Source organism: Dasypus novemcinctus, chromosome 4 (genome assembly GCF_030445035.2).
Source record: "Dasypus novemcinctus isolate mDasNov1 chromosome 4, mDasNov1.1.hap2, whole genome shotgun sequence".
Taxonomy (NCBI): domain Eukaryota; kingdom Metazoa; phylum Chordata; class Mammalia; order Cingulata; family Dasypodidae; genus Dasypus; species Dasypus novemcinctus.
The window spans coordinates 38,247,381-38,319,469 of NC_080676.1; the positions used below are offsets into that span (position 1 = coordinate 38,247,381).

Sequence of the window (72,089 nt, forward strand, 5' to 3'; positions counted from 1 at the left end):
AAGTGGCAAAGAAGAGCCTTAAACCAAAGCCAACCAACAATAAAACTCTAGACATTTAGAGGTTTTTTTCCCCCCAAGGTAATCAGATGCCCAGACATCAGGGAAAATATAAGCCATCCTAAAAAATAGGAAGGTATAGCTCAGTCAAGGAAACAAACCTTCAGAGGAGACCTAGATTTTGAAACAACTAATCAAAGAAGTTAAAATACGTCTCCTAAATCAAATCAAAGAGATGAAGGAAAATATGGATATAGAGTTAAAAGATATTAAGAAGATAATGTATGAGCATAAATAGAATTTGGAATTATGAAAGGTAAGAGGAACTATCTGAATGAAATGCAAAATGTAAATTAAAAATACATTAGAGTCTGAAGATTTGAACAGGCAGAAGAAAGAATCCACAAACAAGAAGATGGAACAATAGAAATCATATAGTCAGAAGAACAGAGGGAGAAATTAATAGAAAAAAGTGAGCATGTATCAGGAATTTGAGTGAGCACATGCAGCACACAAACATACATATCATGGGTGTCCCAGAAGGAAAAGAGAAGGGGAAAAGGGCAGAAAGCATATTTGAAGAAATAGTGGATGAAAATTTCCCAACTCTTATGAAAAATATAAATATACAGGTCCAGGAAGCTCAACATACTCCAAAAAGAATAAATCCCAATAGACCTATTCCAAGACACCTACTAATCAGAATGCAAATGGCAATGATAGAGAATTCTGAAGTAGCTAGAAAAACAGAGTCATAATATTCAAGAAATCTTCATTAAGACATACTGTTGATGTCTTATCAGAAATCATATAGGTGAGAAGTCAGTGGTATGTTATATTTAAGATATTGAAAGAGAAAATTTCCAGTCATGAATTCTCTATCTAGCAAAACTGCTTTTAAAAAACATAGGAGAATTTAAAATAATCAAAGATAAAGAGAAACTGAGAGGATCTGTCAGCAAAAGATACGACCTACAGAATTACTAAAGGGAGTTCCATTAGTTAAAAGGAAAAGACAGGGAAGAGTGGTTTAGAGTAGTATGAAGAAAAGATCTTCAGTATGGGTAACTAAAATGGTAAATGCAAAGTCCAATATACTGTATTTTCAATATACAAATATGCTCTTTAATTCCTATAAAAGTCAGCATAAAACTGAAAAAGAAACAGACATATTTCTTGTTAATGGACATACAAAACATAAAGATGTAAAATGGGAAAAATACACATTAAGAGGGAAAACGAAGGGCTAAGAGAGCAGAGAATCTGTATGCTATTGAAACTTAGTTGGCATTTTTTTCAAATTAGTAGATTATAGATGTAAGATGTTATATGACTCAATGTTCTTTAGGAAAACAGAATTGACAGGAGATATCTATAAATAGGATGAGATTTTATAAAACTTCTCATGTGACTGTGCAGATGCATAAGTCTAAATTCTGCAGCCAGGTTGCAAACTAGGGATGCAATGAAAGTTCTTGATGAGTTCCCAGGAGACAAAGTCAAGCTAGAAATTCTCTCTTAATGCTGAAATCCTTTTAAGGTATTCAGCAAATTGGATAAAACATCACTCATTGCTGATGGCATTCTCCTTGATTGATCATGGATATCTATGCAATCAACTCACTTATGATTAGCATCCATAAATACCCTTGTACTACAATTAGCCCAGTGCTTTCTTGACCAAACAACTGGGCATAATTACCAGGCTGAGATAGCTCATTAGCATATCACATTTCACCCCTTGTAAATTTGGCAGCCATACACATCATCTTAAAACCACACTTAGTCTCTAAATAGAAAGAGAAACATACATAAACACACATTTTTATTTCTGCCTAACAATATTCAACTGTCCTGCGCAAAACCAGAAACACATTAATTTCCTACAGAATAGGGTGCAAGACTTTGGAAATATTCACTCTTAAACTTGAGACCCTTAAATATTATGACACAAAATTAACACAACTTATGTCATATTTTAAGGGAAAAATTAGGAAAGAAAACAAAGATATTCATTTTACATCCATATACAACCATATTCATAGCAAAAGAAAGGAAGACATATTATGATCTTTATGGTCCTCATTTCTGCAACTGGTCACATGATCAACGCTCATATTCATCACTACCCATTCCATGTTCCCATTACCCTCAGCAAGCACCTCAGCTGGCCATGGTTATTTGCCTGGTGGGGTGACCCAAACTCATATTCCTGAAGATTCTGGGCCACTGCTAATCCTGCTTGGATTGGGTTGTTGCAATTTTCCATTGACTTTAATTACAGGGTAAGGCAGTACTAAGAGACACCCTAGGGAATTTCCTGTATTCTGTGCAAGCTCTTCTTTGTCTCCATTATGTAGGAGCAATTCTATTTCCCCTTAATGGAATCAATCACTCCAGTCAGTATAGTAATTCCCTTCTTTGCCTGTTGATTCAGAGACATGAAAAGCCCAAAGTGGCCAGGCGGCAGTCTTAAATTCCAGTTCAATGGCACCATTGTTGTGTTCCCTGGAACTAAGTCCTATAGACCAGCAGGGCTTAAGTTTGCAGTGACAGGAAGCAAAAATTTTCCTAGAGGTCACTATGGGTAATGGAAGTGCCACTCCTATTTCCATTTCTTGATTCCTGAACCATGAATCCTGGCTATGAGAGAAACAGAACCATAGAGTAGGCACTGATTTAGAGCATACACAGCCTCCTGGAGAACATTGCCTTAGCCCTGCAAGATATTTTCATCTGGTTGGTGCCATAATTTAGTCTTCAAAACATGATTCTGCCATTCTATCAATCCAGTTGCTTCAGGATGATAGGAAACTTGATGAAACCAGTAAATTCCATGGGCATGTGCCCATTCTGACATTTTCTGTGAAATAGGTTCCTTGATCAAAAGGAATGCTGTGTGGAATATCATGGTGGTGGATAAGACGTTTGGTAAGCCCACAGATGCTACTTCTGGATGAGGATTGCATGTAGAGAACATAAAATCATATCCAGGGTATGGGTCATTTCCAGGTAAATTCACTGTCACTTCTATGATGGAAGTAGTCTAATGTAATCAACCTGCCACCAGGTATCAGGGAATGGTACCATATTGGTGGCTGAGTGTGGGTCTCTACTGCTGACAGGTAGGGCACTCAGCAGTGCCTGTAGCCAAGTCACATTTGGTGAGGGGAAGTCCATGTTGCTGAAAGCATATGTAGCAGTTTGACATAGTTATGAATAATACAACTAACCTTGTGGAGAAAACAGAGGAGCTGAGCCCAGAGGAACTCAGGAAGCCTGAACCCTCACAGACGTTGGAAGCCATCTTGCTCCAAAACATGGAAATAGACGTTGGTGAGGGAAGTAACTTATGCTTTGAGGCCTGGTAACTGTAAGCTCCTACCCCAATTAAATACCGTTTATAAAAGCCAACAGATTTCTGGTATTTTCATCAGCATCCCTTTGGCCGACTAATACAGAATTTGGTATGAGGAGTAGGGTAGTGTTTTTGCAATTACTGAAATGCTGGAACTGTTTTAGAAATGGGTAAGGGGTATTTTTTGGAGGAATTGTGAAATGCTTGATGGAAAAGAACTAAATTGCTTTGCAGAGCTTATTGGTAGCACTATGGAGCCTAAAGTTAATTTTGATAAGGCCTTAGAAGGAAATAATTGTGAGATTGATGCTAAAGAGACTTATTTTGATGCCTCAGAAGTTAATGATGAAACTACTATTGGAAACTGAAGGAAAGGCAATCCATGTTTTAAAGTTACAGAGAATTTAGCAAGATTAACTCCAGGTGTTTTATGGAAGGCAGCATTTGAAAATGGCAGTCCTGGGTATTTAGCTGAAGAAATTTCCAAAGTAAACCTGGAGAATGCAGCTTGGCTTCTGTTTGCAGCTTACAACAAAATGCTAGATGAGAGAGATTTGCTGAGGACTGAACTATCAGGTACAAAGAAAACAGGAACGGCTCCTGGAAATTCTAAGCCTCTGGAAATCAAGCTCCCAGATGAAAGTGCCCCATTGTAGGACTTAACTAAACTTGGAATTGGTAAATTAAGATTGAAGATGCAGTTATCTAGGAAAGACTTGTGGAAAATCTTACTGTCTGATGGCTTGGACACATTCTTCCTGCATGCTAATCCAACAAGGTTTTTGAAAGAGCTGTATGAACAAAACCACTGTCAACCTGAAATAAAAAGGACATGGAAAGGAGATTGAAGGAGAAAGAACTTTAAAAGGAAAACCACGGAAGTTGAGATTTGGAATTAGGACATCACCTTGTGTCAAGAGAGAAACCCCACCCATGTGTACATAGAGGATGAGTTTGCCCCAGCAGTTGAACAGGGTGGATGTTCCTGTCCAATGTTTTGGGAGAGTTTTGCTGTCCCAGGGTAAAGAGAGGGTGGAGCACTTGCCAAGGATTAGAGTGGTTAAGTTCATCAACCCACATGTCCGAGAGGGGTGGACCTGTCTTCCAAAGGTTAGGGAAGGTTAGGGAAGGCCAGGTGGTCAACTTGTTGCTCTGAGAGGGCTGCCCCTGTATGCCAAAGGTTAGCAAAGGCCAGGTGGGTGGTCAGCTCATTTCTCTGAGATAGTTGAGCCTGTATGCCAAAGGTTAGGGGGAAGTTGTCTTCATCACTGTACTAGGGGGGTTAAGACTCTAACCCAAAGATTGAGTAAGGTGTGGCAATTACCCCAACACTCTTGGAGGGAGAAGTCTGGAGCTTGGTCGACACACAGATGCTTGATGAGGGTGGCACCAAGAAAATGGACATTGGGAAAGCCTATGGAAAGGGTGGGTTGCCATCATCTTAAGAATGACTCTCAGACTGAAATCAAATGAAGGATGCCCTGCAGGTTTACTGAACTGTAGAGGATCCATGATTCATGTTTCCCTCCCAGTTTCTCCTTACTGTAAAGAAAATATTTATCCTGTCTGTCCATTTGTGTATTGGAAACAGATAAAGTGTTCTGTAAGTTTCAGAAGTCTATAGCAGATAGCACTTTGCTCCAAGACAAACTGTATTTCTTCAAATTGATTGTGATATTATTTAGTACTTATATTGTTACTGATTTAACAGTTTTTTGAATATTGAAATATCTTTGGAATTCAGAGGATGGAGTGTTAACAGTTTGACATAGTTATGAATTCCAAAAGTAGATATTGTATTATGTTTGCAATCTGGTCTGTACGTGCTGTAATTAAGTTTTGATTGGGACATGTCATTAGGGTGTGGAATCCCCACCCCTTGGTGGGGCAAAGGACATGGCAAAGGACAGAGTTGAGTTTCTGATGTTGATACTGAAGTCTTAAGCTGGAGCCCCAGGAAGTAAGCACCAGAGGAAAGAGATGCAAATCCCAGGAAGAAAGAACTTGAGCCAGGAGAAAAACACAGGAATAAAGACAGCTCCTTAGACATAACAAAAACCTCAAGGAGAGAAAGAGCCATTCACCTGATAGTCTACAGCTGGCCTTGTGGAGAAAACAGAGGGGCTGAGCCCAGAGAAACCCAGGAAGCCTGAAGCTTCAGACATCGGAAACCATCTAGCTCCACTACATGGAAATAGACTTTGGTGAGGGAAGTATCTTATGTTTTATGGCCTGGTAACTGTAAGCTCCTACCCCAAATAAATACCCTGTATAAAAACAGATTTCTGGTATTTTGCATGAGCACTCTTTTGGTTGACTAATACAGCATTAATTTGACTTCTAGGTACCCAATGATCTATTAGCCAATGCCATAGCTCTATGCACTTCAGTCTCTTGATTGCTGCTTTGAGTCTGCCTTACATTGCCATAGCAATACCACCTTGTCTTTGGTGATTAACTGCCAATACTTGACTTTTACCTGCCCAAGATCTGATTGGTAAATGGTATGGTCCCCATACCATTTAAAGATTCTAGTTCCATTACAGTAGTTTCCACAGTAAAATCTGAACTACAGAGAAGAGCAACCACAGAGCTCTTCAGAGAAGATAGGGTTAGAATACAAATTTATTCCTCACAATCCTGGTTAAAGGTGTGCCCTCTGGACATTTCTGGGGTGGGTCTTAAATGATATCCATTCTAGTATCCCAATCTCTCTAAGCTTTTGAGTCCCTATTCTATAGTAAACTAGGATAAATCAGGCATCTCAATTTCAGTCATTCTAGGTCATCTTTTGTTCCATGTTTCAGTCAGCCACCCAAACAAACTGTTAGAGCACTTTCTAACCCTTCAAGCTATAGTGCTGAATACAGAATTTCAGCTTAGTGGGCCCATAAATTCAGCACGATCCAGCTATATATTCTTTCCATCATTATCCCATACCTTACTGTCCATTCCCACACATATTACCCTGATTTCTGTCTATATAAATTGCAAAACTCATGTAGGTCCTTTAGAGTATAGTATACTTCCTCATGAGTCATACTTTGTACTTCACATTTGGGAGCTTGTGATTTTAATCTAGTAATAGTTCTCAAAGACAAGAGGGGTGGTGGGCATGGATAAAAAAGAAGGATTAGAATGCCTTGCAAGCTACTGACCTCAGGGCATTCCTTTGCATTTTCTTCTGGTAAAACAGGATTAATCTCTTCCAGCAGGGATTGGAAGACAGATTCTTCAAGGCAAGGTGGAGGTTGGGCAGTACATGCTTGCCTTTGGCTGGTACCTGCCTCAGGGCTGGAAGCAGGTCCAGACATGTTCAGGCAGGCCATCACAGGTTTATCTGGCAAAGTCTTAGCAAAATTTCGGGATCCAATGTCCCCACTGATATCATCAGCTACCTATATGTCTTCATCTCAAACCTAGGGTTCCACTCCTTTCCAATCAATGACTTCACTTTAACAGAAGACACCCTGCAAGTTTGAGATTTTAGTTTCCTTTGTAACTCTGCTACTTGTACAATGAGACTCTGAGTCTAGTTTTCAGATATCTCAAGTCTGTGGCTGCATGAACCAACATTTTTTTCCAGAAGACACATATTAACTTTCACATCATTCATGCAGAGTTTAAGTTGCAAATTTGAAGCCTTTAACTTATCCCTTTCTTTTGTAACTGTATCCAGAGTATTCAGGAAAAGTCAGCCAACATCACTGTACCTTTTGATTCCACAAAACTCACCCAGATACTTGTCTCTTATAAGCATGGAAGTAGGGGAATCCAGTGGTGATATTTTGCATATCTCCATTTTCAACTCTTGCCATAGACTGTGAGTGGCCTATTTATTATTGGAAAGGGAGTCATTAGTACCCTTGAGTCCAATTAGAGTAGAAAACCAATTCCACAATTCCCAGACCCACTTCAGAAATCCCATTTTTAAGATTCTGTTTTTCAAGAATTCCTCCTGATACCCAGCTGTATTAGTTAGGGTTCTCTAGGGAACCATAATTGACAGGAGACATCTGTAAATAGTATGAGATTTAAAAAAAAATTATCTCATGTGATCTCGTGGAGATGCACAAGTCCAAAATTCACAGGGCAGGCTGCAAATCAGTGGCACCAGTGAAGGTCCTTGATGAGTTCCTAGGAGCCATTGGCTGTCCAATGTCAAGTTGAAAATTCTCTCTGAATGCTGAAATCACATCCCCTTTTAAGGCAATCAAAAGATTGGATAAAACATCACTCATTGCAATGCTGACAGCAATCTCCTTGATTGATCATGAATGTAATCAGCCACTTATGCAATCAACTCACTTATGATTAAAGTTCATAAATGTCCCTGTATTACAATTGGTCCAGTGCTTGCTTGACCAAACAAACAATTGGGCACAATTACCTGGCTGAGTTGACACATTAGCATAACCATCACAGTTGGGCAATACAAATCACAGAGAAACTACAAAGAAAGAATCTAAAAAATATATTCATTAACAGAAATGAGAAAGGGATGAGCCAGGCACGTCTCAAAATATAAAAAATATGGAAAAAGTTATTGCAATAAAGGAAAAGAGAGACAAAAATGATATGGCATATAAAAAACAAAGACAAAATGGTTGCAATAAGTACTGCAATTTATAGTAATAAGACTGATTGCTAATGGATAAAACTCCCCAATCAAAAGGCACATATTGGCACAATGGATAAAAAAGTATTTTCCACCTATATGTTATTTGGGTCACCCTAGACCCAAAGACAAAACTAGGTTAAAAGTGAAAGGATGGAATGTGATATTCCAAATAGTGACAAAAAAAAAAACCTGGTGTAGTTTTAATAATATCAAATAAAATTGACTTTAAGACAAAAGCTGTTATAAGAGACAAAGAAGGACACCAAATATTAATAAAAGTGTCAAACCACCAACAAAAAATAACAAAAATAATATATATGCACCTAACCATAGTGCTCCAAAATACATGAGCATAACACTGGCAAAACCGAAGGGAGAAATAGACACTGCTAAAATAATATTGGAGACTTCAATTCACCACTCTCATCAAGAGATAGAATACCTAGACAAAAAATCAATAAGGCAACAGTGAAATAATATCATTGAATTAGACCTATTGTAAATATGTAAAACATTGAACCCAAACAGCCAGGTAGACATTCTTCCCAAGTGCACAGGGATCATTCCCCAGGATAGTCCTCATGATGGGTCACAGAAAAAGTCTCAATAAATTTTGAAAGATTGAAATTATACAAAACATCTCTGATCATAATGGAATGAAGCTGAAAATCAGTAACAAGAAGAAAACTGTAAAATCCACAAAATATATGGAAGTTAAATAACACCATCTACTAATTATTGTGTCAAAGAAGAAACTGCAAGGGAAGTAAGTAAATATCTTGAGACAAGTGAAAATCAGAAAAGAAGCTATCAAAAGTTTTGGGATGCAGGGAGGCAAGGCTGAGAGGGAAATTTATAGCACTAAATACTTACCTCAAAAAGGAAGAAAGAGCTAAAATAAAAAAAAACCTAGCCGCACACCTGGAGGAACCAGAAAAATAACAGCAAACTGATTCCAAAGAAAGCAGGAGGAAAGAAATAACAAAAATCATCACAGAAATAAATGAAATTGAGAATAAGAAACAATAGAGATAATTAACTAAATCAAAAGTTGTTTCTTTGAATAGATCAATAAAATTGATGAAATATTAGCTAGACTGACAAAGAAAAAAAGAAGATACAAATAAATAAAATCAGTAATGAGAGGGGGGACATTACTATTGAACCCACAGAAGCAGAAAGGATCATAAGAGGATACTATGATAATTATATGCTAACAAATTAGACAACCTAGGTGAAATGGACAAATTCTTGAAAACACTCTGTTTTAGTTTGCCGAAAACTACAAAAAGCAATATACCAGAAAAGTTTTGGCTTTTATAATGTTGGTTTATTGGCTTGTAAACTCTCCCACTGAATACTAGCTGCTGACACATGGTGGCATCTCACAGTATCTGCCTTCCCCTCTGGGCTCCATTGTTTTCAGCCTCTGGCTGCTCTGACTTTCTCTCTCAGCTCCTGTGCTTTCCCCCTGTGCTTCTGTGGGTTCCTTTCTGAACTCAGGTGTCCTGTTCTCTCTCTGTAGTTGTCCCATTTATAAAGAACTCCAGTAAGAGGATTAAGTCCCACCCTGGGTCAAAACTTACTGGAGTAACCTAATTAAAAGGTCCCACCTGTGATACATTCACACCCACAGTAATGGATTAGCTGTAAGGACATGATCTTTTCTGGGGTGCATACAATCTCAACTACCACACTCCCCTTCTAGACCACAGAAAGACATGTTCTTTTCAAATACAAATACATTCATTCCATTCCAATATCCCAAATCCTCTAATCCTTTTAGTAAAAACATTAAGTTCAAACTGTCATCAAAAATTGGTTATAGGCATGGTCTGTCCTAGGGGAAAATTCCACTCAGGCTGCAGACCTGCGAAACTGAGAAAAAGTGTTTGCTTCCAATATACAAAGGAAGGATAGTCATAGAATAAATTTTTCCATTGCCATAAGAAGAAATTTGAAGGAAAACTGAGTTCATGGGTCCCAAACAGTTCCAAAAGCCATTAGATTTCAAGGTCTAAGAGTCTTCTATAGAACCATAATTTCTTGTCCTCAGAGTTGATGGAGTGGGAGCCCTGTGTTTTCCAAGGGCTCACCCAGCATCCATGTTATTGGCTCCACCCTTTTCAAGCATCAGGATGCTGTCCAAACTCTAGGCTCCAACCTCTTAGAAGACTGGGGTGATTGCCACACTTTCCCCAGTCACCAAGGCATAGGCTTGGAAATCTCCTCAGCTGAATCCTAGCTCCTCACTTTCAAATTCTTCTTTCCATTCAACATCAGAACACACTTTTGCCACTTTTAAACAACCACTTTTAAAACAATGGTTGCTTTTCTTCAAGATTGCAAAGATACATTGATCATTTATTTCTAAGTCCTCACAGGAAGTACTTTTAGTGTCCACATTTCTACCAAGTCTCTTCAAAGCAATCTAGGCCTTTTATATGAAGCATCTCAAAATTCTTCCAAATCTACTCATTAGCCAATTAAGAAGACTTTTCAGCATTTTTGGGTTTTTTTTGCAATCAAAGCACCACACTTTCCTGATATGTTTTAGTTTGGTAAAAGCTGCCAAAAGCATTATACTAGAAATGGGTTGGCTTTTACAATGTTGTTTTATTGGCAAAAGCTTACAGTTCCGAGGCTGAGAGAAATGCCTAAATCAAGGCATCATCACGTGACATCTCTCTCTGAAGATCAGCTGCCAATGATAAGGTACATGGTGGTATCTGCTGGTCTCTGCCTTCTCCTCTGGGCTCCATTGTTTCCAGATTTTGGTTGCACAAGCTTTCTTTTTCTCTCCAGTGATTTTGTCTCTACTTCTGCATGTTCCTTTCTGAGGTCCTGTGTCTTTTTTTCTCTGTTCCCATCCCATTTTAAAAAGACTCCAGTAAGAGGATTAAGATCCACCCAGGGTCACATCCTACAGAAGTAATTGCAAACAAGGTTGACAAACCACTGTATTATGGATCATAAATGAGTTTTATTTGGAAAAATGTCTTCATATTTTTAAAAATTTTACCCTTGTATTTTCAAAGAAACATAATGTTTGTCTCTGCATTCCATATGGAAATTAATGAAGAAACTAACATGCTTATTTTCCTGCCAAACCTGACAGCCAATTGTTAAAAATATTCTTTTCTAAATGATCAGAAATGCCAATCAAATTAAATCCCATTTCCTTATGGAAAAAAAAAAAATGACCAAGAAAGATTAAATATAACAAATTATAGAATGGAACAATGAAATAAAAACTTCAAGGAAAACTTTATAAAGATAAAAGTAAAAATAAATTCCAGGCTAAATTCATAAAAACAATTTGCAATTTTTCTCTCTTTGCATCCAGAAACAGTTAAAAGGACAGTAGAATTACCTATTATTTAAAGACATTATATTATTATCATCTGAAGCTGCTTTTTAATATGCTTGCTTTAGAACTGAAGGAGTGTTTTTTGACTTTATTTCTTCTATGGTAATTTTCTCCTTAGATTTCTATATTGGAACAGTTTTTATTAAGTCCATTTATCCTAGAAAATCATATGTGTCATCCAAATTCTCAAAACTGTATGCAAAGAACTCATGATTCTCTGAAATTCCATTATTTCTCCATTATCATTTCCTGTTTATGAATTTGTGTTTTTTCCCCCTTGATTTAGTAAGATGATGTCTTATAATATTTTACAGTAGTATTTAAGAGCTCATTCTTATATTTTAGGCCTTAAAGTTTTCTATTTTCTAAACCATTGATTTAAAAGATAAAAGATGTCAAATAATAACTAGTCATTGGATGCACATCCTTATCTGTTATTCTGTGAGGTTGACTTCCTAATTACATCAGTTTCATGGATCAGCAAATAGTGGATTAGGGAATTAATAAAAATATGCCACATGACCAGATTGTGGAAGATTTGAACCCTAGGCTTTATACTCCAAAGCCTGCACATGGTATACCATTTCACTATTCAGTCTCTTTGAGATACTTTTGACTGACTGCTGAGCCTATCAGCCTTATGTTAGCTAAATAGAATCACAGAGACGAGTGGAAAAAAATCAGTGGTTATTTTTCTATGTAATGTCAGATATATTTATTACTAGGACCTGATTAGCTATGTACCAATTTACTCAATAATTCAGTCACCTCTCTGACAAAGCCAGCGAACAAATGTAGAGTTGATTTCTCAAAGCCTTATTCTCTAAAGGATTATTCTGTTCATTTTTATTTTAAAAATCCTTCAACCACATTTGCCAGAATTAGTATCTTTATTACATAGATATCAGCTTTGAGGATCATAAAGGTTACGACTTTCTCAAAACCAAACTTAACCTCCCAACTCAAGGTCCAGGGCTTACTCCACTTGTGTATGGTATTTCAAAGTGATGGTTAGAAAATGAAAAAGGATAAAGGTTAGCAATATAGAAACTCAATATTTTTTTACTTTTTCAATCAAACTTTTTATATATAAAGTGAGGAAGCTCATAAGAAAAAAAAAAGCCCTCAAAAGAAAAGGAAGAATTTTTTTCTTGAATTTAAAATTTCACTCTCATTTATTTAATTTATTTAATTTAAGTATATGAAGAGGTAACAGAGATATAAATGTCAAAACTTAAATAAAAAGGGGGAGGGATATTTAGAAAAGTTCTAGTCCTGATTCATCTTATGCTATGTCCATCCCAACATCTTTAAAGCAACTGTCCCACCAGTATCTATAGATAAGCATTCAGATTTGTTTCTAGTCTAAAAGCTCTTTTTGTTTCTTTACAATGAAGTACATGCATATTTTCTTATTTTCCCTTCTTTTTATATGAATGTAGTACACAATAATAAATTTTTGCACTTTACTTTAGTCATTTAACAATGTATCCCCTGTAAATCACTCCATATCAGGTTATAGAGGTCTTCATCACTCTTGTGATGGATATACTGTATCGATGGATATTGTATGGATATACTGTAGGCTATGCAGACACTTAGCTATGTGTGGACATAATAGGTTGTTTCCTTATTTGCAATGCTAGACTGTATACTTTTGTCCATATGTATTTTCATTTTATTGAGGAGATAGATATACCTTCAGGGTAAATTCCCAGGAAGTAGGATTTCTGGCTCTGTTGGGAGGTTTGTTAGATACTGCAAATTGTCTTCCAAATGGGTTCTACCAATGTGCCTTCCCACCACTCATGTATGAGTGACTCACCAAAATAATTTGTTATTATCCTTAATATCTTTTACATCTGACATTTCCCATGTCTGATAGATAAGAAATGGTATCTCAGTGCAGTTTTAAGATTTTCTGATTTCTATCTGCTGAAATTACCCCTCTATTCATGCATGTTGTATACCTTTTCCCCTTGAGCCTTTAACAAAAAAATCATAGATTTTAGCACCCTCTGATAATTCTAACATCTGCGTCAACTCTAAGTTTGGCTCTGTTGATTTCTTTTTTCTTTACCGTGGCAGTTTTCCTTGCTTGTTTGTTGTGCCTTGCATGGTATAATTGTTGAAAGCTGGATATGACATGCAGAACAGCAGAAATGAAGCAAAGTTATAGGTCTGGAAATAAGCATTCTTCTTCTTCAATCAGACCTAGTAGATGTTAAATTAGTTTGGGATTTTGTTTTTGCTGTGGTTACCCACAGCACATATTGCCTTCTAAACCCTCTAACATTACCTTGTTCCTAGGTTAGGAGCTGTGTTGCCAGGTTTTTTCACTATGTTCCTGCTTTGCTTCAGCTTTAGATTCCCTATTATGTGAGACCTCAAAGAGTGTCTCTCTCCACACGCTTGCTCCCTTTCCAGTGGAAAATAGATTGCTGTTCATTGGTGCTTAATGCTTGCCAAGGTGATGCAGAGAAGGGGAGTGAACAGCATACTTTGTTATTTTACTCTAGACTTACAGATAGCTGCTATCTCGCACAATCTCAGGACCTCAGGACTGGGTGCACAGTAATCCTTCCCCTCTCTAACAGTCGGGAATTTGTAATGCTCTGAATGCAGGATATTTTCCTACCCCTTGTTCATGGCTAGAATGTTTTTTGGATTGTTTATTTTGTTTTGTTTTGTCTTGTTCTCTATTTTGTTCTCCAATGGCTTAATAGTTTGAATTTCAAAGAAGAATAAGCTTGGTGAGGCTTTTTGACTTGTCCACAGTGTCATCTGCAAACCTTTCCCTGACCTGCTCCAGGAAGGAGAATTTTTCCAATCTCCTTGCTTTCTACCAATCTCTTTTTAAATTTTTTTAGTTTTTTAATTTTTAAAGAAGCCGTAAATTACATAAATATTAAATTTAAAAATATAGGAAATTCCTATATCCCTCACCAACTCCCCTTCCACACTTTCCCCTTTAACAACATCTTTCATTAGTGTGGTACATTTATTACAATTGATGAACACATATTGAATCATTGCTACTAACCAGTCTATAGGTTGCATTATGGTTTACATTTTACACTGGAAAATTTTATAGGTTTTGACACAATGTATAATGGTCTGTATCTGTCATTGCAATGTCATGTTAAACAGTTCCAAAGTCCCCAAAATGCCCCAAATACACCTATTTTTCCCTCTCCCCCATCAGAACATCTGGTAACTGCTGCCTTTATATCAATGTTACAAGTTCTTCCATTACTAGAATAGTAAAAATTCTACTTAGTGCAGTGTTGCATTCTCCCCTTATGTTTGTTCATTCCTCAGTCTTGAGGATATGGGGATGGTGATGCCTACTCTGCTTCTGATTGAGAGAGGGCTTAGATCCCATGGGGCAAATGAATGGAGCTATCTTGCTTGCAGTTGTAGATACTCTTTGTTATTTGGGATATGAGCAGTCCATCATCATCCTTTTGTTAGTTGACCTGGATGAATATGATGAACTGGAGAGTAGGAGTTGGCAGCCACTCTGCTGAGATTCAAGGCTCAACTGGCACATGAACAGACTGAAGATTTAAGTCTCTGGGGCACATATTTAATGGTAAGTGCTAAATATAGGTTCAAATAAAAGGGGCAGAAGAGCCATATGCAGGAAAATTATAGAGTCTAACTCTGATACATTGAAGGAAGAGATATCATATATTTCAAGATAAAGCCTACTGACAGAGTGCCAAATTCCTGGGATTTTTCTCCCCTGCCTATAGTGTCCAGATGTCTCTAGAGCCCTCAGTAGCATCCCTGCTTGAGGCACTGTTTACTGTGGCAGTCAGTGAGAGCTTCCTAAGATATGCATTAAGTATAACCTCTGGAATGACCTCCCAACTCACTTTGAAATCTCTTAGCCATGGAAACTCATTTGAATTTAGTATTTCTCCCTTTTGGTCTAGGTCTTTTTCCAAGTGCATCATCAGTTGGCATTTGGTAACTATCCCTTGATGCCAGGGAGGCTCATCCCTAGGAGCCATGTCCCATGCTAGCAGGAAGGTAGTGAGTTTATATGCTGAATTTGGCTTAGAGAAAGGCCATATTTGAGCAACAAGGAGGCTTTCAGAAGGTAACTCTTAGGCAGTATATAATACTAGGCTAAGTTTTAATTTCATAACAATGAGGTTCATAAGTATAAGCATCAATATCAAAGGCCTGGTGTATTGGTCTGTCCTCCTTTGTGAGGCACTGCCATATGCTCTAGGGACTCTTGCCACTCTATTAGAGAATGCAGCAGAACTCGCCAGGATGGAAATTCAGTATTCTCTCAATTATTGTGTGGGTCTCCACCCACTGAAACAATACTCCATGACCACTTGAACACATTCATATTCCAAAGAGGCATGCCTCCAGTACACTACTCACCACATATCCCCCTCCATTGATATCCTGCACCAGTAATACTCCCCTGCTACAGGTGTGATCCTTCTCCAATCTAAAACCTCTCCAAAATAAAAATAATAAAAAATAAAAGTAAATAATAAAAAATAACAAATAACACACAATTGTTTGCATTGTATCTTTCATTACCATAAGATCTGTTATCTTTTATGCACAGAAAGAAATTCTTCTGCATGTTCCCCTGTGTATTATTTTTTTCGCTTTATTTTGAAAGAAGCTTTAGGTTACAGAAAAGTCACATAGAAACTATAGAGAAGTTCCATATACCCTCCTCCCCCTCTTACATTTTTGCATATTAATATTATCTTACTTGAGTATGGTGCATTTGTTGCAATTGGTGGACAAATATTGAAGCACTGATACTAACCATGGTCAATAGTTTACAATACAGTTTACATTTTGCACCATATATTTTTATAGGTTGGGATAAAATTTATAATGGCCTTTATGCATCAATGCAAGATCATGCAGAACAATTCTAATGCCCTAAAATTGCCTTATGTTCCATCAATTCCTATCCCCCTTCCCTTGGAGACTATGGTAATCATTAAGTTTCAATTTTTGAAGAATAAGGTTCATAATTACATCCATTAATATTGAGGGTTGACATATTGGTCTCTTTTCTTTTATTAGAAACTGCCTAATGGAGATTCTTGCCCCTCTAATTGAAAACATAGCAGGACTCCACAGTATGGGAGTTTAATATTTTCTTGTCTATTGTGTGCATTTCCACCCACTGAGATAACACACTATGACTAGATGAACACTTTCATATTCCACAGAAGCATGCTCCAGATGCACCCTATCCCACATACCCCCTCACCTCCAATGCCCTGAACCAGTAACCCTATATTTTCCAAAAGAACATTCCCACCATTGTAGTTTTAACCACAGACCTACAAATCCCCAGAGTTCACCTGCTCCTTCCTCCAGTCTTCTCCCCAGTTCCATGGATAGTCCAAACCAACCCTCCCAACCTACTCACCCACATATTCTAGCACCACTGACCCCCAATTACATCGCTGCACCACTCTCACCACCATCTGCTGGCAAACCACCACTTTCCCCCTTATCATAGGTTTTGTTTATATTGGGCATTGGCTTACCACACCATACTCCCTTTCTGTTTCCCTATAACCTATCTTCCAAACTTTTTAAATGTGTCTTTTGTGGAGGTCAGAAAGATTCAGAAAGTGAATGTGAACTCCCTTGTTTCTGGGGCTTCCAGTGGTTGTCCAGTCTCTGCCTTAAGCAATTTATTTTAGATGAAATAATTTTACACCTTGTGGGGTAGCCCACTCTGCCTATTGGACTATGTCCCAGATAAATCAGTGATTTGTGTCCCTCCTCCCTTTGGAAATGCCCATCTTTGATTTCAGCTTTGTTGGTTATTTTGTAATCCAAGTACTCTGACAGGTACAAGAAAAACTATGAATTTGTAGATTATATGGTTTTTCCTTATTGTTACGGTTGGAAAGATGTATCTTAAACTGAAGGTGAAAGTACTCTTCATTGAATTTTAATCTATATTTTTCTAATAAAGAATCTATGTTTCAATCCATGTTTCAGGGAAATATACATAAAATATTGTATATACAGTAAAAGATATTTTGGCTTTTATAGTATTGATTTTTTTTGTCATTATTTCCTCAATATTAAAGAGTTCTTCATATTTAAGAGATATTATTTCTTTATATATTTGTTTTATATTTAGATATTTATTTTATTTACCCTTCATAATTTTTCAAGCTTTTCAGTTGACCTTTGACTTCATTAATGTATTTATTTTGACATGCAAACTCTATGAATATATATATGTATACACACATATTAAAATGTACTAATGTTTTATTACATTTCTTCTGATTTGGAGTATTTGAGTAATAAATAGAGACTAAAGAATAATCCACCTTTTTTTTTTTAATCTTATGCAATTTCCTTTTCCACATTTAAATCCCTGATCTATTTAGAGCTTATTCTAGGGCTTTGTGTAAAGTATGCATTTAATTTGATCTTTTTTGAAATGATTCCTCAGTTTTTCCAAAATTGTATATTTAATAATACATTTTGTTCCAGTCATCTGAGATGGCACCGTTATCCTATATTAAATCTACTTCAATTTCTTTATTTTCGTTTCTATTTTAATGGTGCGTCTGTTACACAGTATTACCTTATGTATTTTAATTAAAGAGTTTTTATCACATTTTAATGTTTGTATGATTATTCCATCTTTGTGGTTTTTCGGTTTTAAAGTTATATTGCTATTCATTTTTGTGTTTTTCCGTATGAATTTTACCATCAAATTGCCTAGTTTCATAAAAGCTTGCTGTTTTTTTTTCATTGGAATTGAGTTAAGCATACAAAATAACTCAGGACAAATGGGCATTTTCATGATATTGTCATCCTATTAATAAACAGTTATTATTTTCCATTTGATCACCTCACTTTTATGTGTTTCAGCATTGTTTTTGTTTCTCTCATATACGTTTTACACACTTTTATAAAAAGTTTTTTCCTATGACTAAATCTTTGTTGCTATTATAAATGGGAATTTCTTTACCATTATATCTCACAACTGGTTATTTTTTTATATAAAAACTTATTTTCCATGCTGTTTTTAGCCTGCTACTTACTGAATTTGTTTATTTTTAAAATTAGCTTTATCATGAGTGCTTCAGAGTTTTCCGTGTATACTCTTTAATCAGAGATAGTTTTACTTCTTATTTATCAAATCTAATGCCTGTAGTTGATTCATCTTGTCTAATTACATTGGCTAACAAGTGTTTTGAATAGTAGTGGAGATGGTGGGCATTCTTGCATTCTAGAAGAAATGATTCTAGTGTTTCCTATAAAGTACAATCATGTTAAATATGTAGCCATCTACATATATGTAGCCATCAGATTGTCTTTTCCAAACATAACAGTCACAGTATATCCAAATGCTGTTCTTACAATATGACACTGACATCCCTTCAACCAAACAGTAGGCACTACCTCTCCTCTCCTTGAATCATGGTAGAATTTATGACCACCTTGGCCAATGGAGTATGGCCAGAGTAATTCCATGTGGCCTCTGCACTAGAAAATAATGATCCCTTGCAATTCTTCCTTGGGTTCTTGGAAACACAAGGTAGAATTTAAGCTTATGAATCAAAATGAAAATATGATAACTATGATTGTCTATACCCTAAATAATAGAGGAACCACTTATAGAAAACAAAACTACTGGGGATGAAAGGAGAAATAGACAAAAACATATTAAAAACTGGAGGTATTACTACATCACACTCAGTACAGGCAGGCCAGGTAGACAATAAATAAATAAAAATACAAAATATCTAAAAATGTTATCAGTAAAGTAGAATTTATGATTGTATATTTTGAACTTTATACCCTGATAGCAAAAAATAAATTTTCTCATGTGACTATAAAGCACCCTAAATGATTGATCATATATTAGTTCAGAAAGGATGCACTATTAAGTTCTATAAAGTAGAAATATAACAAGCAACAATTCTTAAGTTTTTATTTCCACATTATAAGTGAATATTTTCTTTCAGATTTCAACAAATGTCTAGAGAAAGAAATACATCTTAATGATAGAAAAGAAATTAAACTATGATGACAAAACATACTGCTTACAAGTTCTTTTAAAGACTTGCAATCCTTAACATCCAGAAAATAACATTTAAATAGTTAAAAAAAGTTTTCTGAGATCTGTTTTTGAAGAGACTATGATAATAAATAAATTGAATTTATTCTATAGTTGTTATCAAGGTAAATATATCATTGTGATATATTAAATAAATATTTTTTTATTTAACACTCCTTTTTTATTTAGTGGTATTTTAAGTAGAATTTCCTATTTATATAGTGTCTATGTTATTATTCTGATGGAATTTTTATTTCACATTTTATCTATATGCAAAAGAAAACCCACACCTAAACTTAAACCTAACATCTTAAACAAAATGTATCTCAAAATGGAACATTTGAAGTTAAAATTTAAAACTATAAAACTTTAAAAGAAAAAACAAGAGGAAGCATTTGGGAATTAGAGACTGGTGAGGTGAGTGAGAAGGGAAAGAGGGATGCTGCTAGAGAACATTACCATCACTCTGCTGAAAGAGGAATTCCACTAAGGCAACGACTTTGTCTTTAGAAGTTTAAAATACATTAGAAGATATGAATATTTATATAAATGGTGAATTTCAATGTATGATATAAGTTTAAATTAAATGTTATTACTGAAAGAATGAGACTAATCCCAGCTGTAGAAAAAGCATCACATTTGAGTCAGCTGTTAAAGAATAACAAAAGTATAGATAAGAGAGTATATGTTTTCAGGATGGAAGATAAATCATAAGAAACTACACCAATGTAAAAAATTCTACTGTCCATTTGGAAAAAAGTAATCAAGCAATGTGGGATGATACCATGAGAAATGAGGGTGGAAATGCAAGGTATTTCATAATGGATACCAGATGGTAGGTACCATATGTAGTAGAGACTTTAAAACAGAATAGTAAAACAATTAAAGCTGTATTTTAGAAGGAAGAGCGGGGGCTGGTAAGAGATTGGAAAGGAAAGACACTGAAGTCAAGGGGACAAATTAAGAGGTGGTTATATTAGTAGACCAAGTCATAGGAAGTAAGAGCAATGAGGAAAGCAGAGGAAATGTGTTGGAGAGATATGGAATTCATATGTGCTAATTGTATATATCTGACGGTGAGCGATTGAGAGGACAAGGCTAAACGTATGACAGCACACTTTAGAGGTAGCAGTTATAGTTATAGACATTGATGAACTTTCTGGAAGATAAAGATATGTAAGGTTTTAAGCTTACATTATCAAAGACTTCCTATGGGACAAAGGAAGGGAAAGGGTGTATTTCCAAGAAAGGAGGAAGAGGAAGAGAATCATAACCAGAAGAGTAGATTCATATTTGCTCAACTTGTGAGGCTTTACTCATTGCACTTCTTTAAGAATACTGGTAAATGTTTTATTGTCACTACCGAGGACTCCATGTTTTCATTGTGAAAATGACAATAAAATTTTACTATACATTTTATATGTTGAAATAGAAAAGTCAGTAAAGTTTTCATGAATAAAGAAGCTACTTAAACTTGCACCTGGAAATGGAGAAGTTAAACAATTTGAGAGAGGGTGTGATATTTGGATAAATCTACAGGTACGTTTTCAAATTTTATTAGACTTTAAGTTTGCAATCATTAAACCATAAATTCTAATTATACCAATTTCCAGAACTCAAGATAATAAAGTGACAACACACATATCTGTATGTGAAAAGGACTAGTTTGGCTTATATTCTGTATTAATTGACAATAATAGAGAAAGAAAAATATACATTATAGAAGCAATTATAAGACACCAAATTCTGCTTCATATTATTTTACATACCCATTAAAGCATTAGTATATTAACTGTGGCATGCAGATGAACTTGAATGAAAACTAATGAACCACAAGAACCACAGGACCAAATGAGATAAAACATTTCTTGGTTTCGTGCTGCTGACAAGGAAGAGCAAATCGCTTAATGCTGTGGAAATCCCTCTCCATCCAAAATTCAATTTGCCATAGCTTCTGATAGCATATTTTTATACACTCAAACTAAAAATGATTAAATTCATTTCATAAAATAATTTCTTGATTCATATGCATCCTAACATTCAAATTCAAATGCATGGAAAAATAAGTATTTGAGATACCTGAGTTCTAAGACACTTTTATGAATACCATTGAGCAAAGAAAATTATTTTTCTTCTCATTTAGTCTCATCATTTTAATTTTAATTTCTTTGACTTGTCAGAAAATGTAAGTATCCTAGAAGTAGCCTGAAACAAAATGTGCAGCAGAACTATATTCACTCCTCAGGAAAGAGGCTTTGATCCTATGCCGGGTATCAGGAATACATAAAAAATGATACCATATCATGTACTTAAATCTAGGAAATATAAATTGCTATAGAAGAAAGAAGGAATGAATTAATTCCAAGCCTTGATCATTTTTTTTTTCCTGGTAGCTACATCATTTAATAGGCAAAGAAAAAAAATCATCTAATTTCAGATATGACATGGTGGAATCTGTTGAAGCCCACAATTGGTATGCTGTGCACAGACCCTGTTCAGGGGCAACAAAATGAGAGCTCAACAAAGGGAATCCTAAGAAAGCAATTTACAACCCTCCCCACCCTACCTTTAGCCATGCCAACCTTGGGCACACGTTAAGCTGTTCACAATCATATTTGTTTATATTTGGAAGCATATATAGATCATAATGCCCTATGCCCACTCCCCATGCTCAAAAAATGTAATTTAAAAAATTCCTGGATGCCTCCATCACTTGGGATCTGACCTTTAGTACAGCACACTGTGACCTATAACACTTGTCTCCATACTCAACACTAGTTAGACTGCTATGAAGCTTTGTGGGTCGTGAATCTGCTGACATCGGAAACTGACCCCCATAATCTGGGCTTCAGAATGGATTTGAATTTTTAGATAGTAGAAGAGGCAAGTTAACTTTTCAAACCCTTCTTCTCCAGGTGAATATAGTAGATTCTTGAAGGAAGAATTGTTTTCTAGTGGTGCCATATGTCTTTTTCTTAATTTGCGTTTCCTTATAGTTTAATTTGTAGGTCATCTTTAAGAATTTGACAAAATTTCATCACATATTTCACATATCTTTCTGTTTTATTGCTTTGAAGGTATATTTGTCAAGTGAGAAGGGTAAAGCTGTTTTACTTAAGAATTTGTTGTTTTGATTTATAACTTGTAAATAGGTATAGTAGAAGAACCTTCATTTTCTGAGTTATCAGTGCCCTTTGTGCTGCCACATCAAACATCACCTCCTACTCCTCCTCTTAATGATGTCAGCTACATTTGACAGAGTTGATCATATGTTCTTCCTTTCTTTAAATACTGCCTTTTCTTAGCTTCCGGGACCACCTTCTCTCAGTTTTCTGGCTCATGTGCTCTGCCTCCTTTGGCCCTCATGGCTCAGCCCTCAACACTCTCTTCTCTAGTGAATGGACTGTTAATGCCAACACACACTGACCATGTCCACACTTAGACCTCCACTTCTGTCTCCATTGAACTTCATCCATCAATTCTCATTTTCCTTGAATGTCTAATAAATATCCCAAGTCTAAAATGTACAAAATACAGTCTTATGTTCACCTAAACCTGCATCTCGTCTTTCCCATTTCAGCAAGTGATCATTCTATTCTACTAGAATTCGTGATCCATAACCTTGAAGTCTGTCTTTCTCTTACATTTAACATTCATAGAAATAAATGTGAAATACATCTAGAATCCAAACACTCCTCACCATATTTACCACTCTATCTAGCGAAACTACAATCATCCTTCATCTGAAATATTCTCCTAACTAGATACCCAGCTTCCATCCAAGCCTGCCTATGGTCTGTTTTTCACACAACCATCACAATCGCACACATTACCTTGAAATGAAAGTCAGATCATGATACTTCTCTGCTCAAAATTATACATTATACAAATACTTTTACACATTTTGTGACTGAAGAACTTTTGAGAGTAAAAACATGCAATTTCCTCATCAATTTTCTGTTTTATTTTCCTAAAATTATATTCATGAAAGCCAATGCTTTTTAATTAATATTTCAAAGGAGATTTTATATGCTGATTACTTTTAAATATAGTATGAAATATTTTATACATAAACAAATATGTAGTTTTTATATGCCATAAAGCATAATATACAGAAACCTGCAGACCAACTCAATTTTATGAATTAGAACACTGTCAATACTATTACATGTATCTATGTTTTCCTCCTTCATTCTCATCTCCTTAATCCTGTGGTGTGCTCATCATTCTATTTCCTTTATTTGTTTTGTTTTGTCACGTATGTGATTATTCCTAGCAATAAACTGTTTACGTTTGGGGAGGAAGACATAAAAATGGCATCAAACTATTTGTAATCTTCTGCAACATGTTGTTTTTAAAGTACATTCAAAATATAAGTTTCATATATGTCATTTCATGTAAATATAGCTAATTCATTTTCAATTCTATATAATACATACATCATGATTTAATAATTCATTTGCCTATCAATGAGCATTTCAGTTTTTTTAAACTTTTACAATTTTGAACAGTGGTGATATGAATACTTGTGTGCATGTAGGCTAGTACACATGAGCAAAGTTTCTTTGAGGTAAATACTTTGGAATGGAATTTCCTGGCTAAACAGTGTATAAATATCCAACAACAAGTGTATTGCCACATTGCCTTCCAGCATGACTGGGTCAATTTGCACTCTCAGAAGCACTGAATAATAACCATTTGATCAGTATTTCATTGCCATACTAAATTTAACCACTTTATTATTCCTGTAAGACAAAATGAAACAAGAACCCCTCCAATGGCTTCCCATCTCATTCAAAGTAACAGCCAAAAACATACCTGCAAGGCCCTATCCTGAAGCAAGCTGCTGCACTGGGCATCATAGGAACACAGGTTCAGGCATGACAGAAACTTTCAGCACATGAATGCCTTGGTACTTACACAACAGAAAGGGTCCAAAAGAGCAGGGGAAGAGATCCCATTATGGCCAGCCTCCCGGACAGGACAAACTATGAGGGTCAGGGTCAGGGCTGTGCATGCCCCTGCACTCATTGAGAAGGGAGACCCTGTGCTGTTTGGGTGTGACTTTTCACCCCGGGGAAAGGGGTCCTGCTGATGATAGCTCCAGCCCTGATAAGCATCTGGGGCAGCTTATTTCTGGTTTCTGGGTTTAAGGCCTAGTTGGGGCTTTTTCATTAGACTTAACATCTCCCTGGGGTTGTGGACTAGAAACAGACTGAAAAGGTGTGGAGAAGGCAAAGGCTGAGAAATGGCTACTGAGCCTGTGTCCATGTCTCCTAGAGCACCTAATGACCTGGCCTTTGCTCTCACTGATCTCGTTTTATTCCTCTACTCTTCCTTCCTGCTCTCCAGCCAACTAAATCAAATAACTCCCAGAGCCACAATTACTTTCCTTCTACTCTACTATTTTATAGTATTTTTCGCCACCTGACATGTTATGTATTATGTTTAATATGTTCCTGATATGTCTCCTTTGTATTAGAATATGTTAGAAGATGGCATAGATGTTGGATCCTTCCTTCTCTTCTGTATTTTCAACCACTAACTGCCTAGCGAATGGTTGTTTCTCATTAAAAAATTGTGGACTGGATAAGTGACTGTTGATATATATATTTTTTCATTGTTCAAATTGTTTAAACCATGTGCTGTAAGACTAGAACTAAGCTCTTTATCATATAAAATGCTCAATAAATGGATTAATTCTCCAATAGACATAAAATCTCTTAGAATAGCTAACTTCTAAACACTTTAATGATTAACCTTAACATTTATTTACTAGAAGAAAATTTTACAGTTAAAATTGACTAGGTAAACATATAAGAACATGAACAATTGAACATTAATAAAATAGCATTTGAATACTTTTCCCAATTTATTTCTATTTAGGGGCATGAAATATTAATTGTAGTTTACCTGAGGAGTATGCAATTGCATTTATATATATAAGTCAGTTTATAAGACACTTAATTGAATATCAGTTGTATTCTATTTAATGTACAACTATATTATTCAAATTATGTTTTTATAGTAAATATTCCAAGTACTATGAAAATACCTATTTGAAACTAAAAATTATAACACAAGTTCTTACAGCAGATATTCCAAGTACTACAAAAATGCCTATTTGAAACTAAAACTGTGTCCACACATGTACAGCATTTTAAAACTGTTTTATTTTATAACATATTTTGAACACTTAGCCTTGTTACTTTACAAGACACTGGTACAGTAAAAAAATCATAGACTTTGATGTTGTGGCAACTGAATCAAACCTAGTTTGTAATTTTGAATCTCATAGAGTAAGAAATTTTTTTAACTTTAGCACTCTTTTGTAAAACATAATTAGTGCGTAGTTCCTTGTGAGGAACAAAATGAAAATAATCTATTGAAAAGTGGTTTGTAAAAAGAGTTGTAAAATATTTGTTGATTTTATTTCTCACTGCATGGGATATTTTTTCAATATGAATATATTCATTCAATCCACAAAGTTTTGAAGTCCTACTATGTACATTGAATGCATTCTACACCAAGGTGAGTAAATATTTTTTTATCTCAAAATATTTCACGTACTATCTTTAAGCTGAGAATTTCATGAGGGCAGAATTTTTTTACTTCCCCTATATATATATGCTCTCTATCATAAATATTTAACCAATTCCATCTATTACTTACATGAGACAAAGCACCTATCTTCAGTGTCTGTCACCTTAGTGTGAAAAAATGTATTAAACATAAACTCATGGTGAGAACTATAATAATTTAATAATTTATCTTTAAAGCTTTATTTTAACAGCCTAAATTATTTGGCTCCATGGTTTCCTTTTTTGATCTCTACTTTTGCATTGATCCCACTGACTTGCATCTCTTTGCTTTAAAAAAAGTATTCTTAAGTAGATTGCACCATAAATATTCATAGAAAAGACAACCTGATTTCTTGTGTCTTCTTAAATGTAGACTTTATTAATCATATTGAATATAAAACAATAGCAATTCAAATGATTTCTGAAGAGAGACTCTAAATAAAACAATTTAAACAGTCATTTGTTTAGATGCAAAAAATAACTAATACAGTTGTTTCAGATGGCTACCTGAACCTTTTTTAGGGCAAAATCTCTGCCCTAGAGCTAAAAGAGTTGAATATTTTGCTTTTCTTTTCGGAACTCTCTATATCTAAGTGTTCATCTTGTTAAGCACAGAGGAAAGGAGACTGAGAGGCAATTTATGAGTCCTCAAAAGTGAGATGATCTCAACATCAGGCAATGGAAGCAAGTCTTCAGAGGATACAAAGCAAAAGGAAATGTGTTTGGACTGACTAGGAGGGATATAAAGTGAGAATTAGTAAAGTTATTACAATTGAGATTATTTTGTTGAAGAATGCTAGGATCTCTTTTTCTGGAGATGCGCACAGATAATGCAATATATTCTATTCACACTCCCTATCTAAAAGAGGAGCTTCTTATTACAAAGAACTCATCTCATCCATCTTAGTATATCCCAAACCAAAAAAGGATCTGACATGCTGTAGTTGATATATATGTGTGGAATGAAAACATGAACAATGACACAATTTAACAAAGTTTGAAAAAGAAAAGACACTATTTGTTATCATAGAGTATGATAGATTGAAAATTTTTGTGGATCCCAAAAATGATCCCGTTCTTAAAGGTAATCCATTCCTGTGGGTATGGGACCCTTTGATTGGATGGGTTCATTTGGGGGACCTTTTTGATAACTTCAGTGAAGCATGACCCATGTGAGTCTTGGTCCTCTTGATGGGGTCATTTATAAATGGGAGAAACATGAAGAGATATAGAGAAAAAACCACAGGGACAGAGAGAAGGAACCCAGGAGAGAGGAAGCCACAGAGTGAGCAGCTGGAAGCAGATGCCTCCATGTGCTTTGCCACTTGAAGGAGTCCAGGATACCCTGCAGCCAACCTCCTTCAGTGAGACAGCATTTCTTTTTTTTTTTTCCAAATTCTACTCAATTTATTCATTTTTTAAAAAGATATTACATTAAAAAATATGAGGTCCCCATTCGTCCCCACCACCCCCACCCCACCACCCCACCCCCAATAAAACTCACCCCCAATATCATGTCACATCCATTGCATCTGGTGAGTACATCTCCAGGCATCACTGCACTCCATGTCCCGTGTTCCACACCATAGCCCACACTTTCCCTCGTTCCATCCAGTGGGCCATGGGAGGACAAACAACATCCAGCAATTGTCCCTGGGGCACCACCCAGGACAACTCCAAGGCCCGAGAATGCCTCCACATCTCTTCTCTTCCTCCCCTTCCCCGCACCCAGCAGCCACCATGACCACTTTTTCCACATCAATGCCACATTTTCTCGATTATTAACCACAATAGCTCACGAATAGAATATCATTAAGTCCACTCTGATCCTTACTGTATTCCTCCTTCTTGTGGACCCTGGCTTGGTTGTGTCCATTCCACATCTATATCAAGAAAGGGTTTAGATTCCACATGGATATTGGATGCAATCCTCCTGCTTTCAGTTGTAGGCACTGTAGACTCCATGATGTGGTGGTTGACATTCTTCAACTCCATGTTAGCTGAGTGGAGTAAGTCCAATAAATCAGAGTGTAGGAGCTGAAGTCTGTTGAGGTCAGGGCCTGGCTATCATGTTGTCAGTCCAGAGATTCAAATCCCCTAGATATATCTTAAACCCCAGCACCAACTACAATTCCAGTAAAATAGCATGAAAGTTGTGAAAAGAGATCCCATCTGAGTCCAGCTCCATCATGCAGAAACACCAGCTCCAAAAAAGGGTCAACTGGCATAGCAGTGAACCCCATCTGCCATGACCATAGAACCTGTGGGTCTCTTTAGCCCTCAAAAGGATCAATACCTGGGGTTGTATCTACTTTATCTGTCTCTGAGACTGCTCAAGTGTGCATAAGGGCAATCCTTTTGACAACCTCCAGACTCTTCTTTAGAGACTCATAGCCATATAAACTCATTTGTCCTTTCCATTTCCCCTTAATTTAGGTGAAACAGCATTTTAAACTCCTGTTATTATATGTAGACAGGGATATTCTGCTGGTGCCGGCGGTTTCGGGCCTCCCCCGCGAGCTCTCCGGATGGGGCGGGCTCTCCGGATGGGGCCGCTGCGAGGGCGGAGGAGGAGCGGGAACGAAGTCTCAAGGCCCCTTCTCGCCGCTCAGGTTTGGTGGGGACGCGCGACGCGATGAAGAACGCCACGGAGATGAGGACTATGCGCAGGTCTGTTTATTGAGGAAGTGCTTGCAAATATAAGTCTGGGGGAGCAGAGGCGGGGCTGGCCTGGGGCGAGTATGGATTGGTGGGAATGGACTTTATGCCCTAATATGGCTGGGAGATGTCGCTATCCAGGCCAGTGGGCAGAGACGGGGGGGGGCGGTGCGGCGGCAAGGGGTGGGCCGGGGGCTGGCAGGCTGTGACTGCCAGGCGTGCCTGCGCCCTGTCAGGAGGGGTGTGGCAAGCGGTGATTATGTCTGCACTTGCGTGTTGTGGGAGGGGGGGAAGAGGCGCAGGGGTTCTTCTATGGCGGCGGCCTCTCCCGGAGGCCCCTGGAGGGGGGGGGGTTGAGAAAGAGGCGCAGGCGTGGCGGGGGAGCGAGGGGGGGGGGGGAAAGTGCCCGGTTTCCCCTCTCGGCAGAGGGCCGTACGCCCGTGCCTGCCGCCCGGGCTGACTCACGCCAGTGCCGGCGTGTGCTGAGCCCTGCCACTGCCGTGAGCCACACCTCGGCCTGACGTCTCTCCCCATGCTGGTCCACGTTGAACCTTTAATTCAAGGAGACAGCATTTCTGAGGATGCCTTGATTTGGGCATTTTCACAGCCTCTGAACTGTAAGGTTTTAACATAATAAATTCCCATTATGAAAGTTAACCTATTTCTGGTATTTGGCTCCCAGCAGCCTCTATCAAACTAAAACAGAGTAAAACAGCTTAAATAAGGAATCCTGTATGAAGATAATTTGTTGAACTAAAATATCTTTCAGGGTTACTTGAAATTCTACTTATTTCATTGAACATATCTCCTAAGAAGTATATGAAATATTAACCTATGAATAACAGTTTGTATTAGTTTCCCAAACATAATCTTATTCTAACTGGGCAAAAAACTCTGAGAGAAAGGCATTACTGTGTAGAAGAAATACTGCAATATATTTTTCTAAGAAAAGTTTCCCAATGAGCAGGGTTGAAATCAAACCCAGGTTTTCTAACTTAACATGTTTTATTACAGGCTGATTAGCTCAAGTGGAGAATTTTCATTAAACTTACTTAAGGATGAAGCAGCCATGTGGACATATCAGATCAAATGACTCTACTATAATCTTTCATTCATATAATCTATTACTTTTGTGGCAATTAATGATCTTAGTGGGCACTCAGTTCTTTGCAAATGATTAATGGAGGAAGTGACTTCCTCAATTAGAAGATAATAATCCAACTCTGGGCCACTAGGTGTGAGCACTTCCCTTCAGGCTTCCTTGCCTGTATTTAAGATGACTCCTAAGGACATTTCTCACTGTATTAATCTATTATTCCATTATTATAAATTTTTGGACTAGAAAATACAAAGAACAGTTTATTATTACCATGGCTATGAAATAATTTGGAGATATACCATTGAAATACATATAAAACTAGATGCAGATGTGGACGGACAATTAAATTACTGATCTTAATTTTTAATACTTTTCTTTTAAAAGTATATCTATTATGGTACAATTTTCACATAATATAAAAACTATTATTATGACTTACAGAATAATTTATTTCTATTATTTTATATTTATAGCATTTTGTATGATAAGAACTTATGTGTGACTTAGTATACCTAAAGTAAAATGAAGGATTAGATAACACCTTTTTAAACAAGAACTAATATACATAACGCACATGCATATTTCCTAAAATATAAAGCTTCTGAAAAGAGAATAATTATAAGTGGAGTGATAGAAATATGCCAAAGAAAAAAGTTAATGATATCCACTGTGTTAGAATAATGGGTGCTTGTTTTCCTTCTAAATTTACTTTCAAATTGTTGAGGGTGTTTTCAAATGGCCACTTATTTTTTGAATCCTGCAAATAAGAGATTTTACTTAAATCATTTTCTTTAAATTTTATGGTTACAAAAAGATAGAGGAGATAAAGTAGTATATGTTTCCTGGAACTAAAAATAGCAGAGAAAATGTTGAAAGTCCATCCATGATCTGTTCTTAGCTGATATCAGCCTAAAATATAATTATTCTGAAAATCATTAGGATTTATTTCAACAAAGAGAAGGTTATCAAAAACTGAACAAAGAAATAAAAATTTGAATTGTCTTGGAAACAAGAAGCATCAAAGAAATAACTTGAACAAAGATAATAATAACATTTCCTAATAAATTACATGAACTGATAACCCACATGGAACTAACTTCTTTAAAATGTTTCATTAGTGATACTATAAGTTGCAAAACAAATTTCATAAAATTTGAAGTAAAAAAATAAGAGAAAATATTTCAAAAGTCATTTCATAAAAATTTCAGCAATATTTTTGTTGATCCGTACAGTGAAAGCATATTAGAGAACATAGACTTTAAGAAACTGAAAATCATCAAAACTTCAAACATCATTTACATTGAATTTGCAAAATTAAAATTAAGTGACAAGGGCAAGACACAAGAAAATCAAATTATATTTTGTTATATCTTTGTTTTTATTTTTCTTGATATTAAATAGCATTTGAAATGCAATAGAAACTATTCTGACTCATAATGAATTTGGTGTCTTTGCTGATTACTAAATTCTTCTGATACAGGCTTCACAGAATATAAAATGAAACACTAGCAACTTATTTCAGCACTCTGCATTTCTGCGTTGACACAATAATATTTCATTAAACAGAACTTTTAGCTTCTGCTGCCCTTTCTCTGACCTTCAAGTTTCTCTTAATTTGGTTTAGATTTTGAAATGAAAGGAATGCAAATAATAAGATGTTGAACCATGGGCTGAGGTATAATACATTCCTGTTTGCGTTCAATTCTTCCCCATAAAGCTTTCTTTGGCCATCCCAGAATCAAAATTTGTCACACTTCTGAACTCCAAAGGCATTTGAGGTCTTTGTGTGTGATAGGGTCAATAATTTGTTATTTGTCTTATGATTTTTAAATAACAAACTCTTATTAATAAATACAGTTGTTTCACTTTAATTCACCTAGGTCTTCAAAATAGTCTAAGGAGTTTAGAAAGGCCAAGTGTTGTTATCCACACTGTAAGGATGAGAATATACATGCTCATATACTTATTCAAAGCCAATTGTCTTTTAAAGTGGCTGAGGCAGATGTAGAATCCAGAATTATTTTTTACTACATTGGAATATATTTTAGTATTACTTAACTCTTTAATTTAGGTTGCTTTTTGGGGTCACTGACAAGATTTTTTAAATATTTAATCCCTTTGTAATTCTTAATAACTTATAAGTTTTATTGTCTTAAATACCAAAATAGCTCCTAAACTGGAATTTAATATTGTAATTCATATTTTATAGATACAGAAACTGAAGTTTGGAGAAATTAAATGACTAGCTCCAAGATTACAGTGCCTAGATTATGGAGACATGACTGAAAATCTCTTATCTTCTGATTTTTTCCTTGCACTTGATATTGCTTTGTTGTAAAGATGATTATAGTTATTGCAAATCTCTCCTTGCACTTTACATAATATGCATGAAAATATAATAGTATATAAGCTATGATTTATGTTTATTTAGTGTGAAAATACTTTTTATTTACTTGCTATATCTATCTATAAATACATAAAAGCTATAGAAGATAAATCGATAAATAGATGATAGATAGATAGATAGACAGATCTGTGCTATTTCACAAAGATTCTGCCATTATTTCAGACAAGCAAAATTAACAAAAAAGTACAATAAAGGCATTAAAGACTTAAGTCAATTATAAGAGGGAAAAAATATCCAGATAAAAACGTGAGGTATAATTCAAGGTAGAATTATTGATTTTTAACACATGAATTATTGCTTTGAACTGAATCATTGAATTTAAAGTGCAGGGTACCAACTTGTACAACTTCTGTAAAAACAAGAAAGATTGTAAGACAGAAAACAACAAAGTAAACTTTATTCTTATATGATGGAAGATATCAATATAAAGTATTTACCTTTTGAATTGCTGGTGGGAATGTACAACTGTACAGAAAGTTAAGTATAGAATTATCATATGATCCAGCAATTCCACTTCTAGGTATGTACCCAAAAGAATTGAAAGTAAGGAGTTAAACAGGCAATAGTATGCTAATATCCATAATGGCATTATTCACAACCCAGTGTCATTCAGTGGAAGAATGGATAAACAAAAATGTGTTATAGACTTACGATGGAATGTTACTTAGCTATAAAAATGAAGGAGAGTGGATGTGGTCCAAGCAGTTGAGCACCCATTTCCCACATGAGAGGTTCCAGATTCAGACCCTGGCCTCCTAAAAACAAAACAAAAAACAACAAGCAAAGAAATGAAAAAAACCAACTCAGGACAGCTGATGTCATTCAGAAGTTGAGCACCAGCTTCCCACATAATAGGTCCTGTGTTCATTCCCCAGCTCTGGCACTAAAAGGAAAAAAAAAAAAAAATGAATGAAGCATTGATACATGTTACAACATGGAAGAACCTTGAAGACATCATGTGGAGCAAGATATTCTAGATGCAAAAGGACAAATATTGTATACTTTTACTTATATGAAACAATTAGAATATGCAAGTTCATGGAGTCAGAAATTAGAATACAGATAACCAGGGGCAAGGACGTGGGTAGAAAATGGAAGTTAATGCTTGATTGGTAAAAGTAAACCATGGGGAAGAGAAGTACCTAAGTAAAGATAAATTTAAAAATTAATTCAGTAATAAACTATCATGGACAACTGAAATCAAATCAGGAACAGGATATTTGGAAAGAGCTTTAAAATTGGCAGCTATTGAAAAATGTTAGCCGAGAGAGAGAGAAGAAACCCCAAAAATAACATTAAATATTAATATAAAAAATGTAATATGAATATGTGATTAAGAGAATTTTAAAATGTTCCAAGAGATTTTCATATGGAAGTTATTGCACTATATTATAAAATCTTTTCAAAATAAAAAATTTCGTTAAAGAATTAAAATACTGATTAGTCCAAAAACATAGAAGTTATCTATGGAAAAAAACAGCACTTATGAATAGTTTTAGAGTGAAGCTATTAAAAATTTATATAATATATATACTATTTAAATTATTCCATTATATAAAAAATTCAAATACTTTACAATTAATTATGAAAGACTAGCTTAAATCAACTGCCATGAACACACAAGAAAAACACAAATAAAAACTTTTATCTGTGGTTAAATTTTACTTATGAATGTACACATAAAGATTCTAAATAAAATATTAGGAAATCAAATACAACAATATATAAAAATGCTAACATATCTTGAAAAAATAGAGGTTAACTTAGTAAATCAAAACTGAGTCAGTATTAGGGTATCTAATAATGCTGTAATGAATAGTAAAAGATTAAATTTAATCAAATGATCAGCATCATAGATGATGTGAAAGATGCAGTTCAATTCATGACCAAGTCTCAATTCAATAAAATAATTTTTAGCAATCTAACAATAGAATGGCACTTTTGTAATTTAATCAAAGGCTTCTAATAAAAACCTACATTATAAATAATCCTTAACAGGGAGACACTTGACAGTTCCATTAAAAGATACTAATTGCTGAATTAACGCTTATTAAAGAACATTTTATCCAATATCCAGTACTAAAGACTTGTACTGTAAATTAAACATTGGTAGTTACTTCTCATTCACACTTAAACTTCCATATTCTGATGATTAAATGTGAGGTGTTACCCTAACCTTTACATATATCTGTACAGTCTACATAGAGTAATAGAAGTAATGAAGTGTGGGACAAAATATTGTGACTTGATACAGTAAAGGAAATTCTACAATGCTTACTTCAAGTGTAAATAATTTGCAGATCCTGTGACTCACCATATATTACTATGGATTTTAATTCCATCCAAATAAACTCTTTTACGGCTTGCTAATATTTCTCAAGAATCTAATTTAACTCCTTACCAGTCTCTAAACACACCAAGCTTATTCTACACAATTTGGAATCTGAATCATAAAAAGCAAGTAATAATAATAACAATGAATTATTTGGCATTATATGCAGAATTATTTTACCTTTTAATTTCCCACCTCAAATTAGACTTATTCATTCATAACCACTTACAGAAATTTTGCTGTTGGTCAGTCTTCTGGCTAATTGTTATTGATGAAAATATTACTAAGCAACAAAGTAGTTACAGTTAAATGGCAGAAGAATTTGAGTGGAGATAAAATATAATGCTGGAATAAGTGATGTAAAAAATTATAATATAATGTTATAGAAGCACATGGGAAATTTTAAATACTTCCTCTGATTTATGATTCTTTGTACGTGAGTTTATGGTTTTTTTATTTTGTTTTTGTTTTTGTTAGCAATTACTGTTATACACTTACTTTGTAGTAGCAGAGAAGTCGGGTGTACACTGTATCAAAGGCCAGGATGCAAGAACTCTGAGAAGGAAGATGATTTATTTTGACTGGCTGCACTTGGCGGATTCCTGTCCTGATAAAAACAGAGCCCTGAAAAGAGTTTTGGGTCCTTTTTATACAGACTATATAAGGGTAGGGAGTCAAATGGTGCTTTTATGAAAGAAAATGACTCTTCTTTGTTAGTCAAATGTTTGTCTGAGTACCAGATAGGTCTTGAATTAACATATCCCCCACATTCCAGGTAAACTTGAAATAACATCTCGCCCACATTCCATCCTTCTGGATGCAACTTTGAATATACATTCGGTCTGCATCCTTTCTGAACATTCAAAGCCTATAGGGCCTAAATCACTTAATTGGATTTCTAGAGACTAGGCACGCTTGGATACAGAATTAGATAATTTTGAATTCATCCACAGGCTATATTAACTTCCCGTCAGGATTTTAATCTTCCACTGGATGTTTAATTAACTTGGAAATTCCAGAAGACCCGATCTGCTCCCCTTCCAGTTTTCCCCATTTCATTAAATGTCACCAAAGTAGTTCTTCTCTACCCATTATTCTAAAACTTCATGGAAAAAATTACTGTATCTCACAGATGACCATAAATTTTGAACAAATATTAAAATATTTTTAATAAAGATGGAGCCCTACAAAAACACTGGTCTGAAACAATGCATACATAGGGATAGTTATTTTTATTACTTCCAATGCTTTAAAATTATCTACCTATTTTAATTCACTGTTAACACTCTTTCCTTGAGAAATCCTAAACTAATGACATCATTCATCAGTTTGAAGAAAACTATTGGAAAATACATGAATCCAAAGTAAAATTAAATGTTATATTTAATGGAATTTGACTCAATATTATTATACTTATATTGATTACATCCTAAGGAACTACCGGTTATGCAAATAGAAAATTTCTTTCCATTATTTTTCATAATGGTTCAAAATTGGAAGCCATCTAAGTATCTAGATAAAAGAAAATCTTTATAAAACCATACCTGGAAATTTACCAGAAAACTATTAAGTCAACATAAAAACACAGAAATTTCTTGTGGTAAAATTTTTAAAAGGATTTCACTATAAAATATATCACATATCTTTAAAAATATACAGACTTGTATAATAAAGAACTAGGACTGTTCTTTGTCCCCAGTTCCTCTAAATATTTGGAATTTCCAGTGATAGAAGTGTTTTGTTATTTGTGGTGGGCCCAGGACCACTCCTGATGATTCATATGCTCAAAAGATGACAAGATGGGACTAGGCACATCTCTAAACTCAGTGTGAGGGCTGGCCACACCAGAAAAACCAACCATATTATTAGAGGGCTGAAGCACTGAGCTACTGAGCTATGTCATATCAACAGTATCTATCCAACCCCTAGGAGGGGAGGGGCTGGAGATTGAGTTCAACCACTCTGTCACTGACTCCACCAATCATGCCTATATAAAGAAACCCCATATAAATTCTGACACTCAAAACCCAGGTGAGCATGCAGGATTAATATACATCATTGTGCCTGTATGGTGACGCACTCTGATCCAAGTGGAGAAGGCACAAAAGCTTGATTCTGAGATCCTCCCAGACCTTGCCCTATGTATATTTTCTTTTGACTTCTTATTTGCATCCTTTTACTAAATAAAACTATAAGTACAGTGTTTCCATGAGTTCTGTGAGACATCCAGCAAATTATCAAACCAAACTGGGTGGTGGGAATCCCCAAATTTGAAACCAGTTGGTCAGAAGTGCAAGTGACCCTGGATGCCTCCAAGAATTTGGCTGATATCTTAATGAGGACAAGCCTGTGGAGGACTGTCCTTAACCTGTGGAGTGTGGTCTAACTCTGGGTAATAAGAGTCAGAAGTGAATTTCATTGCAATGAGTGTTTGAAGTTACCGCAGTCATTCATGGTATTGTCAGAAGTTACTGAATTTTTTATAGTGAAAATGAATACATCACTTTAATCATCATAAAGTGTAATCTCTACTACCCAGCTTAAGATATATAGTATTACTGTTAACTTTGTAACCTTTATGTCTTAATCATATCTCTTGTTCACTCCCAAGAAATATATACTATCCTATCTGCATGCAAAAAAATGAAAGTGGACTCCTACCTCACACCACACTCAAAAATGAAGTCAAAATGGATCAAGGACCTGAATATAAGAGCTAAAACCATAAAATTCTTATAAGATAAAATAGAGGCAAATCTTCATGACATTGAATGTACTCTTAGATATGACACCAAAAGCAGAAGCAACAAGAAAAAATAAATTCCACTTTAGCAAGTTAAAACCTTTTGTACATCGAAAAACATAAGAAAATGAAAAGGCAGCCTACAGAATAGGAGAAAATAGATGAAAATCATATATCTGATAAGGGCTTAAAAATAAGAAAAGTTATCAACTATCTCAGTTTTACCAATGACACAGTAATTTTACTTTATGACTCAACAAATGCATTTGTATATCATCAAAAGAAATGATCACAAATGTCTAGAAAAGATGGGTACAAAAAAACCATAGAAGCTTTAATGCTATTAGTTTAAAAAAAGAGTGGAAACATGTATATCTATCAACAGTAGAAAAGACACATTGCAATATATGTTCTCTTAATGGAAATCTATTGGCAGCTAGAAGACCATAATTACAGCAACAGGCAATGTGAATCTGTCTGACATACAGAAGCCAGAATCAACATGTGAGAATAGGGAACAAACAGAAACCCTTGCTTGGAAGCCCCAAGACAGGACATAGTTTGGCTTGCTGCCTGAATCTGTGCTTCACAAATTGCAATACTAAAACCTCAAAAAGTGATTTTGTTGCCTTGCAACTCAGTCTGTAATTTCTAGGTAGACACATGCCATGTAATTATATTTGTACATCATGTGCTTTATCTCAACTTTAAAAAATGAAAATCCAATAATTCTCTTTGAAAATGGATACATGATTTGCTGTTTTATATAATAAATTCATTTTACCAATGATAATATTGGATGAAATATCTATTAAAAATAGCTTAATACAGTATCAAGAATTACATTTACCCATCTATTATTTAAAAAAAGAGAATTGACCCTTTTCAATATTAATTCCTGCTGTTTCCTCTACCTAGAAAATTTATCTCCCAAATTTTCAAGGTCCAACTTCCTTATTACATTTCATTCACATACCACCTTGAATGTCAACACTTCTCTTCATAATGCTAAATTTTCCGTGAAATGATATTATATTTTATTAAGATGTTCAGTGTTTTTAGCTCCCAACAGAATGTAGGTTCAGTGGGGAAAGTGCTTGGTCTGTCCTGTTTACTACTATATTCCCAGTGCAAAGAAGAGTGCCAAAGATGTAGCTGGCATTCAATATATTTATGTTGAATGAAAGAAAGAATACCTACTCTGTAATTCATACATGCTTATAATATAAACATTTGATATATATAGCTGGTTATTTTTGGTTTGTCCCTGCAGATCCACCTTCCAGTTTGTTCCATTCCTTTGGATACTGTTTCCTTGCTCTTTTATTTTCTCTATGGTTCAGAAAATGGGAAGTGCCTTCAGCAGGTTAGAGAGTTAGAGGAGAACGAGGTTGGAGAGTACATTTTTGCTTCATTCTCTGCCATGCCATAGGTTGTCAATGATTATCATCCTCTTCTCTATTGAAGGCCACTATTTTTTTTTCCCTAATCCCTCTCTTGTAGCTACAGCTGTCATTAGCCAGATTCTATACATACTCTCTTCCCTTAAGGCTATAGTTAGGTGCTTTGGCATGCCTTAGGGAGTTCTCTTTCCAATCCCATTATTTTGTAAATACTGAAGCATAGAGTGAGAGGTATAAGTGGAGAAATGGTGAAAATTGTGGTTGGTCAGGTCACAAGCCTGTGATCATCTTTGAAAGTTGAATAAATGAAAAATAATTATTTTATTATTTTCTCCATATGTACCTATCTTCTTTTCTTGATGCTTTCTTATTTCTTCTCTTATTCCTTAATAATTCAACCTTCTCAATTCTTGTCTAACTCTACCATATTCTCTCACACTACTTTTCTCAGTCAACTAAGTTAGCCATATTAAAAACCATTAATAACCATTAATATAAGCTACAGAATAAATTCATTCTTTATAGAATAAACACTAAGCATCTCCTGTCTGTACATGGGTGTGAAGTATGTTTAGTCTCTTACATCAATTAGTTTATAATCCAGTCAAATAAATGGTTAAATCATCATCTTGTTTGTCAAGTGATCGTTTCCCCCATTCAATTTTTGCCATTTTTCACTTTGAAATATACATAAGAAAATATACATAAGAAATGTATATGGTAAAATAACAACATCATCAACAATACTTATAATTAATAGATTAATTTTCCTTTTTATTACCCACTGAGCACTTCATGCATATTAACTCTCATAATTTAGCCCTCATGATGACATTTTGAGATTAATACCTTTATTTTCAATATACAGATAAAAATATGGAGGACATGATATGTTAAATACTTTAACTGAGCCATAATTATTAGAAGTAGTATTGTTTAGATTTGTATCCATCTGGTACCAGGCCCTAAGTAAGCACGTACAAATGAAGGTGTACTATCTAGGTAAATAACATTCATAAGTATAAAGATCATAAACACTGGCATTTGTGCATCTTCTTCCAAAAGTTCCCTGACTGCTTTGTATTATATTCAACTTTCTGTCAAAACACAACTTTATTTGTTTTCATTACAGTAGCTGGTGATTTCTAAAGTTTAATTTCTTAAGTGTACTTTTGCGGTGTAATGGATGTAATCTGCAATGTTAATTATAGAGAGAAGTCCCCAAAGTAATTACTCCACAATTTTCTCTCTAGTGAAATAAAAATAACCATATTTTTGTCTTAGTTTAATATTTAATTCCAACTATACAGTCAACTTATCAACACTTGAATTTTTATGTTTAATTCTTTTAATGAACTAAAGAATAAATTGCTGCTATTTTCTCAAGCCTGGAGAGGATGATAAAACATGTTTTGAAATTATTCACTTGTGTTGATGATACTTAAAATATTATTCCATTTATCTTTATGACTTTTTCCTAATTAAATGATAAATATTATATACACTGTCTTTGCTGTTAAACTTCTAGACATCTTATTTTCAGAGAGTAATTTGTAAATAGTATCTATGCATTTATGATGCCTGAGTTTGCTCAATTCTAAATAGCATTTTTAAAATATTTTAGTGTATTTTCAAATGTTTTTTAGGTTTTCCTAATTATTTTGGAGTGTGAAAAATATACCTTTAGCCAAGGACAAGAAGTTTCTACTTATTTTGAGAATCTGCTAAAAAAAAAAACAAAAAACAACCTATAAGAATGTGTTCTTTGAAATGTTCAGAAAAAAAGACAATTGAAGAAGGAAAATAGTAACAGTGAAGAGATGAATCTTAAACTCAGCCAAATGGGAGACTTTCGAATGAACAGCAGATTATGCTATTATTGGACAGATGTGTCATTCATGACCTGTTGGTGGCACAAAAGTGTATTATAGACATTTGTGTACTTTGTGATTAGCATAGAGTAAGTATATTCTTTCTGTAATTTTTATGAGAATAGCTATTCAAGATTTCACTTCTCCTACCAGTGTTTGAGTTTGTGTTTTTTTCCAAATTTTCTCCCATCCTGTGTAATATAGCTAATTCCAATAAGCAGTTTCACTGTTTACCCTGAGAATAACTAAAATACTTAGCCTCTATCACTAACTCTCCTATTGGATACAACTATAACTATTTAAATGAAACAAAATTATAATCAAAAGGGTCCCAACAATCTTCTGGAACTGACTGTACAGTTCATCAGCAGAACCTAAATAAGCCAAACATTTTTTTAAAAGATTTTTATTTATTTATTTCTCTCCCCTTCCTCCCCCACCCAGGTTGTCTGTTCTTCTGTGTCTATTTGCTGCGTCTTCTTTGTCCACCTCTGTTGTCATCAGTAACACGGGAATCTATGTTTCTTTTCCATTGCGTCATCTTGTGTCAGCTCTCCATGTGGGCGGCGCCATTCTTAAGCAGGCTGCACTTTCTTTCACGTTGGGCATCTCTCCTTACGAATGCACTCCTTGCGTGTGGGGCTCCCCTACGTGGGGGACACCCCTGCGTGGCAGGGTGCTCCTTGCTCCCATCAGCACTGCCCATGGGCCAGCTGCACACGGGTCAAGGAGGCCCGGGGTTTGAACAGCAGACTTCCCATGTGGTAGATGGACGCCCTAACCATTGGGCCAAGTCCGCTGCCTAAATAAGCCAAACTATTCAGGGGTTCAAGTTTGGGTGGATTAGCGTTCTTTACTTAGTGACATTTCCAGTACACATAAGGCTAATAAAACTTTGTGATGAAAATCAACTAGTGGCCTCAAAACTCTGTAAACTCAGAAATAGATCATGCCATTAAGCCAGTAGGCTACGAGATGATGCATCTGTACCACTTTTATTGGTTATCTCTGGCTTGGAAAATCATGGTCATAGACAGTCTTCTGTCTATCTCTGATGTCTATCACTGATGATTAAAGCTCATAAATGAACTGGTATTACAATTAGCCCAGTGCTTGCTTGACCAAACGACTGGGCACAATTACCTGGCTGAGTTGACACATTAGCCTAACCATTGCACCCATCGAGTAGGCTGCCTTTTCACCCTTTTGACAAAGTCCTTTGAGGTGCAAAAATGTTGAATTACGAGGAGGTCCCATTTATCTACATTTTGTTTTGTTGGTCTTCTTTTGGGTGTAAGATTTAAGAATGTTTCACTGAATTTTAACTTTCTATGAATAAATCTCTTTCTTATGAAAAGCCTGGTAAGTTTCAAATGAATCTATAAGATCAAATGGCCACCATATCCTCCATTATCATTTTAACTTTTTATTTCTGTGAATGAATTGTGAAGTCTGTCTAATGTTCAGGAAGGCAGACAACCCACCAAAATAAACTCCTAATTTTCCGGTTGCTCTAAATGCTGTATTGTTTATTTTGAGACCTAAAAATATTATTTGCATCCTTTAAAACTTTTAATAAATTGATATGCAGTTGACTTGTTTATTTATGACCCTTATTTATTTATTTATTCATCAGTCAGTTAATTCTTGATGAAAGAACAGATCACATATGAAGTCTCCACGCTATTGTACATCAGTGGGAAAATGAACATTACAAGGGACAGAAGACTCATTCTAGTACCAGCTCTGACTAAATAAGCTGTCAACTATTGAGCCTCATGTTCCTCATAATTTCCTGTGAGTATCAAATAAGATAATGATTTGCACTGCAATTGCAAATTTGCAAACTCCTTTTTTGGAAACTGAGCTCTCCCTATAGGATAGCAAAGAAGGTAGATAGCAAGAATTACTTGGCTGTATCATTCAAAAAAGGGAGACTGAGCTTGTAGAAAACATTAGAGATAAATAAGCACACTTCAGCAAGACAATGATGCCCCCACAAGGCCTAGAGGTTTTTATTGAGGCAGGAATACAAAAAGTAAATTTATGTCACAAGTAAGAAAAGTATAATAAAAGGTCCTCAGATGTTCTAGTGTAACCGAAGTATATGGATAAGATCTATAACTAATTAGAAGTTAGAAATACACATCTAGTCAAATTTGTGGATGGGAGTTGAACAGTAATTAAGATTAGTTTAGTGTAAAGGTATTTTCAATAAGACAAAGAGGCAAAGTACAACCTGAGAGCAAAACTGTCTTAGTTCCCCAGCTATTAAGACAAATGCCATACAATGGGTTGGCTTAACAACAGGAATTGGCTCTTGGTTTCAGAAGCTAGAAGACTTCCTCCAAAATATGAACACTATATCACATCACATCAACACAAACATAGTGAGAAAGGAAAGGAACTTAGAGTCCAGGAATCTCATATTAATGGAGTTTCTATAATACATTGAATTCCTTCAGTCTGGATTCCAGGTACGTGTCTGCAGCATGGTAGTCCAATTAGAGGGCGTGTTTGAGAGCTAGAACAAATAGGCACTGACACAAATTCTAAATGTTACTCTTATAAGTTATTCTGCATTTATTTTTATAAGGACATGTTCTCGATAACATTTACCAGGAAGCATCTGGGGAAAGTTTACTAGGGAATGTTCAATGTAGGATATTGAGTGAGCTCGGTGAGAGAACTGAGAGTAGTGACAGTGGTTATCTGTCAGTACAGGGTGAACTCACAGGAAGCCCTTGGTGAAGCCTAATTATACTGGTTTACTGTACGTGTGCCATTCACGAAACATTGAAAGTCTAGTATAATTACTTTTTCTGGTTTTAAGAACGTCTTTTAACAAGTTATGCACTTAACTCACATCCAGGTATTGTATTTGTCACCATCATCGTTATAATCACTACACATAATATCTTTAGTAAACTACCAATGACCTCAACTTTAGATCAATGCTGTCTTTTCTCTCCTGAGTGACTGAACTCAGGTGAGAAATTATTACACAACGGAGTTTATTGGTGCCATTTCATATTCATGATCTGCAACTTGCACTCAGCAGTCTCTTCCAGGTTCAAAAATATTTTTTTTCCAAATCTTCACCATATCAAGCCCAGCTATAGAAGCTGTGTAATCAACAGCTCTTCTGAATTGTGTCTGAAAACAGACAATTTCTGCCTGGGTTTGTTACACATTGCATACATATGTGAATATGGCAGACAGATTTAGTGAAGACAGTTTGCCACAGACTGTCTCCTCAGCTTTGCAGGTGGTAATGGGAGTCCAAACACTTACACATCCCTGTGATCTCAAGAATGGCTCTGACTGGCAACATCTTTTATCACCTGGAACCAGCCATGTTCTTTGAGCACAGTATGAGTCTCCCATGAATCTTCTCTCGGCTTTGCATCATTTCTGCTTTCTCATGGATTCTGTCCTATCTTTTAGCAAGTATTGTTTCCATTATTGTTGTAGTGATACATAGTCTTCTCTTAATAAAAAGACTCTAAGTATATAATATTTGGAAATTCAAACTTTACAAATAACATTAAATCATCCAAAATTCAACAAATTAGTAAATATTTGTCTTAATATTATGAAGGATATTTTTCCTAATATCTCCATTTACATTTCTTTGCATTTGTGCTCACATAATTTGAGATAAGAATTTCCAATGTACTATTTTTTTCCAAGAGGAAAATTGTTAATGCCTAAACTTACTTCAATCATATGGTTATAATTTAATTTACTGAAATTATCTACTAATAGTGAACTTTATTACAGTATCATTTTCTTTGAATAATGAAGCTCCAAATTCAAAGGTTCTTGTTAATATAATATAAGCAATTATATCCGATTCTAATTCATAATATCCTAAAAATATTTTGGTTTCTGCCCATGAGCCATATGAGGTTCTGGCTTGGCAGATATATTTTTAAATTTACTCTGGAAAAATTATATATATCCAGGAATCTTAGTCTTTGCAATAGACATGGATTTGACATCTTTAATCTGAATCATATTCTCCTGATAATGGAATCTTGAGTTTTTCAGAGTTGCAGTTCTATGGCATTTTAAAAAGAAAAGAAAAAAATCAGTAACCACCTTGTAGTCTGAAAACTGTGCCTCTCTATTCCCTCTGAGAACCTACACACAAATCACTGCCTCTGTCTCTTATCTCTATCTCTATAATTTTTAATTAAGGGAAATACTTATATAACCCATTTAAAAATAGTTGGAGGAGGTGGGCCCTGAGCCTCAGCAAAGTTGCAACACCTACTCTTCAGTTCATTAGACTCACCCTGGACAAATAACAAGGAGGTGAGGATTGACAACCACCACACCAAGGAACTGAGAGAGTCTACAATTGCAAAACAGAGAGTCCCATCCATCAGCCATATCAGATCAAGTCCCCCAATCAATTAGAGGTGGAGTAGGCATCACTATCCCAGAATCCTCAGGACTGGGGAATAAAATATGGACTAGAGTGGACTTACTGGTATTCTACTATAGACTTATTGTGATTCTAGCAATGGAAGAAATTATATCATTGATGGGGAGATAGTAGAAACTGAAGGTGCTGAAGACATGGAGAGGGAAAAAGAGGTGCAATATGGGGGCATTTTAGAGACTTGGAATTGTCCTGAATAATATTGCAATGACAGATACAGACTATTAAATATCCTGCCATAACCTACAGAATTGAGTGGGAGAGAATATAAACTACAATATAAACTATAATCCATGCTATCTGGCAATGCTCCAACTGTGTTCATCAATTGCAAAGAATTTACCACACTAATGAAATAAATTGTTAACGTGGGGAAGGATGGGGGGTGTGGGGAGTGGGAATCCCTTTTTTTTTTTAATGTAACATTTGTGTAATCTAAGTATCTTTTTAAAAATTAAAACTATATTAAAAATAAAAATAAATAAAAATAGTTGGAGGATAGGGAGAATCAGAAAATTTACTTACAATTAAGAAGTCAGTTATGGTATTTCCTACTCCAGTATTCAGCAAGAGCTCCAAAAGGTCCATTACTCTTGTCATTAGAGCAACATCTTCTTTTCTGTCATGTGGCAGTATCTAGGAAAATGTTCCAGCTCATCTATCATGCTAATCTTGTTATCTCATTATAATGACTTAGCTGTCTCTACACAAGAGAAATAACATTTTTGGAGCAAATTAATATATAGTTTTGATTTTACGTACCCAAATATTGACAACATATGATTTAGTAATTATCGACTCTGGGGACAAGGTAAGTTTTTAAGTCTGCTAGTGCTAAATAGTACTTTGAACTAAGTAATTAAGAATCCCATGCAGATTATTACAGAGTTTAAGTACTACATTTGTAAGTCTCCTGGTTGAATTTATGAGTTACTATGGTGGGATAAATACAGGTTTGTAATTTGTTATGCTATTATTTGTTGGTTCTAGTTTCAAAACAGAGTAAATAGGTTAGAGGAAGGAAAAAGTGTTCCAAATGCTTTGATTATTTTAGTGTCTATAAAAAATGGTCCAGTTGATATTTCAAAACTGTGGGGTTATTGAAATTATCAAAAACATTTTTCTATTTGATTTTTCAAGTATTTTGAAGTTGGCCCAAATATATGGCTTCAAGAATGAACTGTATACTCCTATATTCTGGCTAACTATAACTGGATTGTCATAATTTACAAACAAAATCTCAACTGATCTGCTATCATATTTGAGCTTGTATTTGTTTGTTTTTAGATATTAAAAAATAAGTCCACTTTTGAACTTTTCTACTACTCAATTTTATCTGAGATACAAATAGAAATATTCTAGTAATATTTTGTTTTCTTATATAAGGAGATGCTCTCCATATTCAATTGAACCATTTCTAAATCTACTGCCAACTTCAGAAAACCCCAGGACTGTGAAAAAGAATTTGATAGTGATATCTGAATTATACAGAAAGAATAGAATGGTGACTAATCAGAGTAAAAACAAAGTTAAAAGGGACTATATGAATATTGTGTAGAAGTTGAGCAAGGGCTGCTGTGAGGAAATTAATCTTTGCAGTATGAGTAATTTCTGGTTTTATTTGCTTCCATTTTTATCTTCAGCACAACAAAAGAAGTGAAGACGTTGATGCTTGAAGAAGAGAATTGTATTGAGGTCCCTAAGATCAATGTGTCTACCAAAACAGGTGGAAGACATATGACTAGGATTCACAAGCATGCTGAAGCCTATGAAAAGAAAGCACAGGAAGCACCTCATTAACTATGTCTCTACTGAAACTGGTGGAAGATATGATGACTATATTCACATTTCATGCTGTAGCCCATGAAATTTTTAAAAATATAAAAAGTATCTAGAGTTTTCCCAAATGCTGGACTTCAGAAGAAGACTTTGGATTTTAAGGACCAGAGAAACTTTGGAAACATCTAAAATGGGATAGCCTAAGAGACAAACAGGGGACACTCATGGGGCATTCTGCCAGTCATGTCAGTGAAATGTTAATACTTTTAGTTTTTGGTGATGTGAGGAGATGCGTTGAATTAGTTAAAATGGAGGTACAATGCCCACTTCTGCAGTCTCTCAAAAACATTGTCATATCCTCACAGTTTACCCCCAGAAACATGGGGCAAATCACTGATATAAATATTTTCTGGGACCTCTATTAACTCATAAAGAAGTAATGGCCCATTGGCAAATACCACAGATGGAGAATAGTGCTACCGCTACCTTCATCACCAATTTTCTTGGAAACGTATTTAGAGCCGTCAGGAAAAAAATTTGGAAATCCATTCATAAAGAACACTAAATCTGAAACAGTTTTGTGTATTCCCCAGCTCACCCAGCCTGGGTCTCAGAAATGAACCAATTGCCTGAAAAATATATGCTTCTAAAATTAAAAGCAATACTTTTTCCAACAGTCTGTGCATGGAGCTTATTTTAATATCAATAATATTGAGTTGTATCAAGATTCTTTTGAGTGTGACAGAAAACTCTATTCAAGTTGCCTTAAACAAAGTGAAATTATAAAGATTCGTTTTATTGGCAAATTGAGGAATATAAAAAAGCATAAAAAATATATTATCAGGATCCAGATTTATTACATCCCTTTGTTTAATTTGATGCTCTTTTTGGTTTAAATATGGTTGTCAGATGTTCCTAAAAATTTATCCTTTCAAATTCCCATTTACAGAATGGGAAGTTTCTTTTCTTGTCACTTCAAACTGAGATAGAGTTTGTTCAGACAACTGAAATAAGTTGTCCATGACAAACCAAAACAATGGGCTGGATATTATGGTGCATTAATTGAATTAGATAAGTCATTTGATCATGTGGTAGAACTTCAATAGAACGTACACTGAGAATATGAGATGCATGGATCTTCAAATAAGAATCAAAAACTTGGTGGGGGCAAGCAAAATGATGTTAGACATCCAGATCAGTTGTACATGAATTGATAACATGTAAAAGTTACTGACTTGGTTTGCATATTATACCCCAAAAAGATTATTTTTTCCTCCCATCTTGACAGACTTTGAACTAAGGAAAATGCGGGAAGTACATTCTAGGCAAAAATATAAATTTAATGGATATGCCACTTAGATATTGAACATCCTTATTTTTGATTTTTCTTTTCCTTAGTCACAACAAATGATAACCAGATACAAAAATGAAGAATAGATATCAAATGATTATCTAAAAAATCCTTTTAAAATTAAAAGTTTTATTTATTTCATATCCAAATTAACATTAAAATACTGTCAGTATTATGCATGTTTATATTGTATGCATATGGTATGATATATAGTGCCAGTATGTGTTTATACATATACATATGAATATATGTATGTTATATTTAATGTGTATGTATATATAAATATATATAGTGTATTGATCAATATTATATATCTGTATTGATGTAGATATAGAGAGACATATACAATTAAAAATTAGTTGATGATCATGACCATTTTTGATGTTATATTATCCTAAGCTTATAATACATGACAACAGTTTGATTCATTCTAGAATTTTTAAACAATGTGTTTCCATTTTTGTTATATTAAATTGTATTTTTAAAATATTTATTTAAATTATTTGAAATCACATTAATCCAGGAAAAATTTTTGTTGAATAAATTTATATGTTTATACCATACTGTATTAGTCTGCCAAAGGGGTGCTGATATAAAGTACTAGAAATCTGTTTGCTTTTATAAAGTGTGTTTATTTGTGGGTAAAAGTTTACAATTCCAAGACCAATACAAGGCATCAGCAGAGATGCTTTCTCACCAAAGTCAGCTACTATTGATCCGGGTGTGTTGCCGTGTAGTGAAGCAAGATGGCTCTAATCTCTTTGAGGTACCAGCCTTCAATGCTGAGCGTCCTCACTCAGGCTCAGCTGCTCCGCTTTCTCCTAGATTTCAGCTGCAAGGTGGCATAGGGCTTGTCTCTTAGGGTTTCCTCTCTCTTCCAGCATTAGGCTTGTTTCTTTCTGGGCCTTCAAAATTGACAGAGCTCTCTCTTCCTGCTTGTCCGCATGAGTGTCCAATTATATCAGACTCGGCAAGGGGTCAGGGACTCAGCCTGAGTCGCACCCACTGACTTAGTTGAATCAAAAGCCCTAATTTTAACAGGTAATCTAATCAAAGTCACCTCAGCAGAACTTAATGTAATCAAAGGATATCACACCCAGAGGATAGATTAGTTTACAAACATAATCTTTCTCTTTTTGAGATTCATAAAATAATCGCAAACTGCCACACATACACACATAAATGCATATATATATATATATATATTTCAAATACACAGCTATTATATGTGGAAGAATTCAGAGGAAGTAGTATATTTATTGCCCTTTGTGTGAAAAAACATGGGTTATGTTTCTGAAACTTGCATAGAATAACCATTTGACTATGGCTAACCCACTTAATCCCTCTGGATCATGGTTTCCTCTGCATACCATAATTGTGCTAGTCTTAATTCAACCAATATTTATTGTAGTCCTATTATGTGCCAAGTATTGTTTGTTATAGGTGCTGACATTACAGTGAAGAACAAAACTGACAGAAGGAGCCCTGTCTGCACAGGGTTTATAATCTTGTTGGAAAGGCAATGAACAAGATAATAAGAAAGTCTGTGATAAGTGCTAAGGAGAAAAAAAGTGAACTATGAAATGAGAATAGAAAGTAACATAGTGAGTCAATTGGTAAAGCACAGGCAGTAATGAACAACCTTACAGCATCTTAAGAATATAAAATTTTATCCTGAGGAATAAATTCCAAACCCTAAACATTCTGTTTAACTCTTGGATGAAAATGGTTGTATTATATGTATAATATTAGCAGGAAAAATAGGTTAAACTTCAAGTATTTTTACTAAATAAATTAATTTTTCTCATCTATATCAAATTACTGCTTTCCCAGAAAATTCCTTATTCTTCAAGTCGCTGAAATTCAAACTCTTCAATTATTTAGAATGCTGTACATTTCTAATAAATTTATTATATTCTGGAAAACAATTTCACTAAAATATCTGTCAAAAGATATGTATCCATACACAATATAGAATTACCTCTTTCTAATAAATCTATTACCTATTTTCTCAAATCCACTTTCACACATACACACACAAATATCATACATTTACACAACTAATAGTTTATGAAAAATCAATATTTCATTTTCATTCTTTCAGTATTTGAAACTATACAGAAAACTTTTATTAGCAACAAGCACTGTTGGAAATGTTAAACGTAGCTATAGGTTTTAATACTCTTCAAAAATTTTTCTTTAATTTTCAGGCTGTCAAATCAGTGGCAGTAAAAAATCGCCGATTGACAACTTGCAAGGACAAATTCCTTTATAGAGTTCCTACCATTGAGAGCTTATTTAACCTCCACAGGACATCTTTAATAGAATTCCTAACACTGAGATCTTCAATAAGAAAATGTACTCTAGAGTAAAGGAATGGATAAAATAGTGACAGATGACATTGGAAAGAGATGTGAAGTCATAAAAATGTGCATAGTGAAATTATGATTTCTCCTGTAGTTTTTATTTCCTACAGAACCATGGAATTTTCATGATCTGTCCAAAGCTCATTCATAATTTTTATTTATTATACCCTGAAAACACTAACAATGTATTTAATTGACACAATTTTAGTTCAGCTTTATTGCTGCATTTAAAAAATGGCAAAATATATATTCATATTGTGACCTTCATTTTTCTTAGAGTAAAAGCATATGATATAAGAATCAGCCAAAATAGGAGTGACTATTCATCAAATAGACCTTATATTCTAATAAGGTAGATTAGGTAGATTAAGCCCTAAAGTTAGCAGGGATATTGCAAAAATGGTTCCTATATTCATAGTAATAAAGGTACTTCATATATCCATGCAAATTGTTCGCTCAGCACAGAATAGATAAACAGGCCCAACTTATACCTCCAGAACACTAGCTACTCCAATGTGTCTGTTCCTCAAATTCATGTTTTCTCTTACTTCTATGTCTTTCTTAACCATCCCAAAAGTTGTTTATTAGCTTCTACACATGCCTAACTCTTCAAGATTTATCTGATGCACCATTTTTTCTGGGATACTTTTCTTATTCCACATCACATAATGCTGTAGGTTAGGTACCCTTCCAATGTGTCACAACCATAAAATGATATATTTTCTTCCATACTAGCAATCGCATTTGGTGCTAAGTAATAATGTAGAAGTAATGGAGGCATACGGAGTGTATATTTGAAAGAGCATGAGTTTTAGGGTCAGGTCGTCCTAGGTTCAAGTCAACCCTTAAGTTACTGTGCTCCCTTGGGCAAGTTAATGAATTTCATTTAGCCCTGGTTTTGCTTCTGTAAAATGAGAGCTAAAAGCCTCTATAATAAAAGGATGTTATAGCAACGATTGATTTATTAAATCATATATTGATAGATATCAACAGATATAGAAAAAGAGGGAAATGGACTATTCTAGTTTCTGGGGATAAAATGTTCAACCACAGAAGAACAGTGAAGCAAAAAAAAAATCAGAATATTAGAAATTTAGGACTTCAAATATAAAGAGAATGGGTGAAATACTAATCAAAGACATTGTGACTAAATTACTATAATAAATTAGCAAGGGCCATGGATAAATAAAATATTATTTTCCAGTAGTTTTTAGATTGCTGAAGTTGAGAAATTTCAGATAATAATAAATTCAGGACATAGACACAAGAGTGGATAATTTCAGTGTAATAGAGGCAAGTTTCCTAGTTACACAAATTTACATGCTTCAGGAAATATAATGTGCACAATTCTGTAACATGCATATTTAATAAAGTAACATTTGTTTTAAATTCTATAATCATTATTAGTAAGTGCATATCCTACAAGCACATCCAATTTCTCCTACCACTTTGCTAACATTTAGCTAATTTCCAAGTCACCCTATTTTTAAAAATCATACTATTAGTATGTATATATAATGTATATATAAAGTGTATATAAGCATTGATCCACATCACTTTTGGTTAACTTGTGGTAACTTGACAGGTATATTCATTGTTTTCTTATGGATTTGTATGCATTGTTTTTATACTAAATTTATGTTATAATTAATCAAAACTCTTATAAATTTAATTTTTATTTGAATGTTGAGAACATTATGATCCATCTTAATCACTTAATTCCCATGTTATATTCATTTGAGTTTATTATTCAAGAGCTACAATTATTCTTAATTTGAATATTGTTCCTGTCAGCTTCATAACTGAGACCTCTCTCCATCATTTTATCTCTATCATTTCTCACTGTCTTTTTAATTAAGACAACACAAATTTGTCCTTTACAACATTGATTAAATATTTTTCAACCTCAATGCACTGCTTTCTTCCTCTACAATAATTATTGGTTTTGGGTTTGGATTTTTTCATTAATTTACTGTTCATTCATACATTCATATGGTTAAAAATACAAAAGATTTGAGAAGGTATACAATGAAAAGTCTTCTTCATACCCTATCTTCCAGTATCCTAGTTCATTTACACAGAGGAAACAATTTTTATTAGTTATTTTTTAATCCTTCCAAAACTACGTATTGCATGTCCAAGTAAATACGCACACATATATAGACAATCATATTTTTCCTAACTGACAAAAATACTATTTACACTGCTGTGAATATTGCATCTTTTTTACTGCATAAAAAATAATCTGTCTTTTCATAACAATAAATAGATTTGATTATTTTTATTTTAATTGCAGTGTTATAACATACAAATGTATCTCTTCTCATTATTAAATTTTATTTCCAGTATTTGCTATTACAAAGTTGTGATACTGCATAACTTTTTCATTTATAATTTCCTTCTTTGTACACTATATCTTCAGAATAAATTCCAAAAGGAATTGCTATAGCAAAAGATTTTAGCAATGGTATTTTTGATAGACATTGCCAAAATCCTTCAGAATAGAATTATATTAGTTTATACTTTCTCCAGCACTCAATAAAAATACTAATATCTCTCACCATCACATATACATTGTTACCAAACTTTTGGACATTTCAAAACAGAAATGAAGTAAAATGTTCCAATATGGCTTTAATTTATATTTTTATTACTCTGAGTGATATTGAGCATTTCTTGCTGTTAAGGAGCTGAATATAAAATTGTTGGCTCACCATTTTCTTCCATGTGTACTTTAATATGTTATTGAATTGTTTGCTGCATAAACAATTGTCAAAAAAGACAGATGGTAATTGTAGTAGTTTGGTACTATTTATGAATTTCAAAAATAAATATTGGATTATGTTTGTGAACTGTTCTGTCTGGGCATAATAGATTGGATTGGTTCCAGAAGTTACTTGAATAAATAATGATTAAGTCTTTGATTGGGCCACATCAGTAGGGGGTGGAGACTCACAGAGAAACTGCACCACAGAGAAGGGATGTAGGAGTTTTGAGCTGGAGACCGGGAAGTAAACACACAGGAGAGAGCAGAGCAGATGAGCACAGAGAAAAATGAGGCCCAGAAGAGAGGCAAGATTTATCCCAGCCTACAGCTGATATTGGAAGAAGCTGGAAGCACAGCTTCTTAAGGAGAAGAGGAAGAGGAAGGCTGAATGTCGGGGCCATCATGCTCTAACACATGGCAACAGACTTTGGTGAGGGAAGTAACTCACATTTTAAGGCCTGGTACTGCAAGCTTCTACCCCAAATAAATACCATTTATAAATGCCACAGATTTCTGGTACTTTGTACCAGCATCCCCTTGACTGACTAATACAATAATCAATTGCTCTTTTCCTTATGAATGATTTTGCCTTTTTTGTTTGTTCAGAATATATATATATTGCTTTAAATACTGTAATTTTGTTAGAATATGTCTCAATTTTGGTTGTTTTACATTGAGTTTCTCAGGTATGTAGAGTATTTTGTTAATACATACCATTTTAATTCCACTTTAATAATTAGGAATTTTTCTTCAAATGCAGTTTTTAGTATCTGAGTGGTTCTGTTTTGTTTTCTTACACAGATATTCTTAGTATATCTGTATTAGATTTTCTTTGCCTAACTTCTATATTTGTCACATTCTTTACAAAATATTTTTATCTTTCTTATTTTAAAATTTTCCTTCTTCTTTAATCTGATCTCTTAAAACATTGTTTCCCCAAATATTTATTGAATTCTTATACATATTTTCTGAATTTTCATGTTTCTGAGTTTGTATATACTATCATTTACTTTTAGTTTTGTTTGAATATAATTTTAATCTAATCTGTAGACATTCTTTTTCTAAGAACGTTTTATGTCACAATATTATCCTGCTTCTTGTCTTTTTTTCTTAATAATTTTGAATGGAAATAGATTATAATTCTTTTCTACTGCTCATTGAAATATTTTCCTACACTTTTCTAGGAGATGAATGGGTCAGGGAAGCATTTGTAGTTTCATATCACTATAAATCCTTCTGTTATTTTCTGTGAAGTAATAAAAATGTGGCCTCCTATTCTCTATCTCCTAGATTTTTTCTCTATTCCCCCTTTTATCTGTACTTTGCTTTTCTAGCCTCCATTGTAGCTATCCTGCTTAATTATGATCATATTCCTAGAAGTTTATCCTTAGAGAGAGGGTCATTCCTGGAAAGATATTTATCTGGTTAATTTTTGGTGTTCTTAAGGGTCAATTACTCCCAACTCTTCAGATATTATTGGTCATACTTTGCACTCCCTAAAATTGGAGTGTGAACTCCCTTCTCAGTTGAATTTTCTGTTCTTAAATTGTCCCAGTCTATTGCCAATGAGTGCCTGTTTGCCATTTGGGGCATTTCTCTTCTCATTTCTCCCCATTTAATTTCTCTTAATTTCTGTGATGGTTTAATTTACTTTCTTAAACTTTTCTGCTGTGCTCTCTCATCTCAGAGTTCAGTATCTCCTCTAGTTTTATACCTCTTTACTGACTTGATGTATTTCTATATTGTGGTCTTGTTTCTAAGAAACCAATATCTCATTAACTATCTGTTTTTAAATGGATAAGTAAATATTTGGTCAAGGATTTCATTTTCTCCTTTGCAGATTTTTTTCTAGTGAATGTTCTTTCTTTTTCTTTTCACCTTTTCTCCTTTGATCTTAAAATATGCATGTAGATTCTTACATATTTCCTGAAGAAAGTAAATTTTTCTCTTAAGACTCTGGCTTGCTTAAAAAGCAATAGCCTTGTAGTAGAGATTGACTACTTTGTAACTGACCAATTGTATATTTATGCTAGGGTTGACAGCAGAATAGAACAATAATTTTACTAACTTCATGTTTCCTGGCTATGCTTTTCCTAACAGCTTCATTAGAGTTATAGAATCTTGAAAATGTTTTCAGATCAATTACAGGCATTTCTCTTTTTTTGTGCTCAGAAAGATACAACAGACTACATATAAGATAGCTTAATGAGGCCATATTAAATGAGAAACTTTTAGTAATAATTTTGAAATGATGTATTTTGGAGGTGTAGTAAATTGAATTATGTACCCCAACAAAAGACATTTTCTTAACCTTAATCCACATTCTCATGGTTATCAAAACATAGTAAATAGGACCTTCTGGAGATGTTAATTTTATTTTTGGTGTGACTCAACTGAATCAGAGTAGACCATAATCTGTATTAGGAGAGGCCTTATGGAAGCCAAGAATCAGAGAAGGCCACAAAGGAAGAAGCCAGAAATCAGTAGAAGCCAGCAGAGTAGTCACAAGGAGAGAGAGCTGTATGATTACAGGGAGAGATGCAAGCCAAGGAAATCCAAGGATTGCAGCAAGCCATCCCCTGAATACTATAGACTTTGTTAGTCTTCCAAACTGTGAGCCAGTAAATTCATGTTGCTAAGCCAACCCCGTTGTGTGGTTTTTGTCATAGCATCTCTGGCAAACTAAGATAGGAGGGTTGTGTGCCAGCCAAACAAACATGTATTGAATGTTTGTTTTGTCACTAGGTGGGGATATAAGAATAATGTTTTATACAATAGTGAACAGCACAGAAAAAGTCCCAGACCTCAAGGACTTCACATCAAAGGGAGGGGAAATAGAAAAACACACAGGTAACAAAGAAGTGCTTCAGAGGACAATAACAAAGAAGTGCTTACAGAAAAATAGAGCTAGGCAAGTGCAATAGAGAAAGCGTGGCAGAGGAAGAATGATGGCTCTGTTATAGAGGGTGGGCAGGGAAGATCTCAGGGGTAAATTGAAAGTGTGCAGAGGCTTAGAAGAATGTGAGGGAATGTGCCTATTGCCTAGGAGTATAGATGCACAAGAAGTTCAATATCTTTTTCTCTTCTGCTTTTAAGGCTTGTTCACTATTATCTTCTCTATAAAATTTAAAATATTGGTATAGTTAGCCTTATTTTGACTTTCTAATTTAATTAATCTTTTCTTTATTGCTTTTATAAAATAATTAAGAAAAGCTTTTATGTTTTCACCCTTATATATTTCCCTATATTATTTAAATTGATACATGTCTATATTGATATTTCTTTTTTGGCTCTAATATGTATTATTATATTCTACTTTCTAATAAGCTCCCTATTAGATTATGATCTTGGTCTTAGGACCACACTTTAAAAAGCAAAGCCCTATAACTTGATGCAATGACTCGAGCCAGAAACCCAGCAACTGTCCTCATCTTCCCCACCCAGACCTGCTGCCACCCTAAGCATTTCTACACTATGCTTTAAAAAACGGCACTCTCTCTAAGTGCTGGAAATTGAAAACGGCGGAGTCTGTATGGATGAATTAGAAAAAGGTGCCTCACTTGGACAGATGTATTAGGAGTCAGTATGTTCTCTTTAAGAAGATATTTTACCAGGACTCAAGGATTGGCAAACTGTACAAGGGCTGCATGTCAGCCTTCACTTTCTCTTTGGTCAAGGGCCTTTGTAAAGGGCAAAAAGAAGATAAAATCCGGCCTATATCTTCTCCACTTTCCTGGTCCCATCAGCAATCAAATCGTGTAAACTCTAATTCAGGTATTCTTTTTCGTCATCCTCCTCTCTCCAGCCGCATTCATTCAAACATTCAAACACTCATCACCTATAATATAATCAGTCACCCTACATCAGTCATTTACCCAAGCAAAACATTTTTTTTTCTTACAACCATATTTAACTTTCTCAAGCATAACTTTTCTTATGTTTCTCTTCTCCTTAAAAATCCATAACTATAGAATAAGCTGCAATACTTAGCATGTAATGCAGGAGATTTTAAGGTATTATCCCAAATTATGTGTTCAGTCTGACTGTACTGTCTTCAGTTTCTATTTCTTCATCCATGGATAGCAGGCAGTATCACTGGTGTCTCTCAGTATTTGGCACCCTTTGGCTCACTTGTGTATTTGCCTGTCATTTCTGACCATACCATGGCAACATAGATACAGCTGGAACTGAAACTATCAAAGCCAAAACTGGGTTGTCAGACAAAGTGGAGATCATAGTATAGCTCCTTGAACAGAATTATGATATCAAGAGATTATGCTACAAGTGCAAGCTTGAAGGCAATAATAGAACTTAATGGTAAGTTTCAATATGGTTCATCATCCCATTAAAGTCTTAACACAACTCATAAGTAAAACTATGCTACCCACTGTGGCAGAAAGTATTTTTTATTCATTAAAATTGATGTTTTCCTCTCTTCCTGGATGCAGAATTAGACCTCATTTTCTAGTCTTACTTCTTCGTAACCATGGCATGTGTCTAAGTTCTAACCAGCATGTGGTAGATTGGTAAAATAAGGTGCCCTAGTGAATTATTACTACCTATATCTCACTCTTTAGCAATGTGCTTTGCTGCTTCTCCCATAAAGATACAGCGTTTAGAGTTGAACTCTGAAATTGCTTTGGACTTGTAACTAGTTTTCACCAGTAGAATATAACTGAAGTCATGTCATGTTATTGCCTTTTATATAAAAATTATATAAAAATAAAATAAAACTTACTTGTTTAGTATTTATAGAGTACTAAATAATTTTAATAACTCAACAGAAATAAAATATTGAATTTAAGTTAAAAAACTTAAAAAACTGTAAATAAGGGAACATTGTAAAAAGGAACAAGCTATATTTACAAAACTGCTCATTTCAGAATAACAATATAGAATATTTGAAAGTACTTGAATTGTCAACAAAAAAAACATACATAATGAGTTATGCTGTGTCCACTAGATGGAGTGGGAAGTGATCATTTTACAAAGTGGTTATGAAGAATTGGTAATTGCTTGTAATATAAATGTTAGGTGGAAAATGAGTTATATCTTAAGAGATCTTGCAGCTTCTCTTCTCATCATGTTTAAACACACTCTGACATATCTATGCCTCAATGAGCCTGGGATCAAAGACCATCTGAGGAGAGAGATCCAGCTGACCTCACAGAGGCTAGCCCCTAATTAATCCATCAGCTGAATATAGCCACATAAGTAAAAAATAAATAAATAACAAAATAAGACAAGAAAAAATGCTTCTCAACTCAAGCCATGGAATAATGGGGGGGGGGTGGAAGTTTTTTTTTAGTCTATGCAGTTTTGAGGTGATTTGTTACACAGCAATTGATAGCTACAAAAGGTAATATTAGCAAAAGCAAGTGCACGAATTTTAGGCCCAGCATATAAAACCTTCCTATGAACACTCTTCCATGCTCATTTCACTTTCTAGAAAGCTAGAATAGAGATGATTCCCAGAGAGACCTTAAAAGACACTTATTGAAGTTGGTTAAACCTCCCTCAGCCTGGTTGCTAAATGACTGATCATTGTTATGTTCCCTTGGACAGATGTCTCAAGTACAGATACATGAAAAAGAAATAAATTTCAACTGTATTTAAGTCATTATACAATTTGAGGTCTATCTGCTGCAGGAGCTACTCTATACTAATTCATATACCAAATACAATATCATTAGTGATCTTTGATATTTGTCTAATGTCTAGATTCTGCAGGATTTGTCTTATTATACCTTATTAAATTTGTAAAATACATTAATTTTTCCACACTAAAAACATATTGGAAAAAGAGAAAAATACCAAAGAGGAAAATATTAATGCCAATTTATCCCAATTCCATCAGTAGAATTTTGGCAAATTGCATTCCTTGCATATGTGCAATTTTAACAAATTTGTATAACATTTTCCACTTAACATTTCTATTACAAGCAATTACCAATTCTTCATAACCACGTTGTAAAATGATCGCTTCCCACTCCATCTAGTGGACACAGCATAACTCATTATGTATGTTTTCTTTGTTGACAATTCAAGTACTTTCAAATATTCTATATTGTTATTCTGTAATGAGCATTTTTATAAATATAGCTTGTTCCTTTTCACAATGTTCCCTTATTTACAGTTTTTTAAGTTTTTTAACTTAAATTCAATATTTTATTTCTGTTGAGTTATTAAAATTATTTAGTACTCTATAAATATTAAGCAGGTAAGTTTTATTTTATTTTTATGTAAAAGGCAATAACATCAATGTCAGATTGGATTCTTTTTTCCCAAACCCTTCAGTCTTTTCTATCAGTTTTCATACTCAGTCTCTGAGTAATACATGAAATCAAAATTACTGTTAGTAATACTCAAAATTTTTGCTCCATTTTCCTCATGGTTCACCGCTTTTCTCTTTATCTTCTTTTTTCCTATACCAGTAATCATAATTATCTCCAAAGAATCAAGAACCAAGAACATTTTTAGTCTACTGAACCATCTCAACATTACATTGACACTCTTCAAGAAATAATTAATTAATATAACACAACTAGAAGACATCCACACCTACCATTCTTAAAATCGACTTTCCACTTTAGCTTGACTTGAATTTCTTGTTGATATCTGTAAAATAAATTTACAAACCACATAAATTACACACCCCTGGCAGCCCGTACTATCCCCAACCTCCCCGTTGCTTTGATGAGGTTCATCTTAACATCCTTCTAATTCCTCAATCTTACCCTTAAATTTATCCTGCTATTTAGACTTCCCTTTGGGTATTCTTAAGAGCAAATACTCCAAAATTAAACAAATTATCTTTTCCTTTACATCTGCTTCAATTCCTAATTTTTCCATCTCAGTGAATGATAGTATCAATTCATACCAGAAACCTGGAAGTCATTCTTAATTTCTTACTCCACAACCAGTACACTTTAACATATTACCATGGTCTTGTAGAATTTTCCATTTGGTTTTATTCTATTTTTCTTGCTTATTAAAATTTGTATTGAATTATAATATATATATACATGGAAGATTATGTAAACCTTAAATGCATAGATTGATTAGTTTCCACCAATATATATGTAATCAGATTTCATTTTAAGAAACACAATTTTGCTAGCACCTGATAAATCCCTCTATGGTCCAATATTAGTCACTAAATCCTCTATAAATTTACCCATTACAATAATATCCAACACCATAGATTAGTTTCTCCTGTTTTTTTTAACTTTATATAAATCAAATCATATATTATGCAGCCTTATGTATCTGGCTTCTTAATAGAAAGAACATAGTGTTAATTTTTTCATTCTCATGACTGAATAGCATTTTATTCAATGCATGTTCTACAGTGTTATATATATATAATGTATGTTATATATATAATTGATATATGTTATATATATTTATTTATCTATACTGTAAATGATAGATATTTAGCTTGTGCCTTTTTGGGAGGTTATGAAAAATGTTGCTAGGAATGTTCCTGTACATGACTTAAAATGCACATATGTAGGCAAATGCATATATAATTAGGAGTGGAATTGCTGAGTCAAAGAATAGACAAATAGTGTGTTTTATTAGAAACTATCAAATATGTTACTTAAGTATTGATACTGACTTGCATTCCATGTGATAGTGTATGAGAGTTCCAGTTACTTTACAGCTTTACCAACACTTGATATTGTCTTTTTAAATTTTTGCCAATCTCGTAGGTATATACAATTCTCAGATTATTAATTTAATTTAAGTTAAATTTTTACTCCTTCCTGCTGTTAAAACCTTTGGCAAGGCAGTAAGATACAATAATAATAAAACTGGGTCTCAATTAAAAGGAATCCATTTGTTGACACCATTTTCTCTTTCTTTTTTTTTTTTTAAAGATTTATTTATTTATTTATTTCTCTCCCCTGCCCCTCAGCCCGGTTGTCTGTTCTCTGTGTTTATTAGCTGCGTCTTCTTTGTCCGCTTCTGTTGTCATCAGCACCACGGGAATCTATGTTTCTTTTCATTGCGTCATCTTGTTGTGTCAGCTCTCCATGTGGGCAGTGCCATTCCTGGGCAGGCTGCACTTTCTTTCGCGCTGGGTGGCTCTCCTTACAGGGCACACTCTTTGTGCGGGGGGCTCCCCTACGTGGGGACACCCCTGTGTGGCAGGGCACTCCTTGCACGCATGGGCCAACTCCACACGGATCAAGAGGGCCCCAGGTTTGAACCGCGGACCTCCCATGTGGTAGATGGACGCCCTAACCACTGGGCCAAGTCCGCCGCCCCATTTTCTCTTTCAATCAACAAAGTATCTAAACAACTGCTCACAAAACTGTTTTTTTAAAAAAAGGGAAAAAACCTGTTTTTAATCTTCCAAAAACATTTTAATCTTAAGATATTTGTAGGTTCATTTTGTAGGCTATCTTCATGGTAGCTACAACCCCCTTCTTTTAATAGTAAGACTAAGCACCCTTGCTTGCAGGACAATGCATGAAGAAAAGATCAATTCAATGAATTTTTATTATCTTACTGTCTAGTCACAGATTACTTCTCATAATTTCTTATAATTATTTTACTAATAAAATCATAGGTGGGAAGTGGATGTGACTCAAGCAATTGGGCTACCATGTACCATATGGGTAGTCCCAGGTTTGATTCCTGGGGCCTCCTGGCGAAGGCAATCTGGCCCACATAGAGAGCTGACTTGCACAGTGAACTGGCCCACATGGAGAGCTGGCTCATGTGATGAGCTTGTCCACACTGCCCAGCAGAGAGCTGGTCTACACAGAGAGCTGACACAACAAGAAAGACAATGAGAGACATAACAAACCAGGGAGCTGAGGTGGCTCAAGTGACTGAGTGCCTCTCTCCCATGTTGAAAGCTCCCAGAATCTGTTCCTGGTGCCTCCTAAAGAAAAGATGAAAAGAGAAAACAAGCAGACACAGAAGAACATGCAACGAATGGACAGAGAGCAGACAGCAAGCATAAGCAGCAAGGGCAGGGATGAAGAAATACATAAAACTTTTTTTAAAAATCATAGCTTTTGTGAAAATGTAATTTAGTACAAAGTAGTGAAAGTTATAGAATGACTTCAACAAAGTTTATGGTACTTTCTTTTAATAAAAGAGTTCAAACCTTTGGTTTTTTTCTTGCACAAGAGAAAAATAACTGAACATCAAAAGTTAAGAAAAAAATGTTAGTTTCAAAACTTCCATAAGCCCCATTCTAAGAGCTTAGTCAAATTTTGTTCATTTAAAAATAAATGTTATTGAAGTGTATCAATACGTATCAAGTGTATGAACAAACATAAACAATAAGTGTATAGTAAAAGTTGTGAAATTACAATACAAACATGCATGCATATCATCACTCAGGGCTCTGGTACATCATCCCACTATCAACACCTAGTATTGTTGCAAAACATTTTTTACAAACTATGAAAGAACATCATCAAAATACTACTACTAACTCAAGCCAGCATCCTATATTTAGGGTATTTCCCCCCAACCCACCCCCTTATTAACACCCTGATTTAGTATTTTATATTTGTTGTATTTCATAAGAGAATGTTCTTATATTTGTTCGGTTAACCACAGTTCATCTTCCTCCACTGGATTCCCTATGTCATATAGTTCCATGCTTTGTACAATCCATTCAAAGTCCACACTCACTGTCTGTCATTTTCATTACAGAGTATGCTATAATCACGTAGGTCAATTTAGAATGTTTTCATTACTTCAAAAGTGAAAATCTCATATCTCCTTGTGCCCTTCTATTGTTCCTTAGAATTGATATATATATTTTGCCATTGCTGCAAAAATATTACAATATTACTGTTAAATATTATCCAAAAGTCACATTAGCTGTAAATTCCCCCTGTACCACCACACTCTTAACACTTCGTAAAAAGCATTCTTAGATTTACACTATTAAGTTATACAGTCCCAAGATCATTCTCTAGCTTTCCTTCAATTGACATTTACCTCTACATTTTTCATGAGGTTTGTGGTAATTTGTATTTCCTCTTTGGAGAAATGTCTATTCAAATCTTTTGCTCATTTTTTAAATGGGTTGCCTGTCTTTTTATAGTTGAGTTGAATAATCTTTTTATGTAATACGGATACTACACCCTTATTGGACCTGTGGTTTCCAAATATTTTCTCCCAATGAGTAAAATGTCTTATATCTTCTTGACAAAATCTTTTGAAAAATGAAAGTGTTTAAGTCTGAGGAGGTTTCATTTATCTATTTTTCTCTCTTGTTGTTTGTGATTTGGGTGTAAAGTTTAAAAAATGACTGCCTATTACAAGATTTGAAGATGTTTCCTTACATTTTCTTCTAAGAGCTTAATGGTTATATCCTTTATATTATATTCTTTGATCCATTTTGAGTTATTTTTTGTATAAGGTGTGAGATAAGTGTCTTCTTTCTTTCTTTTGGATATGGCTGTCCAGTTCTCCTAGCACCTTTCGTTGAATAGACTATTCTGGCCCAGGTGGATGGGCTTGACAGCTTTGTCAAAAATCACTTAACCATAGGTGTGAGGGTCTGTTTCTGAATTCTAATTTCAGTTCCGTTGGTAAATATGTCTATCTTTATGCTGTTTTTACCACTTTAAGCTAAGTAATTATGCTTTTAAGTCAGGAAATGAGAGTTCTCCAACTTCATATTTTCTTTTTAAGACACATTTGGCTATTCAGGGCCCTTCACTGTTCCAAATAAATTTGATAATTGGCTTCTCCATTTCTGAAAAAAAAAAAAGCTATTTGGATTTTATTTGGGAGTGCATTGTATCTGTAAATCAGTTTGGGTAGAATTGATATCTTAAAGCTATTTAGTCTTCCAGGATAAAACACAGAGTGTTCTTCCATTTATTTAGGCCTTCTTTGATTTCTTTTAGAAATATTTTGAAGTTTTCTGAATACATGTCCTTTATGTCCTTGATTAGGTTTATTTGTAAACATCAGACTCTGTTAGTCACTATCATAAATGGAATTTTTCCGACTTCCTACTCAGATAGTTCATCAGTAATGAAAAATTACTGATTTTTGCATATTAATATTATATCCCACCACTTTGCTGAACTTGTCTATTAGTTCTAGTAAGCTTGTTGTGGAATTTTCAGGAGTTTCTAAATACTGGATTATATCATCAGCGAATAGCGAAAGTTTTACTTCTTCATATACTATTTGGATGCCTTTTATTTCTTTTCTTGGCTAATTTCTCTACCCTGAAATTGTTGCCAATCTCAGTAGGAAAGTTTTCAGTTTTTCACCATTATATACAATGTTAGATGGGAGATATTCATATGTGCACTTTACCATTTAAATTTTACATATTGGATCATATCATCAGCAAACAGTGAAAGTTTTATTTCTTCCTTTCCTATTAGGGTATCTTTTATTTCTTTATCTGGCCTAATTGTTCTAGCTAGAACTTCTAGCATAATATTGAATAATAATGATGAGAGTGGACATTCCTGTCTTAATCCTGATCTCAGCAGGAAAGCATTCGGTCTTTCATCATTGAGTAAAATGCTAGCTGTAGGTTTTTCATATATTCACTTTTTCATATTGAGAAAGCTTCCTTCTATTCCTATCTTGTGGAGAATTTCTTTCAAGAAAGGGTGCTGTATTTTGTCAACTGCCTTTTCTGCGTCAATCAAGACGATCATGTGATTTTTCTCCTTCAATTTATACATGTGGTTTATTACACTATTTGATTTTCTTGTAGTGAACCACCCTTGCATACCTGAGATAAAACGCACTTGGATGTGGTGTATATTCTTTTAATGTGCTTTTGGATTTGGCTTGCAAGTATTTTGTTGACGATTTTTGGATCTGTGTTCATTATAGAAATTGATCTGTAATTTTCTTTTTTTCATAGTATTTTATCTGCTTTTGGTATCAAGGTGTTGGCTTCATAGAATGAGTTTGGTAGTATTACTTCCTGTTCAATATTTTGGAAGAGTTTGAGCAAGATTGGTATTAGATCATCTTTGAGTGATTGGTAGAATATGCCTGTGAAGCCATCCGGTCCTAGATCTTTCACTGTGGGGAGTTTTTTAATGACTGTTTCAATCCCTTTAGTTGTGATTAGTTTATTGAGGTCTTTTTATTCTATGGTCAGTGTAGATGGTTTGTGTGTTTCTAGGAATTTGTCTGTTCTGCATTGTTTAGTGTGTTTGCATAGAGTTTTAGGATCTCTATTATTTCTGTGAAGTCAGTGATAATATCACCCCTCTAATTTCTGTTGTTATTTATTTGCATCTTCCTTCTTTTTATCTTTGTCAGTCTAGGTAAGCACTTCAATTTTGTTGATCTTCTCAAAGAACTAACTTTTGATTTGTTGATTCCCTTTATTGTGTGTTCAATTTCATTTATTTTTGCTTTGCTCTTTATTATTGCTTTCCTTCTGCTTGGTTTTCGATATATTTGCTGTTAATTCCTAGTTCCGCATGGTATGTTAGCTCTTCCTTCTTTTATAATAATAGAACTTAATAGCTTTCAATATAAATTCCCCTTTCAACACTGCATTGCAGCATCAATAGGTTTTGATATGTTGTATTCTTGTTTTCATTCATCTTGAAATATTTACTGATTTCTCTTGCAATTTTTTTCTTTGGCTCACTTATTGTGTTACTTAATGTCCAGATATTTATGAATTTTCCCTATTTCTATCTATATTGATTTCCAGCTTCATTCCATTATGATCTCTGAAAGTGCTTTGTTTAATTTCAATCTTCTTAAAATTTTTGAGACCTGTCTTGTGACACATCATATGGTTTATACTTGAGAAAAATACATGAGTACTTGAAAAGAATGGAGAATGTAAATCTTGCTCTTTGGGGCTGTAATGCTCTATAAATGTCTGTATATCTATTTCATTTATCATACTATTCAAGCTCTCTGTTCCCTTATTTATCCTCTGTCCAGATATTCTATACAATGCTAAGAGTAGTGTATTGAAGTCTTCAACTATTACAATAGAGATATCTAAATCTCCCTTCAGTTTTGCTAGTGTATGCCTCATGTATCTCAGGGCACCCAGGGTAAGTGTATAAATATTTATTATAGTTATTTCTTCTTGGTAAATTGGCCCTTTTACTAATATATAATGACTTTCTTCATCCTTTATAACAGTTTTGCATTTAAAATTTGTTTTTTAATGTTAGTATTACTACTCTAAATCTTTTTTTACTACTACTTGTGTGGGATATTCTTTTCCATCCTTTCACTTTCAACCTGATTGTGACCTTATGTCTGAAGTGAGTCTCTTGTAGACAGCATACAGATGGCTCATACTTTTGTATCCATTCTGTTAGCCTGTGTATTTTGATTGGAGAGTTCAGTATCATTCAACATTACTATATAAGGGCATTACTTACTTTATCCATTTTATCCTTCAGTTTTCCATTGATAAGATAGTCATATCTTACTATTGCCTGTTCTTTTTACCCTTTAATTTACCCTTCCTAATACTCTTCATTTCTACCCTTTTCTCCAAGTCTCTCACAGTTGCCTTTTCTGTTCAAGCTGTAGCACTCCCTTTAGTATCTCTTATAAATCCAGTCTTTACATAGCATACTTTCTCTGTTTATGTTTGTTTGTGAAGACTTTATATTTGCTCTCATTTTTGAAGGATAGTTTTGCCAGATACAGAATTCTTGGCTGTCAGTTTTTCTCTTTCATTTAATTAAATATGTCGTATCACTTTCTTCTCTCCTCCATGTTTCCAATGAGAGATCAGCACTTAATCTTATTGATGATGCCTTGTACATGATGCATTGCTTTTTTCTTGCTGCTTTCAGAATCCTGTCCTTACCTCTTGTATTTGTTATTCTGAATAGTAAGTATATTGGAATAGATCTGTTTGGATTTATTCTGTTCGGGGTGCACTGTCCTTCTTAGGTACTGATATTTATGTATTTCATAAGGGTTGAGAAGTTTTCAGTCATTATTACCTCAAATATTCCTTCTGCCCTTTTTTCATTCTTTTCTTCTTCTGGGACAAAAATAACCATATATGTGTATTTCATGTTGTCATTCAGTTCCCTGAGGCCCTGTTCCATTTTTTCCATTCTTTCTTCTTTCTGTTTTCCTGTCTTTTCAAGTTCAGATGGTTGGTCCTCAAATTCACTAATTCTGTCCTTCACCAATTTAAATCTGCTGCTATATGCCTCTAATGTATTTTTAATCTCATCTATTGTGTCTTTCATTCCCATAATCTCTGTTACTTTTCTTTGTAGGATCTCAGTGCTCTTAATGCTCTCTCAGTGCCTTCTAAATACCTTTTATCTCTTTATTCATATTTTTCTTCAACTTGAATTGATTTAGGAGATTTGTGTGATTATCATTGATTAGTTGTCTTAAATCTTGTGTTTCATAAGGATTTTGTTTGTGTTTTTTTTCCCTTTTGATTGGCCATCTCTTCCTGTTTTTTTTGCTGCTGCCTAGCCATCTTAATATGTTAGTGAATTTACTCTGATGGTCAGTTTCTCTCCCTCTTGCCTACTGGTTTTGTTTCATGGCTTTCCTTTGATTTTGGCTTCAACTTATTCTAAGTCTTTAAAATTGTCCAGCTTAACTTTAACTTACCAAATAGGGCCAGGGACTCACTAATATGGTGCAGATCCAATCCAAGGGGTTTGGGTTTGACATGAGAATTTCCAGAAATGCTTTTTCTTCTTGCAGTTTCCTGGCCAGTCAGAAAATGGTGCTCATTGTGAAACTTTCTGGGGGGTGTCTCTTTCAAACTCCACTTGCCTATGATTCTGGTCTGGTCAGAGCAGATATTCAAAGAGGGCCCTACTAGCCAAATTCATTAAAGAAAAACCACTCTCTGAATTCTGCCCCACCCTCCCTCTTTCCAGAAAAGAAAACAACTGTTCCCCTCTTAGCTGACTTCAGTAAACCACAGGTGTTATCCAGGCTGTTTGCCTTGAAGGTGAAGGATGGGTGCCATTACCAGCTTCTAGGGCTAATAACTCACAGTTTTCATTTCATCTTATTTGTCTCTGTCTCTCACCCTCCTAGTGAATGTGCAGCAATCTCCTAGTCTGCAGATCTCCAAAGCATATCCCTTAGACAGGTTTTCAGCCTTTTTCCTTTGTTCTTTTGAGGGAGTTGAGTCCTCACTACCTACTACACACCTTCTTCCTAGAAATCAATAGTTTTTTTAAGTTAGTTAGATTTTGAAGGCAAGTGATTGAAAACCCATCTACTTTCGTGCAGATTATCTAATTCAAATGCCCAACTTCAATCACAAATGACAATTATAGTGCCTTGTGTAAATCCTGTTCTTCAGTTGATAACAGAGTAAATCATCTGTTGCTTCTAAATAAAATCTTCAGGAATATATTTGGACATTGTCTTTACAACATAGGAGTTTATGATATTCATACAGACATATGACACAAATTTTCTGTTACATAGTGAATGTGGTATGAAGTCAGCATTTAGCACACATTTGTCTCCCTGAGCATAAATTTTGCACCTGGCAAAAGTTCACATATTTTCTTAGTAATGTTTATCAGTGCATATTGTAGTGTGAGAAAATGCATGGTCATGTACTAAATTTTACCCTCTGAATAAATCCTTGCATTATGATATAACTCCATTACAGTGGTAATATATGATTTGATTTAATTATAGAAGGCAATTTTTCTATTAAATGTATGAAGATAGCATAAGATTCAAATATATGACTTCTCAATTCATTCAAAACACTAAGGATCTGTCATTGAGGGCTATTCCTAACTGCTTCATTAGCCCTCATCATCCTGGCACATACACATTCCTACTAGATTTTAGAAACTGTGAGTAGTAATCATTTCCAAACTTCAATATGTTCTTTGATTTTTCCATGCCTTTTTCCCATGAGTATTATAAGCCTGAACTTACTCTCTTCTTCCCCCATCATCCACTAATCTCCCTATCTATATGAATCTGCCTGGAAAGAACTACCAGTATTTTAAGAACTTGCTGAAGTGTCACTTCTCTTCTGAGATTATTCTTGACACAACCCTCCAACCCATTATCAACACTGCTGGAAGCCTTAGCTCTTCTGTCCAGCGGATTGTGAGTTTCCTTATTCACCTTTTCATAACAAGCTTCTAGCATAAGAAAACAAACTCTGGAGATCAAAATAACTGTTAGAATGATTTTTCCAACAAGATTGTGAACTCCATGTCATTTCACCAAATCAAAGAATCAAAGAATATCCAGATTGAAATGTGTTTTAGCTTGTTAGGTTTACTATGAAAAATACTACAGAATGGATGGCTTAAACAGAATTTCTTAGCTCATGATTTTGGAGGCAAGAAGTCCAAAGTCAAGGTTGTTGGCAAAGCCATGTTTTCTCCAATGAGATGTTCTAGAGATAGTGTTCTGCCAAAGTCTGGCAACCCTCCATTATATGACTTCTCCTTCTCCTACTTCTTTCTTCTACCCTTGGTCCAATTTCCTTTGCATGTAAGGACAGCAACTATTATAGAGTAAGGTCCACTCTCATTTAGTTTAGCCACACTTTAACCAGTAAGAGCACCTTCAAATGTCCTATTTAAAAATGGATTCATACCCACAGGAACACCAATTAAGACTTGAACATGTCTACATGATTCAATCTCCACAGAAAGGGTATTAGAGGTCATTTAATACAACCTCCCTCTGTGCTAAGGTTCTTTCTACCACATCCTGCCAAGTGGTTTCTTCACTATTTCTAGTCTTAAGCAGTTCAGTCTTAATTTGGTTCAACAGACAATTTATTTAATAAAGACTGTACCAATATTAGATGTTTTCCATGTATTACCTTTAAAAGATCTTCATCCTCATTAGGGAAAGAAATTCATAATGTAGTAGTAGTTAAGGCTATCTAAACAGACTTCTTATATTGCTAAAGAGATTTAATCACAATAGTTTTAGTGTAGAAAAATCATTGTAGTCTATCTTCTTTAGCAGGGAATATTCCTATTAGCTATCATTATCAACTGAACTCTATTCTCTACTGTTGAAAAATGCCTATAGCAGTCATTATCAATATGCAGACCTTTCCAAAACGAATAGCCAATAAACGTAACTGTCTGATAAGCTCCCACAGGCTCTGACCAAATGTGAGCTGCTCAGTATACCTCTTCTCATTAAGAAAAAATAAAACAATAATTTTTTTTAAATTCGCCATAATTCCCATGGGCCTATCTCTCAATATTTCATGTGAAAAAAGGCATAGAGGACATTTCATGCTAAGTACATAAAATGCAAATGAGCTCTAAGTCAAAAGAAAACTTTTGTTTTAAGCCCACAATTATGTTTCTGATTAAAATGTTTTAAACAGATTGATAAGTAGGAAGCATGGTAGAGGGGAAGAAAATGGAATACAGAGAATAGTGTTTAAATTCTGTTTTACTCATCTACATACACAATTAGGAAAATTACATGCACATTTTGAGCTTACGTCATCTATAAAAAGGTAATACCAAGACTTAACTGACAGGGTTGTTGTAGGTAACAAATGAAATAAAAAGTGTCCAAATCTTCTTGTACATTTTTAAAAATTTTGTATGACAATATAAATTACAGAAACCTATGAGTATCACACTTTTCTCTCTCTAATAGAAATATATTTTTGTTTAAAAATTAGTGTAGAGATACAGTACTTTTTCAATACATTTAAATTTAATCATAATTTAAATTTCCCCCATTGTTTTACTTTTGGGCTATTGGTTAATCAATCACAATTGTACTGAAATTATCTCATTAGAGAGACTGTAAGACATTCTTAACATTTTGTCTCTTGTTAAGAGAAATTAGACATGAAGATATTTTATCCTTTGTTTTCTAATATTATCATTAGTCCAACGACTGACAAAAGTGAATTGCTCATGTTATTTTAAGTATCATACTAGTAATGGAAAATTCCATTTTATTACTGTTGATTGCTTTAGTTAGTCCTTGCTGCAAAGAACTGAAGAGCTTGAAATTACAATGACTGATTTATTTCTCAAGTGCCTACAGGTTGCCCAGACACTTCTGGTGGTTTCACCTGGGCTCACTCATTCTGTTACTTTTAGCTGGAGGCAGTGGTGTGCTGAGGCTGGGGAGAAGCAGTGTGTGAGAGATGATTGTTGTGGGAATCTGGGGAACCTGGTGGCATCACATTGACATCATGAAACTGACCATGGCATGTGAGTCTTTACACCACAGAAAGTTAGAAATGTTACAAATGGGGCTTTTTCTTTCCCAGAGAGTGATTTGTTCAACATTTCCCAGCACAGCACTGATTGGAAAGTTGGCTAGACTGGCGTCACTCAATATTTGGAGGAGGGGTACTTGCCGAATCCACTTCACTTTCTTGCACATTACCTCTCATGCTCCAAAAGGAGAAACAGATTTCCTTACCTGACTTTCAGTTCAACATTCCAAGAGGGCAAGTGCAGAAGTTGCAATCTGTCTTAAGTGACATAACGTTTTTTCTGTCACATTCTGTTGGTTAAGTAGCCTCTTTTATATTCAATTTCCTTTATCTATAAAATGAATGTATTCATGAGAACCTCATAATAGCTTTTACAATAAGAATTAAATAATACAATCGATGGAAAAATGCTTATAGCAGTGCCTAATACATTGAAATAGTCAATAAATGTCTGTTACTATTATAGTATGTAGTAGATTTCCTTAAAACCTCTTATACTGATCATCCTCATGTCCATAGTGAAAGAGGTCTCATTTAATTCCTTCCAGTGCACCTTGTCTATAATAATTCTCTCTTAGTACCTGTAACTGTAAGCAAATATTTCTTCATTTTGCTGGATTCCCATTTTTAGTTAAACCTCCAGAGGCCTGAAACTCCTGTTTTAAT

At 34.6% G+C, this 72,089-nt stretch overlaps 1 long non-coding RNA gene across 1 annotated transcript; it reads left to right on the top strand.

The window, feature by feature from the left end:
* Window positions 1–28,589: 28,589 nt before the first annotated feature.
* Window positions 28,590–48,737, top strand: LOC131278198 (uncharacterized). Its single transcript, XR_009185465.2, has 3 exons — window positions 28,590–28,689; window positions 42,169–42,329; window positions 46,626–48,737. It is a non-coding gene; the product is annotated as an uncharacterized lncRNA (long non-coding RNA).
* Window positions 48,738–72,089: the final 23,352 nt, after the last annotated feature.